General features: G+C 47.8%; 1 protein-coding gene across 1 annotated transcript; it reads right to left on the bottom strand.

Moving 5' to 3' along the window:
- Window positions 1–36,270: 36,270 nt before the first annotated feature.
- Window positions 36,271–39,765, bottom strand: CDKN1B (cyclin dependent kinase inhibitor 1B). The gene is made up of 3 exons (XM_066550579.1): window positions 39,095–39,765; window positions 38,432–38,562; window positions 36,271–37,190 (listed from the first exon to the last, which is right to left on the bottom strand). Exons 1-2 carry the CDS (start codon window positions 39,567–39,569, stop codon window positions 38,441–38,443), a joined length of 597 nt encoding a protein of 198 aa, XP_066406676.1. The 5' UTR covers window positions 39,570–39,765; the 3' UTR covers window positions 36,271–37,190; window positions 38,432–38,440.
- Between the last annotated feature and the right edge of the window lie 31,632 nt (window positions 39,766–71,397).

The following is a 71,397-nucleotide window of genomic DNA, read 5'->3' as shown; positions in this document are numbered from 1 at the left end:
CTTCTAGAGGTGCCTGAACAGGAAAATGGCTCCGCAAAGAAATTGAAGGCCAGGTGTTCTTATTTGCAAGCACATCAGCATTTTTCCTCACACTGGTCATTCTAAGGTTGCTTTTATTGGTGAAGGCAGAGCTGCAGAGGCCAAGATCATTCACTTCAGTAATTGCTGGATTCCTCAGTCTAGAAACTGTATTCTGTAAGCCAGGGCAATGGACCCCACAAAACCTCTTTCCATCTCTGCAAAACACAATCTTCTGGAAGCACAACCTTGTGTTTTTCATTAGAGTTATTGGTATGATAATTACTTGGTTATTAACACTTAATGCAAACTCTTGCAAACCATTTCAGCTGCAGTGCTGCTGCTTTGTTTCTGCTGCTGTGGGAATGAGAGGGAAGAATTGGTGGTCCTTTCTTTCAAAAAAATGGCCCTGCATAAATTATATCCCAGTATATAATTCTTTGTTGAATTACCCACAGAGGGGGGGGTTGGAAGACCAAGTCTCTAATTTTTCATTAACCTCCACTTGCCACTGGCAAGTGTGCAGTTTCTTGAGTTAATGATTTTTGTATAGACACAAAAAGGCAAGACACACACACACAGAGAACACGAATGTCCAAGGCAGCGGCAGCAATATTGATAAGTTTTCTCTTCCATAGCTTACAATTAAGGGTTATCATTAATGGACCTGGAGAACTTCCTAAAAGGACTAATTAGTGTTTTAATTGGTTCTCTCACCATCATATTTTTGTTTACCCATACCCAGAGGATCTCCAGCTGTGTTAAGCAGTGTTCCAATTAATAACGCATTTGAATTTAATGGGCCAGTTTTTCTGACTCAGCCATTTTTCCGCCTGGTTTACTTAGCTGACTTCCAGCATGTAATTTCCACATATTTCTCAGCAGCTGGAGCCCACTGAATGCTGCCACTGTCCCTGGGCAGTGCTGCCTGGTACCCTCCACGTCCTCTGTGGGAGTCCTTGTAGCCCTCTCTTGGCAGATGGAGAAATGCCTTTGTAAAGGTCCACTGCTGCATTTGTGGCTCCTCTCAAAGCTTCATGGCCAGCCCCTTCTAGTCCTCCCTTTTCCTGTAGGTTTTTGGTTGGTTTTTTTTTGTTTGGTTTTTTTTTTGTTTGTTTGTTTTTTGGGGTTTTTTGGGTTTTTGTATTTTTGCAGCAATCACTCAGCTATTTATTTTCCTCTTCCTGCTTCTTCTTTCATTCTGTGACCGAGCTCTTTTCGCCCGCTGGGCAGTAAGAGGAAGGTGAGGGACTCCTTTTTCTTGTGCAAGCAGGAGAGGCCAGGGAATGACAACATAAGAGAGAGAAAGGTGAAAAAACAGCCTGTACCACCAAGCTTCTTCCTTCTAGCCCTAAGAAGAGTCCTTTAGGAGAGTTGATCTCACTGGCCTTGCTGCATTTCCTTCTTATTCAGTGTTCTCTGTGTCACCTGCTTTCAGCTGGTGGTGGAAGAAAAAACAAAAAAGTATCACAAAAGAGGCAAGTCTCATGGCTGAAACTAGGAAGTGTGCAACCCAAATTAAAAGGATCAAACTGCTCAGATACACTCCTGAACCTCCTGAACCAACCCTGCTGTCAAACCAGTCCTTCCCCACTTAACTGGAAGAAGTTGCCAGAGATCTTTTACCAACCATTTCACATGTCCTGAGGAGGTGAAGGTTACCCCAACCTGAAATAAGGAGTGTCACGAAGCAAAGTAATGCATGGGAACATGAACCACAAAAAATTAAATTAAATTAAATTAAAATTTAAAAAAAAAAAACAGAAATAATGCAATGAGCACAATGACTCCAGCACACCTGTTTCAACTTCCACTGGAGTAGAACAGCACAGAGATGAGCTTTGCAAATCCCTGCACAAAAGCTGCTCTGTCCAATTCCATCACCTGGATCAAAATAACATGTGAGGGAGCCTTGCAAGCGAGCACCAGGTGGATGGGCATGTCTCAGCTTAGAGCCCACTGCCAGCCCAGCAAAGCACAGTTAAGAGACACCCTGTTTTCTTCTCTGTGCAGTAGCTCTTGGCATGCCTAAGAAAATAAGATGCTTTAACACAGCAGCAACAGTAGCACTAAAAAGAACTCTTGTGTGCTAAATCATTGGGAAAAAAACAATTCTTATCCTTTTCTTCTTTGTGTTCTTTTTGTTTTCCTGCCAAATACCAGAGAGAACAAAATAGCAGGTTTCTTGCTTTGCAAGGCAAACTTGTAAAATCAGAGGGAAAACAAATCCTGAGCAAATAACTCAAAGCAAATAGCTGGAGGAAGTGAGGGTGGGGAGGTAGGCAGCAAGAGGACCAACTGATACATTTTCAGTGTTTGCTGTATTAAGCCTTGAAGTGGGAAGATAAACAATGAATGGACATCTCCACAGTAAAGAAATGCCCCGCTTTGTTTGGTGAGGAACAGAATGCTCAGAGCTACATCCCAAACCTGAACTGCCACTAGCAATCACACTGCAGCTCCAGCCTCTCCTGGGGCTCTCACAGCTCAACACCCACAGGCCTGGGTCTGACTGGGGAAGAGAACTTGTGCTTAGAGCTGCAGGCCAGGATCTTATGTTGTAAACCTTCAGGACAGAGGAGCACGTGCACTCAGAGGTGCTCTGGCCAGCAGAGCCAGCTGTGGGAGCAGAGAGCCGGGGCGTGCTCCTGAATGGCCATGTGAGAAACTGCTCACGTTGAAAATTTAAAAAGGTTTATTAAACCTTGATAAAAACACAACAAAAGGACTATAGAAGGAAAAATTCACAGTGCTGGGAACTGCCCTCACGTGGCTGGTTCATCTTCAAGATGGATGCTCAGTCTTTTATACCCCTGGGGGGTTGCATCAGCCAGCCCTGGCCCCTCCCAGAGTCTGTCAGTCAGCTCCTCTTTGCCATTGATCAGTGGAGATGCTTGCTTGTAACTGGGTTGGAGCTCAGGTGTTGCGGTGCTGCCCCCCTAAGCACCCCCAAGCTTTTCCATTCCCCACTGCCCCATGGCAGGGACACCTGTGCAGCCTCTTTGTACCTATCCTGGACAGCCCAGGCTGTCTGATGGCAACAATACAGGGGGGAAAGGGAACTGTGGGGAGAATAGAGGATATCTTATCTACAATAACATAACTGTACATCACTAAAGCTTTTCTTAGTATTCACACAATAGTTTTCCCTTAACTGGGAGAGCAAATCATCTCCTTGTCCATCTGTAACAGCCAGGACTGCCTGATGCTGCTGCTTTCTGAGCAGCAAAGCTGAGGGCTCCCCTGCAGCACTGGGGCCATGCTAAGAGGGACAGGAGAAAAGTGGCAAGCAGCCCTTTTGGCACCAGTGCCTCATCCCCTCTGGCCAGGACAGTGCTCTGGGCAGTTTCCTGGCCCTCAGTGTCATGCTGGAAGCAGAGGCAAGCCATGTTTTCTATCCCTGCACACATTTCTCTGCAGGAACAACTCCATGAGGCCGAGCAAAGCCAACAGCTCTCATCCATGGACTCTCCCACCATACTGGACTCTTTATCAGGGTATTGCTTTCTCCCCGTAGTAACTCTTAATTTGAAAACTGAACTCCAATTCCCACCTATTGGCACACAAAGGAACCTTCCTCTTTCTCCTTAACCCTGCTGTGACCACAACAGTCCTTACAACACAGAAGAACCTACACGTACCCGCCCTGCGAGTCTGTTTGCCTCCTCTTTCCTTAAAAAAAAGAGTGTCTTCCCATGCAGCAAACTGAAAATCCTGCCTGTTTAAAATACAAAACAGCAGCAAACTGAAAGAGACCTGGAGAGGCCACTGCCTGCCATAATAGGATTAAGGGCTATATCTCAGGCAATTCTTTTGGAATCAGCTGTTGCTTATCTGAGCTTCTTTGTAGAAGCTACGATCTCTTTGTACCAGACTCCGTTACTGGGCTACCTAACAAATGCCTTTTTTTGGCTGAGTCTACAAAGCCCATATATAAAACCTGAGTTTCTTGTCACTGAATAGTCAAAATGCAGGTGCTTTAACTGGTGAAACAACTGCAATAGCCTTTGCTTGGGAGGCTGTCTCAAAGAGCAGATTGCACTTTCTCCCAGCCCCTTCACACCACACACTGAATATTACTTGTTTTTACCACAATTAAGTCTCTGAACTATTTTGAAATCCCACACAAAGACAGTCCTGTACAACAGGCATTATGCACACATGCTTCCACATGCCTCCTGTTAACTACCAGGCACAACTACATAAACCAGTTCCCTGATGGTCTCTTGACACATCTCCTGTTTTCCATCTTCAGAAAATGACAGTTCTTACAGAAAATAGGCAAGTGGGCTACAAAACAGCAGCCTAAAAATGGCTTCTTAGTGCTCTCCTCTCTTGCTCTCCCAGAACAGCATTTCTCCTCCATCCAATAAAATATTCAGACAGGTAATGAGCTCCCTCTCATCCCTGCAATTCAGCCCTGCTGGGATCTGCTGGTTTCCAGGAGGAGCAGTGGAGAGAACTCCTGGAAACATCCCTGCCTCTCCTGCTATCAGAGCTGAGCATGCTCCCATTTTCCAGTCATCAATCCCTGGAGCCCAGACCCAGTGCAGACCAGAAGAGATAACGATAAGAAAGTGCCAAGTTTTTCAGTCCCCCTTTTCTCTTCCTGCACTCCATGCTTAACCTAATTTTACCAGCTGAGCTGGGTGACTTTCATAGGCAAAAGCTGCCTGCACAATGATTCCTATTCCTCTCACTCTCAGCTCTTTTCTTCCACAAGTGAGAGGCGATAACCATCACTTGCAATTCAATAGGCTTCATATCATCTCCAGGAAATAATTGAACCCTTTGTGGCTTTCAGAGCAACATTTTGGTATTTTCTCTGGCATCAAAATACTGCTGGATTCTGTTTAAATGGAAGAGATGGCCAGTCTGCATCAGCTGGGCAAAGAGAAAGCCAAGAAGGAGACAACTCAGCTGCCTGCAAATACACAGGGCAAGCAAAACCAACAGCTCCCAACAGGAAGGACCAGTTCTTCCACCACGTGTTAACTGGCCTCCCTCTTTGCCTCACCCTAAAAAAATAGATGCACTGGGAGCCTGAGCCAAAATCTGTTATTTAAATGGGACCAGTCCCCCACTCTGCCTGGTTCCAGAATAACCTGACCTGTTTCTGTTCTGGCATGGGCTTCCCCCTGCCCCTGTTCACTACAGAGCACCACCACCATTACACTCCTGCAAAATGAGTCATTCCAGCTGGTACAGAAATCCCAGATGACATGTACTTTGTAAGGAGAAGCCAGAGGAAGGAACTGGCCAGGCTTACCACGATCCATGCCCAAAGTAAAATCAGCTATTTATTTTGTGCACTTGTCTGGTGCTCTCCAGTGACAGTTGGTTGGGTACAGGAGATCCCTGGATACTGTCAGCCCTGTAAAATCTTCTGAGCAGACACAGCTCTTGAGGTGAAATCCCTTCACCCGAGCAGTCTAATGGGACACAGCTCTAATGGGCAGCCCCACCACGGCTGTGTAGCATTACAACCACTGCAAACCCTCCAAACCCTTTCCTATGGTGGTATTCAAAGACATTCCTGCAGGGCTTTCACATGCCACATCCTTCTGCCTGTCTGCCACTGGTTTCGTGCCCTGTCTCCTCGCTGAGTGCCCACAGACTTCTGCTGGAAGCGTTAATGAGAGCAATGTGCAAACAAATGTGGAAAATAATCTCTAATGCTGCAGGGGCAGAGGCCAGCGGAAACCAGAGGATGTTTTCTGGCAAAACAGCGAGCAATAAGAGCTGTTCTCTAAATAAATAACGTCTCAATGCCTACAAGCTTAGCATTAGCAAAGAGACCTTGGGCTGAAGGCTCTAACCAGTGTTTCTTGCCTCTCCTCAGGGAGGCACTGGTGCATGAGCCCCTTTCATGAAGCCATACACCAAAGCTCACTCAACTCACAAAATTTCAGGAGTCCTCACCCTTCCTGTTCTCCCTATAAAAAAGACTTCATCTGGCCATAAAGTAATTGTTGCCCCCTCCATTTTACACAGAAGAGAACAGTCCTTCAGAAAGGTCATGGCTGAGATGCCCCTCACCAGGAATGCAGGAGCTCAGAAGCACTGCAAAGCTGCAGGCCTGGCATGACTCTCCTTGTGAATATGAGCCTGAATATAGCCAAATCCTATATGAGCCTGCCTTCCAGTCCATTTCCTTGGACACAGGAAGGCCCAAGAGTGTCCTGCCCCACAGGGACATCTCCTGCCCACTCCCTGAGCACACTGAGCCCCAGGGGCAGACTAAAGCCTGTCTGCACAAGGGCATCACACCCCACAGGCTTCTCCCTGTGCTCCAGCCCTTCAGCTCTGCCCAGAGCTCCCCCTGAGGCACAGGGGCTGCTCAGGAGCTACCACACCTTGCACAGAAATGTTGTGACAGTTGTCTGGGGGTTGCTACCACTGTCTATCACACTCTCTGGGGCTGGAGAGGCAGAGGAAGCCAAGATCAGCGGCCCATTTGTTGCCTGCCCTGATAGACATCTTATTGATAGCTCCATCTCACACTGGCAAAGCCCTTTGTACCACTCTGGGACAGCTGCTCCGATGCCCAGAATTCCTCACAGGCTGGCCAGCCCTCGTGGTGCTACCAGGGAAGCTCCAGTTTCAGCAAAGAATTTGATGGCTGTCTGGCAAGTGTATAAATCATAAAAGTACCTTTGTTCTGCAACACTTCAAACCTTTTGAGCTCTCTCGTATGGCTGCAGTTTGCTGGCACTTGCTGTTCAATTTATATAAGCTAAGCTGTGCAAACTCATCCCTTTCCAGCCTGTAGGCAGCCTGTTACACCACACAGGGATGCTGCCCCACTAGTCCAAGCTGCATTTTGCTGACAGCAGGGCCTTTCTTTGAAAAGGTGCAGCCTTCTTTCAGGATTTAATTTCATAGGAAACCCTATGGTGGAATCCAGGATTTTAAAACCGATTCACTTCAATAAAATCAGGAGGTTGCATCCAGGCAAGCCCTGGAAAGGAGAGCAAAGCTCTCAGTTTTGCCCAAATCAGCTGCAGTCCAGAACAAGTTGCCTTTCCGTGGAAGATGGGGAGGATGCAAGGCAGACAGGGACTGGGAATTTTCCAACCCGCCGGTTAAAAAATGGGCGTAAACAAAGAGGATTTCAGACACTCCATGCTGGATTCCCACACATCTGTGGGCAGAGTGCTACTGCCCAAACAGTCCCTGGAGAAGTGCACTGTGTGGCTACAGGAAAAGACCCTGCTGTGCCTGTCTGCAGTGTGTGGCATTTATTGCCAGGGAGGGCACTGCCAGAGCCGGGGCAAAGGCAGCACTTGGGGCTTTGGGTGCCCCCAAAAGAGAGGCAATGGGGGCAGAGGATGAGCCACAGTCCCACCTTTCCTTCCAGCCCACAGCCTGCTGGGAGGGCAGCATTAAACATGGGCTCTATCCCATGAGGGCTGGGCCAGGCTTTTATCTGCTGTGAATCTGCACAGGGCCTTTGATGTTGGTGGGTATGACTGGGTACATTGGTGCAGGAGCTCTGGGATAACAAGGTGAAGCCAGTGGAACCTGCTCAGACACTTGGCTCATTTGAAAACCAGGATTTTATGGGGCTGCTGAGCAAGGAGAACATCTGTGTAATGCTATGTGGGGCTATGCAGGTACCCAAGCCAGAGGCAGCTAATAAATGAGTGAGGAAGGGCTGGAGAGAAAAAAGCTTGTTTTCAGTAAAACCTCTAAATTTCTTCCCAATGCAAAACACTGGGTTCTGTGCTTCTCCAGCCAAACCTTTTACTCAATCTAAGTCAGGTATTTCCAAACTGTTCTTTAAAAAGACCAGCTAAATATATGGGATGTCAGGATGAGGGCTGCCCTTAAAAAAAAAAAAAAAAAAAAAAAAAAGGAGTAAACATAAGTCCAGATTGCCCTTCCCACCTCAGCAGCTGCCCCACTGGACTCTCCCAAACCCTCAGGTTGCCAGAGCTCCTTCCTGGGCTGTGACTTCCTCTCTGCCACTCCCAAGCAGAGCAGGCTGTTGCACAGACCTGCCACAGCTTTTCCCCACAATGCTGAGGTGAGCTCAGGGAATCAGTCAGCACAGCTGGGGCAGTCTCAGGCTCTGGGGGACAGACCAAGACCCCAGAGAACCCAAATGCTCAGCTCTGGCTGCTGGGAAGGACCCCAGGAGGAGCAGGACACGTGCTGGCCATGAGTCTCTTGGTAAGTGATGGTGAAATGCCCTGTGGGCCATGAGAGTCCTGGGGAAGGACAATTTTATGAAGTGCAACCCTACATCACAAAGGCCCAGGGAATCTGTGGGTGGGAGTGAAATGGAAAAGGAGTATCTTTTGGGATCCCAGATGGAAAAATTTGGGTGGGAAGAGATGCATTTCAAAGCTCAGGCTACGTGTATGCATTTCTTGATGTGTCTCCATGTGGGTATGGATATCCACACACCTCTTTAGGCACTGGGGTACACAAACATGCAGAGCACACACCCACACCCACGTGTCCATTATCCCTTGCTCCTTTGGTAAGCATGGAATTTAGAAATTTTCATTTCACCTTCCTCCCTACCTCTAGAGTCTGCCACACCTGACAGACCATTAAATGCTGTGTGCAAGGATGCACTGACACTGAAACTTTCCCAGCTGCAAATATCAATATGGACATGCTGTTCCACACTTACCAAGGAAAAAGGTTTTACCCTCATTTATCCAGTATGTGAATGAGCACTGATACCACTGAAACCAGTCAAGTAACATCCTGGAGTAAATGAGATCCAAAGGGGCTTGGCATCTTAAAAGGGGCAGTTTAGGGACACAGAAAAGCTTTATAGCTAAGGAAAAGCTTAATGGGGAAGGCAGGGGTGGGTGGAAAAAAAGCACCTACCTGCAGGCCATGAGAAATGTTTCCCACAGGAAATTAAAACTCGTAAGTCATGCATGCCCACCTAAGCCCATGCCAGGAAGGAGAAATAAAAGACTGGAGAAGGGGAGGGAAGCAGGGATGGGAAGCAGCTGTAGCAGGAACAGTTTTCAATAACCAATGGCTTGGACTCAGATTTCCAAGCCTCAGGACATTATCTGATGTGGAAGGGAAGAGAGCACTGTGGCTGATGGAGCTTATGCCAGCACTGTGGACCTGTGCAAACCCTCTGGATGGGTGATGATCCAGCTCAGCCTCCAAATCCCAGGGCAGAGGAGAGGGACAACGAGCTGTTGGCTTGCAGTTGCTCCTGGCTGTGGCTACAGACCCTCCTGCAAAGAGAGAGAGAAGGTCGTGCTGGTAGCAGTCAACAAAAGGAGAGGCTCCAGGGAAAACTGCAGAAAGGAGAGAGGATAAAAGCATGCAGAAGACTCTCTGTGCATCAGTGGTGGCCTGCAGGAGGGCAAGGAGAGGCTGGGGAGTGTGGGGGTACCAGCTGTCAGTTTCTCTGGGTCTGGATTGAAGGCACTTGAGACAATAATTCGTGGTTGGACTCAGGTGTTTATTATTTCTTATCAGTAAAACAGTCTCACTACTGTGAGTTCAGCAGCTTTTCATTAGAAGCCACAAAATGGCTCACAATCTCTTGCTACAAGGTCTTTTAAGACTAAACTATCCAGAGTTAAGAACTGACACCTAGATTATTTTCCCTTTGAACCCAATAACTGATCTCACAGAGCCCACAATGGGGACTTTGCTGCCCAATTACAAAATGCCACCCAAACCCATGGAAAAGAAGGAAGAAGAAGCATGAAGAAGGAACTCAGGATGACCCCCTGTGCCCTCCATCTTGCACCCATCCACAACATACTAAAAATCCAAAAACCTCAATTTCTCACCAAGTGATACACCTACACTGCTCTCTATAATCTCTATTTCACACATTTGTGGGTTCCAGTCTATCTTGAAGTCTGGGAAACTTTCTCCATGACTGAGGGTCAAAGTCAGTGCTCCCCTGGGGGTCAGGGCACCCCAGAGCAGACAGAGAAATATTCCCTGCGCCCCGGGTTTCCACAGGGGAGGGCCTCAAGAAGGACAGACCCACTGCACCGGGAAAGGGCATGTCCTGTGGTCAGTCAAGGGGCTGTGCAAAGATGCTCACATGCCTTTAAAACACCAAAGCAAGTTTCCCTAGGGGAAGCCCCTGCTTCTTCCCACAACCTTTCTCATCAGGAATTTTTGCAGTTTTCTCAATTTTTTATTAATTTTTTTAACACCTTCCTGAAAGCCTCCCCTTTCTAGCCAACACCAGTTCACAGGACAAGGCTTTCAGGGCCAAGCCCTGTCCCAGGCTAACAAAAGGCAAAAACACCTTTGCCCAGCTGCTGCTGCTTCTCCAGTGGGGAAACCAAGCCTTGGATGGTGAAGGCCTATTAGGATGAGTGATCACTCCATGGGATGGGTACATCAGGTCTGCACCTCTTTCATCCATCTTTCTGGAGGCAGCCTTGGACTGGGAGATGGATGCCCCAGACCCTGGGTGGCCCAGCCCAGCCAAGCCTAATTTCCCTGTCTGGTGGAATCTTTTCTCTGTTTCTTCTGCAATCTTATAGTCTGCAGAGGTTATTTCTGGGCTTTCTTGCTGATGGCTGTATTTTTGACCCAAATGCAACACCTGTTACTGAATGTCTCAGAGAAGAGCCACACTGCTGTGGAGAGGAAAAGGAGAGGTACTAACGTCACTGTTGTAAAGAAGGGGATAAAAACACCAATTGCTTTGGGATTTTCTGTTTTTCTAACTGTCTGGTTATTTAATTAATCACCTGTTCACTTTCTGATTTTTCCGTGTTTTTTCCGTCTGTGCTTGAAGGTTTTTTCCTCTCACAGACCTCCTCATGCTCCCAGAACACCTGCTCCCTTGGGTCTCATCTGGAGGGAAGGGAATTACATGCTCCTTTGCCTTGTTTATGACAGTGTTCATAGCTGCACTTCTCCAGATCGGGGGCACAAATCACAGCAACTGCTAAGCCTCAAAAGGGGACAGAGGAAGCAGCAATTCTGCTCATCTTGACACAGCCAATTTCATCAGAAGTCTCACAGACAAACCCTTTTTTTTTTTCCCTCAAAACTTAAAAATGGGGAAGTTGGTGCACTGGAGTCCCCCTGAGGCTGATGTTTATTCATCTGACAAAGCAGGTTGGGAGCAGAAGAAGGCAGACACAAGTGTGTGGTCTGATTCTGGTCTGGCACCATTACTGCCTTCTGCACTGGAAAAGACATCCCTCAAGACACATAGAAAGTCACTTTTGATGAAAAGGTGAAGGAAAAATATATCCAGCAGAAGATTTTTTAACATTTTTTCTGTCTCATCAGCAAGAGAAGATATATCTTGTTGAGAGCAATGAGGAGCATCTACAAGCAGTACTCGTGCTGAGGGCAAGTACCTGACACAGCATTGGCCCTGAGCTCCTCTTTCAGCATTACTCACTCATGAACACCAGAGAACTAAAAAGAAATTAAAATTGTTTTGCTTGGGCTTTGGAAAATGCATGAATAAAACAGAATAATTTTTTCTTTAATTGAAATATCAAAGAGGTCACAACGTATTACCACATCCTAAGGATTCTTAGACAATATTCTGCAGGGCCTCAGGAAGAAATAACGTCTTTATTCTCAGGTTGGTGAGCTGGACTCAGCAAGGCAGGCCAGGTTCACAAGGCAGGGCAGCACTCCAAATGTTTGCTGACTGATGGGATTCACAGCCCTGAGTTACAGCCCTCACCACACTCACAAAGCTGGCAGGAATGGAGAAAGAGAGGAGCAAGTGAGAGGAGAAGAAAGCCACCATTGCCAACAGCAGTCGAGTAGGTTGGGCACTCATCTAGGACTGAGACAACTGCCATCCAGGTTCCATTCTGGAAACTGGCTAAGGCTGATGCAAAACTGATTTCATTTATGGGGCTGAGAAAAGCCAGGCTTGAGCCCCTAAAAGCCCAGGTGTCACTACATCCATCAGGGAGAGACAGGCCCAAGTCCCTGGAGGCAGAAGGAGGGCTCTCTGACAGCCTCCATGAACACCCTCCCAGGGAGGCTGTGGGACAAAGCAGAAGAGGGCACTTCATGTTGGCAAAAAACAAGGTCTGACATGTCCTGAAAGCCAAGCCACAGCAAGCAATGATGGGAGAAAGCTGATTTAGTAGAAACAGGTAGGAATCCTCCCAGCCCTGGGCTGTGGGTATTGCACATCTCTAGCCATAGGACGTCTCGGAGTTACCAGCACAGCCCTATTGTCAGTCTCCAAACAAAACACAAGTGTGAGGTCAAAATACATGGGCATCTGGGTCATTTTGCATTCTTTCATGCCCTCCCAGCAGAAGAGATAGAAGAACAGTAAAACCAAGGGTGGTGTACCACATACACTTATTTTTAAACATGGGAAGAGCTGTACATCTCATCTGAAAGTAAATTTTTAAAAAGCAAACATCCTCTGACTTCATCATCACAACTATATATTTTATGCAGGAGTTGCCATAGTGGGAAAGATTCAAGCTCCAGCCTGTTCAATATCCAGAGGCTTCATTATGTGCACATTATGAGTATTAGTCTAGTCTTGGCTCTGATTTGTTACTTTCACTGCTTTCTGCATGGAGAACACCTTAAAATTTCTGCTTTTCCCAGGGTTGAGGTAATTTTCTGTATTTTGTGGGATTTACCTTGAGCGTGGCTCAGAGTCTTGAGGGTTTTTTTACTTTACTGTGTCTCAGCTTGGCTTGGGCCAGGACTCATCTGAGTATAAGCTGTATTTTATTATGTATTTTTGCTGCTAACTAATTAGGAGTGCAGCTGTAAATAAGAGATATGGGGATTGCTCTCTGCCAGATTAGCACGAAGCCAAACAGCACTTTGTCAGCAGCCTGAAGTTCGTGTCTAAAAGGCTCAAAATAAAGAGCAATAAACTTCTGTCCTCTTATTCAACAGGAGAGTGAGGCCTAGAGATGTGGCTCAAAACCTCAGATGTTTTGAGCTGAGTGGCCCTCTGCTCTCAGGAAAACAGAATCTGGCCCGTGGCAATCAAAATGTCTGGAGTTGCCAGGGCTTGGGCATGAGCAGGATGGGCTACAACCTGCTCTGGGTCCAGCTGGGGCTGGAGGAAAGACTCCTGCATCCAGGCTGGAGCAGGATGGTGGAGCAGAGAGACCAAGACAAGAAATATGGACCATTTCTTCAGGGAAAAAGCAGCAATGGGTGGGGGCAAAGCTTGAAGGCAACAGCTTTGAAGAGCTGTAATTTTGAATAGCCAATTTTACTGAATCAGACCAACATATATAACTTATAAATAAGTAAGCAACTAACAGCTGTTCACATGGTGAGGTTTTTTTGCTCACACTCATGCAATGAGTCTCCAGTGAAGCCAGAAGGCCTATTCCCCAAGGTCAATGAATACTTCTTTTCCCTCAGTCCTCTTTTCCCTTTGCCCCTTCCCCCATCCACCCAGTGAAAGGCTGAGCATTGAACAAGGCCCTGCTCACATCGTGCTCAAACAGGACAAGGGTTTGCACTGCACCCCCACACAGGTGCAAGACTGAGACCTTTGTGTGAACAAGAGCTGCAGGATCAAGCCCCACAGACCCCAGCTGGCACATCCCATTCCTGGGCCACAGGAGCAGGAGCCTTAACCCTTGCAGGAGTGTCTTTGTAAACATGTGGTTTCTAACAAACACAGCAGAATGCTCAGGGACAGCATTTTGAAGCCTTTGGGAAACACTCCTGAGGAGGAGGAGGGGATTTGTTTTTTCCTAGAGTTATTTATTTTTTAACAACACAAACAGCCAGGACTGTTTAAAAAACTCTTCCTTCCCTTCTCCCTAAGTGATAGATGCAGCCCTGCCTCATGGCTCGGCCATACATCTCACACCTGGGGCAATAGGCACAGTGAAGCAAAGTTCAGGAAGGCTTTCTAAAAGCTCTGTTGGCCCTTAAACAGGGCAGCAGTGCTCTCTTTCCTATCAGGCCCTTCCTTCACTCCCAACTCTTTCACTACAAGCAGCCAACTCAAGCAGCCCCGATTGCAATTGGCACAAATTATCACACACAAGAACTGAAATCTCCATGGCTTGGAAACCTTATGTCTATGTGTTAATGGCTTGAGTAGTCTGACAGAATAAGAGCAGTTTTCTGTTGTGCCTATTTAGTTATATTTACATCAAAAGGTACTGGTTCAGATGTGGCTTGTCCTCCACAAACCTTGAGAGAATTGTTGGCTGGTACTGAAAAAGAGAGGGAAATTCAGAAACATGGAAACATGAAAATTGAACATTCTTCTGCCCTTTAAACACTCCTGCCCAATGTCTGGTGTCTGCCACCCTACAAAGGCCACCCAGTCGGGCATAGCTGGATCAACCATAAAATGTTATTTCTGTAGCAGCCCACTCCTCCTGAAATGGAGCCTCTCTCAGACCTGTGTATTAATTTAGCTGGGGTTCTTTAAGCAGCACCTTCAACTCTGTTTAGGACAAGGGGAAAAGCAATAACAGAGGTCGTTTTGCCCCCTGCCTTTGGCCTTTAGCAGAGCCACACTGTAGTGTCAGCACTCTCATTACAATATCTCATTATCAGACAACTGGAAGCTGAGAAGACAAATGGCCAGCTGTTGACAGGCCAAATGTGAGCCCCGGGTGAACTCTATTATCCTGCACCTTCAGAACAGAATTGGCATCTGACTTCACCAAACCAAGCAGTGCCTGGGGGAAGGGCAGGGGTGAGGGGGGAAATGGCAAACCTGCAGTGATTGCAGCCTCACAGGTCTGGTGGCCAGCCACACAGTGACCTGTCTTTGCTAGGGCTTTCCACGCTCTGGAAATGCATTGTCCTCTTTCAGTGCACTCTGCAAGGGGGGCAGCCCCGGCCCAAAATCCCTATTGTGGTGTCAGGATTTCATCTGCAGCGACAGCAGCTGTGTGAATTTTATTAGCAAAGGCTTTCGGCCCTTAATAGTTTCCACCGAGAGAATGAAAAAAAAACCAGGCAAAAGAAAACAACAATGCTGTGAAGTGGTTTGGTGCATTCATGTTCTGCAGACCATATGCACACACGCTGGCAGGCAGCGTGGCAGGCGGGACTTCACTGCTGACGTGAGTTGTGGTCAACAAAGGAAGCTAAAAAAGGAACTCGGGGTTTCTATCAATCCAGTGGGGGCAGGGGGGATGTCTGAGCTTACAGGAATCTAGGATGTGTTGCTGCAGATTTACACACAGCACAGGAGATGTGTGCCTCGGAGATATGTGGCAAATCAGTCAGAACCAGCAGTCCTGGAAACTGAAAGCAGCTTCCAAGAAATGCTGAAGGTCCAAGCTGCTGTTGCTCAATATTTCAAAGCGAAGGTGGGGGAACCACACTCAGCCTTCTTGCCTCTCTGGGATGTTCTGGGCAGAATGAGGCTTTTCTTTAGGTACTAAGAAGACAGTCCATGGGGTTTTCCTGCTTATAAACATTTCATCATAAGAACTTCCTCTTAACCTTCTTGTTGGGGTTAATAGTTATCTCACTAATAGCTGGGAGAAAACAGCACAATTTCTCTTGGGGATCACTGTGTTTGGAGACTGTTTGGAGCATCCCCCATTCTTTACAGCCACAACTCTCATCTTTGGAAATCCCCCTACACTTTCCTGATTTTGGTAGGGAAAAAACCTAGTAGAGCAGTTTCCAAGAGCTAGTGCCACTATCTGTAGGCTCCTCATGCTCTCTGAGCAACACAGCACTTCCTCCTTCATCAGAAAAAGTCAGTGGCTCCTTCTCACTGCAGTCCCGTGCTTCATCCCAAACAAGCTGATTGTGAAGCTGTGAGCCTGGAGGAGTTTTCTTCCTTTTCTTCCTTTTCTTCCTTTTCTTCCTTTTTTTCCTTTTTTTTCCTTTTTTTTTTTTTTCCACTTAATAAGAGATCATTTGATGCTATTGTTCACCATGAGAAGAAGTCCAGATTCTGGAAGGAATGCTGTCTGGCACAGCTAACCCTGAAGCTGATCAAAGTGATGTCAAATTTGGGATCAATATCAGCTCCATTCAGTTATCATCTGTACTTTGATATGAATCACATGCATGAGTTAGGTTGCAGATTTGACCACTCCCTCACGTTAGCCAAAACACAACACTTTTTTTTTTCCTCTGTGATCATATAATCTTCATCTCTAAGGGATATTAAAATAACTGTGAAGGGTCAAAGATGGACACCAAAGCAAAATTCTCCCCTCATTTGGGTTTGGGACTTCTTACAGGCTAGGGATGAGACAAATCAACAGAGAAAACAAAGAAGCTGTTCTCATAACTTCAATTTCAGGTTGACCAGGGCACCAACTTGTCCCACACCAAGTGCACTAGAACTTCAGTATCTTGAGCACTACCACCTCAAAACCCAAACTCAGGCCCTCACCTCTTAGGGTCTCAGCTGAGGTAGGGTTGAAGAGACACAGTCCTAATGAAGAACCCCTTATTCCTCCGTCCCTACTGTTTCAGGCTGTACAGATCCAAGATCCTGGTTTTGCCTTTATTTCTCTATACGTGAAACCAAAGCCCAGGAAACCGGAGTTATTTCAGAAGAACACACCAACAGCTTCCCCATGGCCCCTACAAAATGAGAGAGGACCACTACCTCTTTCTGTGAGTTGTGTTAACGGGAATGGTTGGCTCACACAATTGTCATGTACGAAGAATTAAAGCCCCATTCCCCAAGGATGGAGAGGGCAGAACATTCCTCATGATTCTGTGCATCCAAAAGAGTGGCCTAAAACTGACTGTGTACGCTTTACTGCAAATGATCATGTCACAGCACAAGTGCAGGTGTTTTATCCCAATGTCCTGGCCAAACTCCAATAATTACATTCCCTCTCCCTAATTTTCCTCTGCAGATGCAGCCAAGCACAATCATTAGGTCTCTTTTGCCAAAGTGTTCTCTTATGCAGTGTGGAGCAGCTGCCATACTTCTCACCAGAAGCAGCTGCAGTGAAGTGCAAGGAGACCCAGATTGCCTTACAGGAGTGTGAGACTAAAGCAGGATCAGATCCTTCAAAGCAAGAGGTGATTTTGAAATGCAGGACTCTGCGTGCTCAGTGCCCACTCAGTGTACCAGAATGGCTCAATGAGTGTGGAACACCAGCAGGTTCCTATCAGCTGGGTCAGAGCCAGGGACAGAAAGCACAAGGAATAGGATCAGGATGGAGAAGTACCAAGGGCTGGACCCTCCATTGATGGGCACCAGAGATTTTTAGGTCTGAGCTGGCATGGGTGGGAGGAGAAGCCATGCACAGAGCCCACCCTGTGAGCCTGGGTACCAGGAGAGACAGCAGCAGCTGCAGGGAGCCGAGCTCGCTGGAGGTGATTTTCCAACAGCCGGCTCAGGAAACCGCTGTGACTTAACAGCCAATTGTACAAAATGGGCCTGAAGTGCCTCTAGCACAGCCCGAGTCCTAACAGCACCCGAGCTGTCCCTGAAGCCTCCCCTGACCCTGCTCTGCATTTAAAATGAATTCCAGGGAGCATTATATTCCGGACAAAGCGGAACAGAATTAGATTTAGGAGGGAGCAACTGAGGTGACTGCCCAGGGCCCAGAACTAGAGGGGAGCCCCACTAATCCACATCAGACAGCAGCAAAAGTCAGCCCTTCCAAGGGGGGCAGGGAAGAGGTGACCAAGCCCAGCCTTTGCCCTGTGCCGCAGAATTTAATGCCGACTGTGCGGCAAGAGAAGGTCAACATAAGCAGGGGAGGCGAGGAACAAAGACCCCACACAGGATAACAGTGAGGTGACTTAAACATTTACAGGCTCACTCCAAGCAGGGGGTGAGGAGAAGTCAAGTTTTATGCAAGAAGGCTGCAAATTTTCTGCTTAGCTCTGTCCATCGTGTTTCCCAGAAGCAAAGGCAGTGTTGTCAGAGGGTGCAGAGCAGTGTCTCGGCGATGGCAGTCGGGTGCTGCTCTCTGTGTTTGCAGGGTGTCAGCCCTGCAAGGCTCGTGTGAGCGACTCTGATTGAACGAAACCGCCCTCCGAAACCTCACAGCATCAGAGCATGCCCATGTTTGCCTGGGCACATCCCACCAAAGAGCCAGCGGCGAGGGGGACACGGTGACATCCTGGCTCCCTGAGGTCCCCGATGTGCTCCATGGAATGGCACCTGTCCAGGGATACAGGAGCCTTGTCTCAAAACAAGCCCTGGGATCGTGAGAGTGAGAGAGGAAAGCGCTGAGAGCCGTGAGCAAAAGTGAAGACGTGCTGGTTTCAGTTCCAGCCACAAGAACTGGGTGAACCTGAATGTGACCCAAATTACACGAAGAGATTTGCATCACAATGAAAACACGCTGCTACTGCAGCAAGGCTGGCTGGTGCCCCACCCCCTTCCCACTTTTCTGGAAGAAAGATTTCTGTAGCGCAAGGGTTTTGCTCAACCCACCGCTTCCTCATTCGTCCCCGACTACTTCTCCATCCAGGGTTGTGGGGACTCAGCCTGAGCCACGGCTCCAGGATCCCAGCCCCGAGAAGAAGGGAAGGGCTCCAGCTTCCCACTTCCACTCTGGAGGGAACCACTTCTCCCAGTTAACCAGCGGTGTAAACTGGCCAGATGATGAGGGAGAGCGTGAAGTGCCCACAGGGAAAGGGCAAAATCCAGAGCCAGAGGCTGCAAAAACTGGCTAACCCCAAACAGCTTCCTGGGAAGTTCAGCACCTTGTTCAGAGCAGCTTGTAAAGGCACCAGCCACCCCCCCTCCCTGCTTCCTCCCTCCCTACAGACTATCTTTTGGTCCTGCTAATTTGTTACTTCCTATGTAAAAGCCTTTTCTTCCTGCATTCTCCCATTTCTCCAGAAAAAAAATACAGGTTAGGTTTTTCCAGACCTGGTCTCCTGGGTTCTCTTGGCATGCACTTAACTTTCATGTCCTTCAAGGACTTGTCACTGTGACCTCCTGGGGGAAAAAGTAACCTTATTTTGCTCCTTTTCCATATGTAACACTTCACTCTCTTGCCCCCACCAAAGTGAGAAAGAAAATTAATAGTCAAAAATATTGGGCTTTCAACAGTATAGGAAACAAAATTCTCCCACAAACCTGGCTGATCTCCCCATCACTGCCCATGTGGTCTTCACCACTGGGTGCTACTGTAGTGACAGCAATCTCAAGCCCATCAGTGATGCTTTTGTGGCAGTCCCTGTCTAGTACTGCTCCCTTATTTTCTGAGGAAAATGGTGTTTTTCCTACCAGGTGGGTCACTGGACCCGAAGGGAAATGCACCTACTGCCCTTGCAGAGCCTGGCAGGGGGCACCTGCTGAGGAGAGCCAGGTCCCAAGGACAGAGCAGAAGAAAAGTGAGATAAAGGCTCTCTTTGCTCCCCTGCTTCCAGGTGTGGCAGTGGTGGAGTTACTAAACTGGATCACACCAGACCATGACTGAGACCTGTGCTTACATGCCAGCTTCTTGCACATATGAAAGAGCAAAGAAGGGGCTAAAGGCAAAACACCAGCCTAGGGCAGGTGAAACTGGCCTTCAAATCCAACACAATTTTTTCATGACCTTAAAAATAACCTACAGGCAACAGGTCTTAGGTCCTGAGAGCAGGTCCCACACCACTGTGGCAGATGCCTGCCTTCCTCATCCCACACAGGGCCACAGAGCACCACTGAGTGCAGGCCACACAAAGAACAGCATACATGGAGACATCTTAAATGCCTACACACATTTCACAGTTGGAGACCCACGTTCAACATCCTTATAAATGACTTGGATGCAGGATTGGAAGGAATACTAAGCAAGTTCAGGATACAGAGCTGAGAGGAGCTGTGGACTCCCTCGATGGCAGGGAGGCCCTGCAGAGACCCCCACAAATGGCGGGGCTGGAAAATCACCAACCGTGGGAAGTTCAGCAGGGACAGGGCCGGATTCTGGGCCTGGGATGGGGCAGCCCTGGATGCATGGACACACTGGGAATGAGAGGCTGGAAAGCAGTGCCAGGGAAAGGGACCTGAGGCTGCAGTGGCCTGGAGCCAGGAGGGACATCCCTGTCCTGGGGGCATCAGGCCCAGCTGGGCCACAGAGGGATTGTCCCGCTCTGCTCTGCTCTGGGGCAGCCTCAGCTCGAATATTGTGTCAAGTTTTGGGTGCCACAATATCAGAGAGACAAACTATTAGAGAGTGTCCAAAGGAGGGCACGAGGATGGTGAAGGGCCTTGAGGGGAAGCCGTGTGAGGAGCAGCTGAGGGCACTTGGGGTCTGTTCAGGAGGAGGCTGAGGGCAGACATGGCAGTCACAGCTTGTGCTGAGGGGAGAGGAGGGGCAGGCCCTGAGCTCTGCTCTCTGGGACCAGGGACAGGAGCCAGGGAACGGCTGGAGCTGGGTCAGGGGAGGGTCAGGCTGGAGATCAGGGAAAGGTTCTTCCCCCAGAGGGTGTTGGGCACTGCCCAGGCTCCCCAGGGAAAGGTCACAGCCCCAAGGCTGCCAGAGCTCCGGGAGCGTTTGGACACCGCTCTGAGGGATGCACAGGGTGGGATTGTTGGAGTGTCTGTGCAAGAATTGTTGGGGTGTCTGGGCAGGGCCAGGGGTTGGACTCGATCATCTTTGTGAGTTCCTCCCAACCCAGCTTGATTCTGTGATTCTGTGCCATTAGGCCACACATGCCAAGTGCAGGCCTGTACCTCCTGCCCCCAGCTCCCCTGCCCAGTCTTCTACACAGACAGTTTTTAGCTGAGTGCCAACACTGATAGTGGACTGCAGGGATTTTGCTCTCTCAAATTTGCAGAAACAGCAAAATTTTTTTTCCCATCCTTGTTACCAGTTTCACAGCCTTTGCTGACCAACATTCCCACAGCATTTGCTCCTTCTACTCTTCTTTCAAGGAAAGTATAACACAGGGCTTGGCATAGACTGTGGGCCATAAGGTCTCAGTAAAGGTTTTGAAAAATAACTTCCAGTGAGTCAGAGCCACATGACTTTGTCTGGTCTTCCATCCCCACCCCAGTGTTGTCCTCCAGCCTTGTGTGCCACAGTGTCATCTCCCAGCCCACAAGACATGTCTAGAGCAACAGTAGTGATGGCAGCAGCAGCAGTAATTTCCTAGCTCAGGAAACACAAATTTATGGGCTTTTTTTCATGGTAAACAGCTGCTTCCTCACTTGTGCTGAGAGAAAGTCCTCCCAAAGCTTTTCTTTTTAACTTCTGTAGCAAAACAAAATGAAAAACAGGGACAAATGTGTGAGGCTGCCTTTGATTTCTGCAGTGGCAGTGGCCAAACAGGGAAGGAAAGAAAAAAGAAAAAGAAAAGAAAAAGAAAAAAGATAAAACCCAGTGTGGACTATACTGTTCCTCCAGGCAGAGAAGAATTCTGGAGGTGGTATATGCCAGGATGACATCAGGGGAGTGATGCAACTGATCTGGAGCCAGGAATTCTGTGCAGCAGGGAGCTATGTAGCTCTAGGTATATAGAGAAGGGTGTACATTTTTACACATAAAATTTGCAGTTCAGAGCACACAGACCCAAGAGGAGGAGCACAGAGAGTGTGAGTTGCACACTTTGTCTGTGTGTCTCACATTGGTGGAGCAGGGAACTCTGCATATCAGAGGTCAACCAACGCTTTTCCATGAGAAGAATGTGTTTCAGTTTGTGTTCAACTTTGCCAGATTTCAGCTGTTTGGGCTGGATTTTTCCCATTTTTTTCTTGCTGCCTGCCCCAGGCTAAGTGGTTTTTGGGAAAGCTTCAGCAAAATGGTTCAGTTGCTTCTCAGCACAAGGCTAGGGGAAAAAAAAAAAAAAACCCACACACATTCTGACCCTGTTACAGACTATATGTGTGAAAAGAGCTGTTTGGGGGATTCTGTGATGGCTCCACCCACTGGAAAAGGAATACGGCATTTGTGCCACCAATACCAGACCTCCTGCCACCCATGTGTGATTTTCCCCAAATCAACCACATAAGCTTTCCAGAAACCTCAGTCTGTGCAGGCTCAGGGGAGAGTTTCTAGGTTTGAAAACTCCACCTTTGTGCTTTGTCCATGAGCCTGGATCATGGTGGAAAGAAGGAAGATGTGTCATTTGAATAAGGGGACACAGGGAAGCGATGGACAAACTATGAGGGGCCTGTCTTCCAAAGGTCTGGGCTCTCCAAGAGCTTCTGGCTCACAAAAGGTGAGTTGCTGCCAACCAGTCACTCCCCAGAAGAGAGGCAATGCCCACTCACATGCTCAGCCTCTGCATTTGTCAAGCACTGCACAGCAGATCTTCCATTAAGAGTGGTTAACCATTGCCACAAAAAAGCAATAGTCCCTCTGGAGAGGAACTGGTTCCTTGAGTCTCATCTCCACCAAGAGCAAACCCTACCAGAGCATGGACTTTCTCCAAGGGATCTCTCCAGAGAGAGTCTAGCCAAGAGAAATACGCCCCTGCTGCCTCTGGCTGCCTTGGGAAAGATGTTCTGGGAAACTTGTTGAGCCTGGGACTCAAGAAGATCCTCCACACAACACAAACACAGAGACAATTTGCTTTGGGGAGTTTGGTTTCTCTTTCATTTTTTTCTATTTAAGAACACTATATCCATGAAATCCTAAGCAAAAAAGGAAGGTGACAAACCAAGCCTGGAAGAGTTAAGAAAACCAGCAGGAAAATGAGCTTATGTCTGTTTCTCTTCCCTATGCACTTTTAAAAATGCATTTTCAAGTGACATGGTCAGGTATCAATATCATGAAATATTGCTTGCACTGTTCTGGATGTTTTTTGAAAAAAAAAAAAGAATTAAGCTAAGCTACACTGGTAAGTACTGTTATGGGACTATCCTTGAGTTTCATAATTGAGTCCCAAATACCTCTACTTCAATAAGTAAATTAATAGGATGAAAAATCAGTACAAAGAGCTGAGCGAGGCAAAAACTCCCATTATCTTGACAAAGAAATAGCTAATTTATACAAAAACATCATGGCAAGAGCAGGAAATGTCCTGTCAATTGATATAAATCACTCATTATCTCATCCTACTCCCATTCAACATTAGAAGAATGCTCTAATCAGAATCTGCAAGAAGAACTGAAGAGGTAAAGGATAATGAGATGGTTTTGTGAGAAGAAGTGTTTTGGCATGGAAACATGTTACAAATCTGAGATGAAATTTAAAAAAATGAATATCTTCTGGTACTACATACATTCACTTTTGTGAAGAATTAATAAAATTGTCAGAAGGCAGGAAGCAGAACTGGAAGTACAGCTGGTGCTCCTGTGCATTTGCTGCAGAAAGAATTGATGTGAACACCTTAAACACCAGCTTTTTTCCTTTTGAATCCTCCTTCTGGAAGGGTTTCCCCATCCAACATGATTGAAGAAATATAAGCCAAGCTCTCTACTTCAAAAATCCATTAATTGGTAAAGAAAGGGGGCAAACATGTGCTATTGATTATGTAATTGATGTGTTATGATATCCTGGTGGGCTGACATGTTCAGTGGTGACCTCAGCCTTTGAAATGGGGGATTACATAGTATAAATCTCCTTCTAGGAGTAGTGGACATTTTTCAGAGAAAATCTTTCTATTAATACACCACAGCTTATGACTGCTAAATGTATTCTTGGTCTAACCTTGAAAGAGAAGAAAATGGGAGGACTTCTGTAATTCTCTCACTAAAACAAGCCAAAAACCCTCAGTGGCATTTCTGCAGATGTTCCAGGCAGGGAAAATGTGGCCACTTTATCTTGGCATCTGGATTCCTTTCTGGAAGAAAAGATTTACAGATTTGCAGCTATCAAAGATGTACAAGGTAGAGAAGGGTGTTTGTTTTATAAATCTGAGACACTGCTTCTCTCTGACAAAAAAAAAAAAAAAAGCCTGATTTTCCTTTCCAGTTAACCATTTCTCTGGCCATGGCACTGCTGTGATCTACCCTTCCCTGCCTTTTGGGAACACATATGTAACCAAAGCCAGTGTTAATAACATCAGAATGACAAATCTCCTTCAAACAGGCCCAATCCTCTGCAAAATTTCAGGCTGGTTTCCTGCAGAAATGAGCAATTATGCAGCCTGTGGGTGGGTCCATTCTACTGGTTATCTGCCCTTCCCCTTCACCTCTCCACCCCTTTTCAGCAGCCCAGGAAATTTCCATCAAATGTGCCAGCAGGGCAGTTGTATCCAAGGTTGTAGGAACCCTCACACTTTGTTCAAGTGGATGACAAAGGAAAGAAACACTAATGATGGACTCACTAAAACAGCAAAAAAACCCACCTCACCCCTAATTAGACATCAAAGACTACACAACAGAGGGCAAGCAGGCTTATCTCCACCCATGGCAGAACAACTTGCTCAGCAGGACATTTCTATTTTTATTTTTAATACAAGGAAACCTGCAGTGAATGTTCTGATGGACACAGAGATGGATCAAGGAAAAAAAAAAACCCCACAGAAATGTGTGTGTGTTCCTTCAGCAACACCTGCCCAGTTATCTAAGAAACAACAATCTTTTTACTCTTCATTCCATCCTCTCCTTGACTAATTTTGTTCTTTAATTATGACTCCTGGCAACCTTCAGTACAAATGAGGATTTTCCTCCTTTAGGTAATGCATGTTCTTGGCTCTGAGGAGGAGGCTTGTCTGTCAAAACATTAGCTGTCTCTTTCATATGTTAAGTATTAATTCTATTTATCTTCGAATTATTTTCAAATACTGGAGGCATTCTTCCCTGTATTGGAATGCAACTAGTGCTTAATTTCAGGTTTTCATGTTATTCTTGCTCAGATATGAGGCCAAAAGTGAGTAATTAAGTTCTCATTTAAAGCCCATTTCCTTAAATACCTGTTCTCTTACCACACACAGCCTCTTTACCAGCCCCACGCTCTCCCACAGGAGGCAGGAGGAGGTGGCCCATGGGGACAGCTACAGCCACAACCTCATTTCAGATGGCCTGTAACCACATCATTATTATTATTCCACCATTTACTGGGTACTACCAAGGCAGTTAATGTGCGGCAGAGCAACTGGTCCCTCAGCAGAGAAAGAATTTCTTGTCCATCATGTAAAGGAAGGAGCTCACAGCTCACCAACACTTGACACAGAGGTCCTTTTCCCCTACAGTGACAGCCTGTACCCACACCAGGAGCCATGGCAAGTCTGTTCTTCCCTTCCAGCAGGAATAAAATCAAGGGTTGAATCTGGACTGGTACAAGGAAAACCAAAAGTCATGGGTGATTTGTGTGCCCTGTGCACTCAGAGCCAGAATTAGCACTGGTATTTTGGACCACGCTGACCTCGTGCTGGCCCTCCAACAGCTGCTGGCATTATTCCTCCTTCTACTGATGGCTTCTCCATGTGAGCCAAAGAAAGGGAGCTCCAGCATCTCCTGAGTCAAAATAAAGGCATCACTCCTTCATAAACTGGAGGAAACCACCATTTGGTTTAGTTCTGCCAAAGGAAGGGACAGCAGAGGGAATGTGGTCACAACCAGCCTTCTCAAGACTCCCATAGAGACCACAGAATATGCAAGTTCAATGCTTTTAGCTACCCAGGACCCCAAACCCTAAAAATGCATTTAGGGCACTGCAAGATGCGGGTAAAACTTATGCAAGAAGCACAAAAATAGAGCCCTGTATCCACAGCAACACAAGCACACAAGAACTCCAGCACATCCCTTTTTCAAGGACACAGCAAAGCTCTCCCCAGAAGTAAGGATGGATGTCCAAAGAGAAAAAGGCATTTCAGAAACACTTTCCTATCTCCTTTGGAGGGAAAGGCCTCCACACCTCCTGCCTTGTGCCACCTTCCCGTTTTCCCAAGGGGCCCTGGCCCTGCCAGGAGCGCAGCACCACAGCGATGAATCCGTGTTTTCCACTGCAAGGAGGAACATGACTCACAGTCCCCACCAGGACCCAGTGACTTGTGGTATCCAAAGCAAACACAGCCAGCAAGACTTTTCAACAAACAGTCAACAATCTCCTGCTAGCTGTCCACCCCATGAAATGCCACAGCTTAAGGTTTTTCCCTCACTTTGTCCTTTGCCATTGCCTTTCTTCATTCTTTCTCAGAGAGGACAGTTACAAGCAGAGCCTGAGCCTCACTTTCCCACCCAAGCTAAGCCTAGAAGAGTCTGTGGAGGTCTGAAAAACATCCTCCTCAGTTTCCATCACATGTCCCAGTGCCTATTGGATGGTGCTGCTAGGATGGTGCTGCTAGGATGGTGCTGCTAGGATGGTGCTGCTAGGAATATCCAGAAAGAAATTAAATCCTCACCTCCTTCACGAAACTGCTTTGATTTTAGTGATTTTAGTGATTTTAGTAACCCCATCTCCCCTGTTAACCCCACCTCCCCTGTAGAGCTGGGGAGGGGAACAGCTTTGCACAAGTCTCATGATGAGCAACACAGGAGCTCCTTGCTGTGCCAAAGAGGAGACTTAGGGCCTCGGCTCCAGCATCTGGAAGCCACAAGCCCACAGGCACCAGCTTCATCACACAGCCTGACAGTCTCCATTGTCACTTGTCCTGAGTGACTCAGGAGTTTGGGAGAAGGAGGAGGAGGAGAGCAGGCAGTGAGAGTCCTCTGGGCTGCATCACCAGGGATGGCAGACAGGTGAGTTCAGCATCCTCAGGCATCATCAGGAAGGGCACTGACACGCATCCCTCACTGACAGGAGAGGACTTCAAGCCTTTCTCTCATCCCCACCAGTTTTCACCCACATGGCCAGCAGGCCACCACACACAGATTGTGGACAGCTGGTATCCAAACAATCTGCAATGAGTTTTTAACATTTGCTGACATGATGTCCAAGAGTAGCAACTCACTTTGTAGTACCTGCAAAAGGAGGTAGGGAGAGGGTGTGAAACTGCTTCATTCCAGCCATCAAACAGCAATCACACGTTAATGACTTTCAGTTTATTCCCTGTGGTACCTGGTTCAGATTTGTGAAACCGGGAATGCTTGCTAATATGTTTTCAGATTAAATGGACCTTTCCTTTTCTTAATGTACATGCCTAAAAATAACAGGAGTTGCACAGTCATGTCAAGGGATTAAATTACCCTAAAGTCTGCAGAGGGATTACAGCTGTCTGAAAACAATAGGTGCATACTTTATTCAGCAATGGTGTGCTTAGTCAAGACAAATTTGAGTGCTTATGAAGACTGCACTGTTTCTCTATTAGTGCTTGTGAAAAACAGCATAAAAACACAGTGCTGTGAATGGCCTGACATCCACTAACAAGTCTTGTTTCAGCAATCACCCTGCATAAAGCAAACCCAAAAATCAATAAAGCCACACAGCAGGTTCCAGGTTTCACTTCCCAAAGGGCTGTCCAGCAAAGTGATGTACAACCATATACACCATACACACACCTGCCTGACAGTTTATGTTACAGACCCATTATCCTACCAAACTAAGTCACAGAGTGACATTTTCCCTTGCTGAATTCTTTGTCTTTGCTCTCCTGGTAATATTTGCATAGTTTCAATCAGGTGCCAGCATCTCCAGGGAGTGACAGAGGGAAACACTCAGGAGGATCTCATGGGAGCAAGCCAGCCATGCTCAGTTCTCCTGACCTTTACACCTCACCAGCATCACATGTAAAGCAGGTACTCAGGAACTTGAGGCACCTTCAGATAGGGGTGACTGCCAACACAGAGTTTTAAGGACAGACATTTGGGGTTTAAGCACCTAACATGAAAAGTCAGTCCCTAATACATTAATCTGCCACCTCCCTCACAGCCAGAGGCAGCCACTCAGGGTGGGGCACATACCAGATGCTCAGGAGAAACAGGGAATAACTCTGAATATCAGCACAAACCACCAGCAAGACTGGGTTTGGATTCAGAGGTCAGAGGCAGGTTGGAGAAGTGATGGAGAAAACAAGGATATATTGCAGGGAATAAAAAGACATAACTACGTAACTGGATATGGAAAAAACCACCAGGAACAAAAGGTGGCAGAAGGGTAATACAAAGACATTTGAGCATTTGCAGAACTCTTGCTTCTCTGGAATGACAGCCCTACCCAGTAAGGCCTCTTACCTATGCAACACAGCACTCCATCCTGCTCTGCAGGCAGGTTAGCCTTGACTTCAAATTCTGCATTTACCTCAGCTCCAGTTCAGCTCAGAAATGCAGCAAAAAGATTGAGGGGTCAGAGCCAGGTAGGACAGAGACCTCCCTCCTTCCCAAGGACTTCAGGCCAGGAGCAGGGTTACATAGAGCAGCTCTGTTGTGCCCCTGCTCCATCACCACTTGTGCATTCTGAGTGAGAAGGGGCTGGTGGAGCAGCTGAACCTCAATCTTGTGAGTATTCTGCCAGCAGAGTCCCCTCTGGGAAGGGAATTTGCTGCTGCCCATCTCCAGCCAAAATCTCACCCTCTCTGCTGATACTCATTTGCTCAGAAAAATTCTCTTCAAAGGCAACAGCTGCTCTTCAAAGGGGCAACAAACTGTAGGGAGGTGGAGAATCAGTGGTCTCCCCAGCCTTGGCCACAGTTCCTACTGTTGGAGGAGCTTTGGCCCAGATTGCAGAGTAATTGCAGAGCAAAGAGGGGAGAGATAGAGGGGATAGGTTGTTTGCAAATTTTCTTGAAGAAAGAAAACTTTTACCCCGTCTTTGGACAGACCCATTTGTCATTTTTAATCTGTTTCAGGGCAGATTAAAGATGCAGTGTTATCCATCTCCACTGAGACCCCCACAAAATACACCAATGGCCATCTGTCAATTCTGAGTATTCCTGTAAAATTACAGACATCCAGCTTCTGGTGGGGTACTAATGAAAAAGTGGAAAATGGTTATTTTCCCCTCATTTGACCAAAGAAATGCTGTAATTCTCTGTGGCTGGTGCAAAAAGCAGGGGAAAAAAAGTTCAGATTTTTCAGCATGATCCTGGTGTTTCTTTTGGTCTTTTGAGATTGCCACCCTGGGTTACCATCAGATATTAGTGACAGGTCATACATGACAATAAATTATCTGTCTCCAGACAGAGGGAGACTCTGGCAGCCTGAAAGAACTCCATCATCCTGTGTGCTGTTTTATGTGTCATATATGAGAAAACTTTACACTTAATGGGCCTCAAAACCAACGCAAACAAACAAAAAACCCAAAAAAGTATTTACATGTCATGGTTTCTTATAGCTTTTCTATCCTGTCTCTGTTCACTGACCCCCCCAAAAAAAATTTGCATTTGATCAAAGACTTCAAATTCAGATGGTCCCCTAATCTGTCCCTGTGGTCTCCTAACCCTTTTCTTACAGAGTACCTAAAAGAGTGGCTACTTTCCCATATGGTTACTCAAGTCCCATGTTCTGCAATAATGAAAGTCCCATCACCACAGAGGTTCACAAGCTCAGTTCCAAGTACTGATCATCAGAGAGCCAAGAGGAACACACCCTTTTTTGGTTTACAGAGCTTTTCCAAGGAGCACGACAGCATCTTCAGCACTGAGATTTGTACCAGGAACAGACTAATAATAATGGTCATGGGATTCCTGAATCAGTTTCCCATCTCATCAGACAAAACACTAATTTGTGTATCAGTTTTAGCCTCCATAATTTCTCCACAGCTACAAAACACTGTTTCACCAAACAATATTTTTAGTCTTTTTTAAAAAGCACACAGAATCCAGAGAAAGAGTAATTCAGTCCTCTGAACTCTTCAGCCAGTGAAGAGACAAAAGTGAAGAACAAGGACAAAGCTCTTACTCAAAGCAGGTACTCACAACAAGCCCTTCATCTGGGGCTTCTTGCAAAACCCATGCAGAACATCCAGGAACTGGGGAAAAACCCTCTCAGAAGTCTCTGGCTGTTTGGAAAGAAGCAGACCCTGTCTGAAGCTGAGGTACAGCAGCTCTGTCTCTCATCTTTGCTGCCTCAGCAGCACTGCCACGAGCACATCTGGTACCTCTGAACTCTGAAGTGATGGCTCACTTACTTACAAAGCACCCCAGCAATGCAGCTTTACCCCAAAAGGGCTTCTGCTGCATGTTTATTACCTCTCAGTGCTCTCTCCACCAGATTTTTTTCATTTTCTAGAAAAATGTTTCTCTTTTCTAGCCCAGATAGGTTTGTAATACCCACCCACCTGACCACAGCATCTGAGCAGCTTCCAGAGCTGCATTCAGCAACATGCCTAACATTTGTCATATGTGGTTTGCTTGCTCACTCCCATCCTCTTGCCCAGGGAAGGTCTGTGTGTTCAGTGCCTTGTTTCATTTTGGCATTTTATTTTTAAGGTGCTTCTGGATCTTTCCTTACAAAGAGAAATCAGCACCAGGAAGCACACAGGGATACCCAGGGCTGAGGGCCCCTCTCAGCTGGGGCTCCTCTCCAGGCTGGACAGCCCCAGCTCCCTCAGCCTTTCCTTGGCAGGGAGATGCTCCAGGCCCTTTGTCAAGCTACTGTCTCTGCTTTCAGGCAGACTGGCAGCCCAGGACTTACAGGCCTTACACAACTGGCTCACCCAGCTCCACCTGTTTGCAAACACCAAGCCCTGTTTTACATTACCTGTGCTTAGATAACGACAGCTTTGCTAGAAAAACACACTCTATATTAACTCTTCCCCAACCCAGGAAGAGAAGCACCCAACTGATGATCAACCCCAGGTATGGCCCAGGTAGGGGTCAACACCAATCCACCTGACAGCAGAGACAAGATGCTAAAGAGCCCTGACCCACAAGAGATGGTTTCTGAAGCCATCCTCGTTGCAGTGCTACAGAACCAGCTGGGAGAAAGAACATAAAGAGAATAAAAGGCAACTGAAGTCAATTAAAACACCCTGCTGACTTGTCCTCCAGCACCAGTAACACTCTTAATTCTTTGCTCTGCATCAGTGGCCAAGATTCATCTCCTCCTAAAGGAAATAAGCTACTTGATTTACTACACCAAGGGCTGTCACAAATTCATGTGCTGGCAATTGCAGCTGAGGGACTCCCTACATGCTGGATCTTCTAATGAGAAAACATGAAATGTTGCTTCTTAGCTGCCCTTGGCAGATGGCTGTGACACAGGAGATTCCCCAAGTAGGTGAAGAGAAGGTGAGAAAGCTCGGCTGTGGTCAGTCGAGTGGCTCTGTGAGCTGAGCCAGTAGAGGTCTCTCTTCCACTAATAAAAATAAATAAATATCTATATTCATGTGTGTATGCATATGTCCTCACTTGGGATCCCTAGAATAAAACATATACATCCAGAAGCCAGCAGCTCAGATGGGAAACAACCATTTGTTCCAGAAAAAAAAAGTTCAAAAAACGGAAGTTGGTGTGGTGTACCAGGTTACCAAGCTCATGGTATCAACTCCAGGCTTCACACCTGGCAGGAAAAATGTACAGTATGGTCAGTCCCAGACCTCCAGCTTCCCTCCCCAAAGCAAGTGAGGACCAGAGCTGCATCTGTACTTGCTAGGACATAGCCATCTCTTCCAGCCTGCCCAGGTAGCAGGGGATGGGATCCCTTTCTGCACTTGTAGGTGCCTGGTTTCACTCTGGGTAGAGCCAGTCATGACAGAAAGGCTTTATCAGGCAACAGTTGGATTTTTGGCCTCCATGTAAAGAACTGCTGGGTCTTTGTGGGAGAACAGTCTGGAGCATACAAAATGGGGCGTCTGCCCACGACTGGAATCCTTGTTTGAAGACTCAGATGTGAGGCCAAGGATAAAACTGGAATGAAACTAATGTTCCTGCCTGCTGTCTCCTCCAAACTGCCGCAGGCACAGCAGGACGGCCAGGTATAAAAGCCTGAGCTGGCAGAGCCTGTCTTTGCGGATGGGAGCGCTGAACCACAAGGTGCGCTGCTCCCTGCTTCCACCAGAGCCGCCTGACAGGTGCCAAAGCTGCCGGCAGGAGCGGGGCAGCCCCTGCCAGCACGGCACAGAAAAACACAGCACGGCACAGAACAGAACAGAATAGCACAGCACAGAAACACAGCACGGGATAACACAGAACAGCACAGCACAAAAACACAGCACAGAGCAGCACAGCACAGAAACACATCACGGGATAACACAGAACAGCACAGCACAGAAAACACAGCACAGAAAAACACAGCACAGCAGAGAAACACAGCACAGAGCAGAACAACACAGCACAGAAAAACACAGCACAGAACAGCCCAGAACAGCACAGAACAGCACAGTAAAACACAGCGCAGAGCAGAACAGCATCCCACAGACACACAGCACAGAACAGCATGATACAGAAACACAGCACAGAAAAACACAGCACAGCACAGCCTGCCACAAGCAGCCATGCAGGTCAGCCTGGTCCAGCTGGGCCAAGGACTGGTGTCCTCCACTGCAGTGACATCCTGCAATGTGCCAGCCCCAGCAGCAACCCTCCCCTTCTCCAAAAGCCAGAGCCAGGGAGATGCACCCCGAGACTTGAGAGCGGATGCCCACAGGATCCTACAACCCCTCAACAGCAAACAAACTGCCCAGTGGCTCATGGAGAACCTGTGACCAGCAGGTTAATTAAAATGGGGAAGGTACACACAGCCAGGCACGGCTGGGAAATGGGGGGAATTCCAGAGGGGTTACAAAGCAGCGATAGCTTTGTTTTCTCCAGGGAGAAGCAGGGAGTCTGACGCTCCTTTGTTTTTAGGCAGTTGCACTTGGTATATTATCATTACATATTAACATGTTGGTTTTATATTTTTATTATCATTGTTAATTTTATGTTACAGGAAAATATACATTTGCTTGCTTTTTATGTGAAGTGAAGTGGGAATTATTTTTATTAGAAAGCAAAAAAATAGAGAAGAAAAACACATTCCCCTCTATTTTTTGGCCTAATTTTCAGTCTTGCAATGACTGATGTGGGCAAGACAGAAAACAGGCAGGGAGAGGAAAGGCACACAAGCTGCCTGGATGGAGGAGGTGGCTGAGCCTGGATGAAGCACAGCAAACCACAAGTGCAGATACAACCCGCCCAGCAGGAAAAAAATTGCCTTTTTTCAGCTTCATAAGTAAATGAAACATCAGAGGTGGGGAAAAAAATCAGTATTAAAAAAGTACAGAAAGTCTCCAGGGTTTTTCCAGTAAAATGAAAGCAGAAGACATCTAATTCAGGGAAAGAGCAAAACAATTCATACAATATAATCTTATTATTTTACTGTAGATCATACATTTTGTTAAAGCTACTATAGTGTGACCTTTTTATTTTGGTATTTTAAAAATAAATGAGGATAGTAAATTTACTTTTTTAAAAAATGCTGTAGGATGTTGAAACAAAAACATGTTGACATTTCCTGAAGTGCAACATTTTCTTTTGAAAATGAAATTCGGTTTTGTTTTGGTTTTTTTCAGCTGAAGCTACTGAGAAGTACAGATGGGTACAGATGTCGGAAAACATCGTTTTCCAGATAATTTCCCCATCTGAGGAAGAGGAGGCTGGCTCGGCAGCCGAAAAGCACTGGGTGTTAATATTGACGTTAAGGACACTTTGTTAGTACTTTTCCTTCCCGCCAAACGTCTCCAGTGAAAAACGGTCAGATCCACGTCCAAAATCCTCCCGGCTAAGGAAGGGGTCAGACCTCTCTCCTCTGGCACGGGAGCGCGGGCGGCGCAGAAGGGAACGCCAACCCTTCCTGCATGGAAGCCCCGGGAGGGGGAGCGAGCGGAGCGGGAGCGCTGCGGGACGCGGGGGCTGGCGGGGCGCCCTCGGGGCGGCGGCTCCTGCCGGGCGAGCCCCGCAGCTCCCGCCGGGAGAATCCCGCAGCTCCCGCCGGGAGAGCCCCGCAGCTCCCGCCGGGAGAGCCCCGCAGCTCCCGCCGGGAGAATCCCGCAGCTCCCGCCGCGAGAGCCCCGCAGCCACGGCTCGGCGGGAGCGCGCTGCCGGGGGCGCGCAGGTACGTGCGTGTGCACACGCGGGGGGTGCGCGCCTACGTGTGGCCGCGGAGCAGCGAGGGAGGGACGGGGGAAGGGAGGGAGGAAGGGAGGGAGGGAGGAAGGGGAAAAGCGAGAGGGGGACGGCGGGTGCTGCGTGCGCACCCGCGGGGCGGCGGCGCGGTTGCATCAGACGGGGCGGGCCGCGCTCCGCCCTGCCCTTCCCCCGGCCCGGCCCGCCGAGCGCTGCCAGGCGCACCAAAGCAGCGAGGCAAGGTTGCCTCCAGCCGCCCGAGGAGGAAACGTTGCGGCGGAGAGGAGAAAGGGGGAAATAAAATTTAAAAATTTGCCCCCGCCGCGCGGGTCCGGCCCCGTCTCCAGTTCCCCGCGGGGCTGCGGCCGTGCAAGCGCCACAAGCGGCTCCCGAGGGAGGGGGCACGGGGCGGGTCCGAGCGTGGCTGCCCTGCCCCCCTCGCTCCGGGTGGGGCGGCGGGGGATGCTCCCCCCTCTGTCTCCGGCCCCGCGCATCCCCCGGGGGTCACCGGGAGGAGGAGGAGGCGGGGGCGGGCGCGGCGCTGCCCCGGCGCTGCCGCGATAGCGGCGGGCACGCAGGCAGAGAAGCGGCACCGATCGGTCGCGGCAACAAGGAGAGCTGCGACGAAAACGAAAAAAAAAAAAATTCAAAATAATAGCGGGGGAGCGGTCAGAGGGCACATCCCAGCCCTACGTGACGGAGGAGCGGGACGGACCCCGCCCGCCGCCTCCCTCCCCGGCACGGGGCTGCAGCCCCGCCCTGCCCCCGTCCCCCGCCCGGGGGGTTTGGCTTGCGCCGGCTGCGGGGATAGGCCGGCTCGGGGAGGCGCCGCTATTTATTTTCCACCGAGATCACTTTGTTCTTACTTGGGCAAAAAAAAAAAAAAAATAAAAATAAAAATAAAAAAGGAAAACATCACGGTTTTGGGGCTTTTTACTTTTTCTTTTTTTTTTTTTTCTTTCTAAATCTTCGCGAGTGTTTTCCACGTTTGGCGGGCTGGGTTGCGCAGCCCCGCCGGCAGTCCCTGTGCATGGGGCAGGAGGGCGGGGACGGAGCGTGTCCAGCGATCCCCGCAGCCACCGGAGCACGGCAAAGGCAGCGCCGGCCGTACCCACTCCGGGCCGACACTGAAGTGGGGCTGGCGGCCGGGGTCTCGCCCCCTCTGGCCGGCCCGGCGTTCTCGGGGAGGTTTCGGAGCGAGGGCGAGCCCGGGCGCGGCCGGGATAAACAACAGGATCGCGTTGCACCGGGGAGGGGGGTGGACCCTGGCGAGCCTCGCAGGGAGCCGTGCTCCCCCTCCGCCCCCGTTCTGTGTTCTTCTACGTGTTTATTTATTCCTCGCAAGCCCCGGGGCTGAGAACGCCGCTCCCCCGCATCCCCGGGCGGAGGGGGCCGCTCGCACCTTGGCGGGCGTGGCCGGCAGGGCCGGGCGGCCCCCGCCATCCCCCGCACCGCGGGCATCCCCTCCGGCACCAGCGGTGCCAGCCCTGCCCGTGTCCGGCCCGGAGCATCCCCGGCGGTGCTGGGGGCCGGCCGGTGCCTCCGCCGGCATCTGCCGGGCCCGGGGCGGGCGAGGCGCCATCTTTGATAGCCACGAGCGCCGCCCGGGGAAGATGCCCCGGAGCCCCGGTCACCGGCAGCCAGGGACGGAGGGACGAGCGCGGGAATGCCGGGGATGCGCTGGCCCTCCGATGGCGGCCAGGGAGGTGCTCTTTTGGGCTCGAGTCTAAAGACTTAGTTCTCTGACTCCCATACCTCGAAATACCTCTTCTCTCTCTCAAAAAAAAAAACCACCCCACCCCATACCCCAAAAACGTTTTGACACAGGAAATTCCACAATTTTACACCAAGAGGGCACATCATTCCAATTACCATAGAGGTGACTCAGAAGCATTTATGTTGGAAAAGGCCTCTTTCGAATCCAGCTGTTAACCCAGCACTAAACGCTGTCCCCAAGTGCCACATCCACATGTGTTTGAAATCCCTCCCGGGATGGTCACTCCACCACTGCTCCAATGCCTGAGCACCCTTCCATGAAGAAATGGCATCGCTGCACTAAAGGTGCTGCATCCTTTACTCTCACCTCCGCCAGAGACCCGTGAAGAGATGGATACTCAAAGGAAAACTGTTAGTTATTTCTTGCAGTCTTATTTCCTCCTGTGCCAGGCTAAGGGATGTTGAAACACACACTAATGAAGACCATATTTCTTATATATGGCAGTTTTCTTTATTGATTGCTTGATGTGAAACAATATCAATCTGGATTTTTTTTTCCCCACACATTACAAAAAAAAAAAAAATTAAATTGGCTCAGTCTGCAATCTTTTAAGCACAGCCATATTAATTATGAGAAAAAAAAAGGAAAAAAAAAAGAGAAAAAAAAAAAAACAAACTGAAAAAACCCTCTAAAAAGTCTACCAAATAGAGCATTTACAAATGCACAAAAACATGCCACTTTGGCTTTATGGGGAAAAAATATTGTCTTCTAGATTAAAAAAAAATCTTTTAACATAAATAAGTTAGTATAATTTCTCAGTGTCTTTACAGAGTTATGTACACAGGTACACTTCAAACTTTTTTTTTTATTTTTACATACAGATACACAGGCAACGTAGAAATACTGTTTAAAGATGTAGTATCCCTTTTCCTCTCACACACAAACACTTCAGGAAGTGGGTCAATTCAGAAAACAATATTCCAGACTCAGAGCAAAAGCCTTCCAGATTAGGTTAAAAAAAAAAAAATAAAAAATCAGGCAATGTAATCAGGTGGGATGATTTTACACAACTTTTACAGGCTATCAGTTTTGGTATATGGATTTGGGGGGGGGTGGGAAGGTGGGGAACTTCTGCTACTACCTAACGGAATCATCACAGCTCCCACCTCTTCAGTTCAATGCCGTAAGAAGAAATTTCACAATAATCTGCTCTGAACAGTTACCACAATGATACATTTTAAAAAATTCTTAAAAAAAAAATTTAAAAAGAGAAAAAACACTGTGGACCCACTTAAAGGGACAATACATCTTTAAGTAATACAAAACCTACACTGCTTCTCTTCATAGATTTCTTGGCTTGCTAGATTGTGAAAGCAAGTTCCAATCGGTCACCCTCTTCCAGTCCCTCCCCCCTCCCAACAAGTTTTATGTGCTACATAAGGTAAAAACTATATACACAGGTAGTACAATGAAGCAAATAAGGAAACACCTAATTGCACAATGCTACATCCAATGCTTTTAGAGGCAGGTCTTTTAAGAGTGCCTAAAATTTAGTGTTATTGTTTGCTTTTTGTTGCTGCTGTTTTGTTGCTGGTTTGTTTTTGTTTGTTTTTTTTTTTTTTCAGTGCTTGTACAGGACCTCCATCTCCCGGAGATCGGCGATATGTATTTTTTTTTCCTTTCCCACTACAACTTTACACCTTCCTCTCTTCTTCATCGCCGCCCGCCGCACCCGACGAACGAGGACGCGCACATCCTTGGCGCTCTGCAACGGGATAATGAAGGGAGGAAAAAAAAAAAAAATAAGAAAAAAAGACGAGGGAAAGCGATTAGAAAACATCGACAAGAAACGCGATCCGCAGCACAACCGGTTCAAACCGACACCGCATCCCCGGGGCGGGCGGGCCCAGCCCGGGCGGGGCCCCCGCCGCCCCCCCGGCCCCTCCATCCTCCATCCCCCGGCTGCGGGGATCGCGGGGGGACCCCTCCCGTGCCCCCACCCCCAAAAGCGGGCGGGAGCAGCGGCATTCGCATGGCCGCGCTCGGCCACGGCTCACCCCAGCGGGACTAATTTGTTGCAACTTCTGCTTTACAGCTTAATCTCTCTCTCTCTCTCTCTCTCTCTGCACAATCGCAAATGGTTTTATTGTAAACCTCGCTCCTAACATCGGCTCCCAAACCGCCGGCGCAGTTTTTACCAACTCTCCCCGCCCCAGCCCTCGCCTTAAAACAAAACAACAAAAAGGGGGTAGGGGAGAAGGAAAAAAAAAAAAGGAAAAAAAGGAAGGAAAAAAAAAAAAAAGCTGCACAACCCAGCCTCCCATTAACCCGCTCCCTTCCCCCTGCCAGCCTCTAAAACCAAACCAAAACAACAGAAACAAAAAAAAAAAAAAAAAGGGGGGGGGGGGGGAAACAACCCCAAACCAAACAAAAACAAAACAACCTTGCATTGCTCGGATTTTGAGAAAGTGCCCGGATTCCCCTTAAACCCAACTTCTTGACTTGCAATGCGAGGTGGCCGCGACATGCGACGGCAAGACATGCGAGGTGAAAAAGGCCCGGGCGCGGGGGACAGGGGAAGCCCCCCGAAATCCTCTGGCATCTGACACGATGCACCAGCCGCGCTTCCAGCTCCGTCCCTGCACCCGCACGGTCCTTGGGAAAGGGCCCTCTGGAAAGGGCCCTCGGTGCCCATCCCGCAGGAAGGCAGGGTCAGTGCCACCACCGCAGCCCCTGCCCCAGCCCCCTGACGCTGCCGAGCCCAGCCTGGGCTTCGCTCCTTGTTTTGTTCTTTTCAAGCCCTGCACCTCCCACTCCCCACCCTCCAACACACACCCATCGCCGAGCGCTCGGGGAAAGCCACCCTGGCTCGCAGAAAACACCCCTCGGCGAGCCCACAGGGGCTCGAAGCCCCCTCCCCACCGCCTCAGAGATGCGGGGCAGACACTCGGTCACCCCTTCTTTCCCTTACTTGCATCCTAATGCCAGACCCTAAAGGGAACTGACCTAAACGCTTTACGTTTGATGTCTTCCCGGGCTTGATTTCTTGGGTGTTTGCTCCACTGAACTGGCACTGGGGGAGTCTTCTGAAACCTCTTCTTCTGTTGTGTTGGCTCTTTTATTTTGAGGAGAGGAATCTAGGAGGGGAAAATCAAAAACAAGGGTGGCGGGGGAGGGGAGAGGAAAGATATTAAAATGTTTTCCTTCCAGATGTTTGCTCAGCATCCAGAGGGGATAGATGGAACCGAGGGGGAATATTCCCAGATCCCCATGTCAGGTATCGGCTGCGTGAAGCGAGCAGGGGGTGGGGAAATGGGCTTCTCCCTAGGTAGGAGACCCAAGTTCCCAAGTTTCGGCTAAAATCCATATTCGTTTTTCGCTGAGCGCTGTGAACCTCCTCCCACCTGGGCAGCAGCCCGGGTCCCCGCAGTAGGGCGGCGAGGGGTCGGGGGATCTGACCCGCGTCTAAGGGCTCTTCCTTGCAAATCATCCACCGGCTCCCACTCTAGACGGGACCCCCGGGACTGCAAACACTACCCGGGCTTTTTTAGGGGGAAAGGGGCGGGGGGGTGGCACGCCGAGCCGGTGCCACGCGTGGCAGGGGCGGAGGGGCCGGAGCGCCGGCGCTGACACGAGTGGGACGCGGGGCAGAGCCGTGAGGTACGTTACCATCGGCCGCGGGTCTTTTCCTCTGGGCAGTGCACTGCTCTGCTAAGTCCGTCTGATTTTCTGAAACATCAGTCTTTTGAGCTACACAGTGAGTGTCCTCTGAGATTCCCTGAGAACCGACAAAAACCACGGTTTGGCAATTCCCGTTTACATCCAAGCTCTGGCGGCCGGCGGACTTGCAGACGGCTTTCCGTAGCCGGGGGGGTCTGAAGTAGAAGTCGGGCGAGCTCCCCTTCTCCACGGCTTGCCACTCGTACCTGCCTTCCAGCGGCCTGTGATTCTGGAAATCGAAATTCCACTTCCTCTGGTATGTCTCCTTCATCTCCTGCAGGTGTTTCTTAAACTCCCTGTTGAGCTCTTCGTGGTTCACCGGCCCGAAGAGGTTCCGGCACGCTGACGGCTTCGGGTACTCCGACTGCCTGGCCTCCATGCGCTCCAAGGTAGGGCTCCCATTAGAAATGCGGACGTTTGACATCTCCCCGCACGCTGTGGCTCCAGGCGGAGGTTGTTGTGCTCGCTGCTCTCTCCCCGCGGCCTCCGACGCCTTTTATTTCCCGGCGCCCGGCGGCTCCGCCCGGCGGCTCCGCTCCGCGCCTCCGCTCCGCGCTGCCCCGCGCTGCGGCCCCGCCTCGGCTCCGCTCGCCCTCGGCCCGCGGAGAAGGGGCGAGGAGGCGCCCTTGCATAAGCGCCGGCCCGGGGATGAGCCCCGAGAGCCGCCGCTGCCGCCGCCGCCGCCGGGGAGCCCCGGGCGGGAGAGGAGCGGAGCGCGGCGCTGCCCCCGCGGTGCCGGTCCGCCGCCGGTGGCGATGGCGCTAGTGCCGGTGATGCCCCTGCCGATCGCACCGCCGCCGCGTAGTAAAAGCGAGACGGAAAAAAACAAGAGGAGACGAGCCCAATATGGCGATTGAAGGGAGGCTGACGAAGAAGAAAATGATTGACAGCAACGAGTCGATTTAAACAGCGGAGCCGTGCCATTGGTCACAGCGGCGGGCGCCGCCCCGTCCGCCCGGCCCTGCCCTGCCCCGCCGCCGGCTCTAAAGGTGGGACGGGGCGAGCGAGGGGAAAAGCGAGAGGGGTGGGACGGCACCCCCGAGCCTGCTCTTCTCATCCCTCTGTAAAGCCCGCAAAGCCCGGCGGGGTTTGTGCCACCCCACAAAAACACGCACCCCATCCCGCTGCTGGCCCGAGCGCCTGAGGAATGGTGGCGGCTGCCTTTGAGTCGGGGCTGTGACAGCAGCGTCCCACCGCGCTGCTTTGCCCGGGTTGGGCTCTGGAGACACGTCCCCGACGAGGTCCGGAGCTGGGGGCAAGCTCGGGGCCAGCGGGCAGGCTGAGCAGCCCGGGACATGCCGCGGGGACCAGCACCCCGATCCGCAGCACCCCGAGCCCACTGCCGGCGGAGATGATGGGCTGGTGGCTCCTAGTGCCAAAACGATCTCCTGCCCTCTCGGCAGAGAAAGGATTCTGTTAAGAAATGTGTCTAAAATAACTTCTGCCGGGATTTCAGATGTCAGGTACTTAGGGGAAAAAAACTAGCATTGGGGTTTGTCCTGTTTGTGTGCTCAGGAGATTAGATGAGCAAAGAGTCACAGCCAGGGATTTTCTCAGCAATTTCCTCAGATGGTCAGAGCAGGTGTGGTGGGCATAAGAGGAATCATGCACTCCTCTCTGGTCCCCTTTTCTCCAGCCCTTTCCACAGGCATCTTCACTCACCAGGCAGGGCAGCCCCCAATGTGCTGTGTGACACTGTGGGTTCTCTCAGGCACTAAAGCTTATGACATTTCCAGGTGTCCAGATGCGGTGTCTGAATCTTTGGAGGGCACTGAAGGCTCTTGACACCAATCCCTCTGGGCAGGTCTCCTCTGCAAGCAGAGCAACCCTGCCCGAACTGCACGGTGGGAGGGTGAGGGGGATACACAAGTAGCAAGCTGTCTCAGCAAGGCAGGGGTCAATAGAATTGGGTTGAACTGGCTGAGAGGAGAATCAGCAGGTTTGGCCTTGAAGACATGGAGATTTTACACACTGGGGAGAGGACACCACCTTCCCCCAGTGCTCAAGCCCAGACCAGCACTTTGCTGGCCATCATCAGACTCAAGGCCTCCAGCTTCTGCTCACACCACTCAGCAGAGTAATCTGTCATCAGACACAAGTTCAAAAAAAATTATGTGTACCGGAAAAAAAAAACCCAAAAACAAAACAAATGAGATTCGTTTAAAAACCACAAGGTTGAAATACATTATTAGCCACATTATTTTTATTTATATGCTGGGGATTTTAGTACTTGGAAGTTGTTTTTCAACTACTCTCAGAAACTACAAGTTTCAGCAATTCGCTTGCAAAAAATTAAAGCTGATATTCACATGCCTGCAGGACCTGAGATGTTTTTTTGAAGTTGCAAGTCCATGATAAAACTCCATCAGCTGGAAAAAGTGGGCCTGCGTCTGCTGTATTTGCAGGATTTCATCTCCATTTCTCTAGGTTTTCCTGTCTTTGACTTCCATTGCCACCAGCAAGGAAGCTCCATTTCAAGCTTCACTTTCTCTGTCAGGTGTAGGGACACTGAGCTTGTTTTGCTGATCCACAGGAGGAAGTTGTAACTAAGAGATCTGCAGAAAGTGTCTGAGGATGCCCAGGGCTCATCCTGCTGATGGGGCTTTCCCTGCTGGTAACCTGCTGAGTGTCCCACCCCAGACTCCCGAGGTGAGGAGCTCCCATTCTCTGCTCTCTGGGAGCCTCTGCTTGTCTCCCTAACTCACAAGGGAAAGGCAGCCCTCTTGTCTGTTGTACCAGAGTATAAACACAAGCTAGGAAATAGAAAAAAAAAGTGTGGGGAGTGTGGGTTTCCAAATACTGAAAAAGACTCCCTACCCCACGAGTAAAGCAGCAGCAACACGACGGCCGTGCAACTGAGAGCACTGATTTATCTGAAGCCTTTGGAAAAGAAAAAGAAAAAAACCAAGTAACTGTAGGACAAGAACCTTCTGGGTTTTTTTGTTGTTGTTGTTCTGTTTATACTTCCCTTAGCACAAGGGCCTGAGACTGAGTCCCTGGATGCTGTACAAGTATATTGAGCACGAATAATTAAATCCAAAGGGGAGGAGGAGGGGTGGGGGAGGAGAAGAGGGGCGCGAATAATTTAAGCCTCTGATGGAAGCAACGGAGAAAATGAAAGAGGAGTGGTCTGCCCCTCTGTTTATCCCTGTATCCCTTCTCCTCTATCCCTGCCTGGCTGCCAGGGGAACTGGGGGGAGGGAAAGGGGACGGGGGTACCCCCGCAGCCGCGGTAGCTGCGCGGCTTTCGGGGGGCAGCACAGCCCCCAGCCCGCGCCGCCGGAAACCTTGGGGTCGCGCTGGGACAAATCATCAGGAAAAAGGGTAAAATTTAGGAGAAAAAATTTTAAAAACTTAAATTCAGAGTGTCTCCCCCGGAGTGGGAGCATCCGCATCCCCGGAGCATCCGCGGCCGTGCTCGGGGATCGGGGATGGTCCCCGCCGCTCTTTCGGCTCTCTCGGCTCGTCCCCCCTCCTTTTCCCTGCGATCTCGGCAATCCACCTTAAATCGCTGCGGCTGCAGAGAAAAAAAAAAAAAAAAAAAAAAAAAAAAAAGGGGAAAAAAAAAAAAAAAGAAGGCTGTGTCTGCAGCGACCTTGCCATGATCTAAAGTGTTTTGTTTACAGTCAGGCACCCCCGATGGCTGCAGCAAATCGGGACAGAGGCAGGCGCCCGCCCGTAGTAGCAGTGAAGCGTGGAAAAAAAAAAAAAATACAGGAAAAAAAATATACTCGAAAGTGGCGGAGCGAAGCTGTGGAAAAGATCAGAGCGCCATCGTCTTGCAAAAGAGGGGCACAGCAGTGGGGCTGCGGGGGAGGCGGTGCGGGGTGGGGACGGGGCCAGCACCGAGCCGCCCTCGCGGAGCTGCAGCCTCCCACAGCCGGCTCTGCCCCGCTCCGGGGCCGGTCCTGCTGGAGATGCGGCCACGGATCGGAGGAGAGGGTTAGAGAAAGAAAGGAAAACAAACAGCAACGCGAAACCCCAAACCCCAAACAAAACCTGGAGGAGTGAAGCAGGAAGGAGGGAGGGAGGAGTGTTTGTAGGGAGGTCTGGGTGAAGAATGTCCTGGCTCCTCTGACAGGCTCGGGACACCCTGTCCCCTCTCTGCCCGCTGCCCCTCTCCTCGCTCTTGTTTGGGCTTTTCCACTGGCAGAGCTGCTCGCTGTTTTTCTTTCCTTCAGAATCGCTTAGGCAAGCCTCCCGTCTCCTTTTTGGCCACCCTCCTTCCCCAGCACTTTATAAGGCTGCCCAGTGAGCCAGCAAAGCCCATCCGAACCACACGCACAAAGCATCTGGGCTGCTCCGGATTTTATATATTCATTCCCTTGCAAACAGGGGGGAAATTGGGAATCATACCTGAGCTCCTCCACCAGGATGTGTCCTCCAGAGTCAAGGATGAAGAAAGTAGGGATATGGCATGACCCATCTGGAGGTTTGTTCCTAACCCACATCTCCAGGTCCTCAGGCCAAGTGCTAATTTCTTCAAGAGATCAAGCCTGCCATGAGATTTGGGGGGCAGGCCCCAAATATTCACCATAATATTCACTTAACAGGAGCCCTTCCTTTCTGGGCAGGATTAGGGCCCGGTGAGGTTCAGCAGCAGAGACTGTCAGGAAGGAAAGAGCCACTTCAGTGTACAAAGGCTCTGGGACATGATCCAGCAGTGCCCAGGAGCAGAGCACTGCCTAGAGGGGCAAGAAGACGCTACCCTCATGTACAAGTGGCATTTGAGACCTTTTGCTCATTTGCTGTAAACTCTAGAGGGAGCCTAAGGACAGAGATCAGCGCCAGGACTTGGCCTTGCTGCTGGCAGCGTCCCCAGTGCCCGCCCGGGCTGTCCCCGGGCAGCTCCCGCTGCCATCCCCGCTGCCATCCCTGCTGTGGGCTCTGCTCCCGCTCCCCTCTGTGTTCCTAAAGCTCTGCCAGGGCTCCCAGCCCTGCCAGCACCTGCAGCAGCCTTGGGTGGGCTCAGGTGCCAGCACCAGCCCAGGGGATTTTGAGTACTCCTTGTGGGAGTGCTGGCTGCAGGTACAGCTTGGCAGTGTGCTTAATATGGGATTTGGGGTGTCCTTAAGGGGATTTGAGGGTGTCCTTAATGGGATTTGTTTTAAAAGGCAGGTGCTGTGTCAGAAATGCCTCTTCTGTGCTGTAACCACAGGGCAGGTTACCCAGTTATGTCTGCAGAAGATACAGGTTAAATTACTAGCACTGAAAATACTCATTCTAAAGAGAGAACTCATTCTCCAAAGAGAGAATTCTCTGCAACTCTCTGCTTGTGGCCAGCTTCTCTTGATTTGCTAAAGGAGCAGTCCTTCCAAAATACCCTGATTTTGTCTATCGGAAGACTCTTCTGGTCTGGCTCAGACAATTTTATTTTTGATTTTCATTTTGTTTGACATGCAAAATTGAACTTGCCCCTGAAGCCTGCAAGCTTGAACTGCCCCTGAAGCCCAGGTGAAGCCAGGAGTGTCCTACAGCCAGCAGTGATGGATGCACTTTTCTGGGTAACCAACTTCTCCTTTTTCAAACCAGGAACAAGAAAGAGGATGTTAATATACAGTCCCTAAAAATAAATACACACACTTGCACGTGATTATGTTGAGTTATCCCAGCAAACACTACTGTTGTAGAGGTGAGGCCTAAATCAGTAAATGGATTACTTGCTGTCAAGTGACCTAATTCCTCTGAAGAAAACACACCATATGAAAAAAAAGTAATCTTCAGTCTAACTCCATGTCTCTAAGACTTCTCATTTAATACATCACATAACTCATGCCACTTTGTTAGAATAGCAAATTTTTAACACAAGAGTCTTAAGTAGAGGCCTCTTATAGCAGCTAAAGTTCCTTTCCCTTTTCATGCTCCTTCCCTTCCCTTCTGCTCCTCTCCTCCTCCCCTTCCCCTTCTCCTTCCCTTTCTTTCTCCCTCTCCCCCTGTCCCTCTCCCTTTTCAGGGTGTGGAGAGGATTAACCTGCTCTGTGTTTATAAAGTTCTGAGTATCAAAAGCCCAAAGCAAGAGCTGAGCACCAGCAACAGCCAGGAGCTATTATTGTCACAATGAGATTAAACAGTTTTCCAGCCCCTTGCTCTGCCACCTATGCCTTTAAGAAAGTTTCCCAACAGAAGAATTATGTGCAGTGGAAATGAGTTGTCCTGTTTTTCTACAAAGCCTGAAGTGAACCTTTCTGGGAAGGGAATGATATTTTGTAGCAATGTTTTCTCAAGTACAATTCTTTAGGTTCCCGAGTGATGACACATTGTACAGCAATGCTCTTGGCACAAGGCGTTCATCTGTGAGAAGAGATGCTGGCCCCATTTCTTACAGCCATTCATTAAATAAAAACACCCTGTGTCATGTGTTATGTTCCTCTGAAATGTTTAACGTTTTTAGTGCCTGAAATTATATGGTGCCTGGGTAATTTTTTTTCCCAGAACACGGCACTAACCTCTAAGTCAGTTACTGAATGTTGTTGGAAGAGCTTGTTATTTTTCGTTAGTGTTGTGTTTTGTCTTCATTTAGTAGGATCCCAACTTCATGCAACAGGCTTTTTCAGAAATACAGAACTATGTAAATGTGGTGCTTACAGCTGACCACAAAGAGGCCGCTCACCAAAAAAATACCCCGACATAAAAACATCTGCATATGTCAGAATTTTAGGCATTCTGGGTGCTGTTTACATGAGAATCTAGCCCAGTTCTCTTTTTTTTTAATTTTATTTTTCTCTTTTCTTTTTTCTTCTTTTTCTTGTTTTTCCTTCTTTTTACTTTGGACTTTCTTTTTTTTTTTCTTTTCTTTTTTTTTTCTTTTTTTTTCTTTCCCCAATGGGCTGTATTAATTGCCTTAGGATCAAGAGGTCTACAAACATCTTCCTTATATAAACAGAGGAACTGGTCTGGCTACTTTCTAAACCCTTTAAGGAAGATGACCCATCTCACATACCAAAATGATGGCATTAAGAAACAGATTACTATCAGGGCTTGGGATCTGAGTTCTGGTTCTGGCTTCCCTTGGCCATGTCATGCACATTGCTGCAACTCTTGGCACCTCCATTTCTTCCCTCACCCTTTTCCAAATCTGTTTAGACTTTTAGCCATTGGAAACACTCTGTTTGTACAGTACCACATCTTGTTTGTGTTAACCAACCTAGCAAGGCAATTGTGCAGCTCTGGGATGCAAAAGCCAGGGCATTAACCTACAGTAATGGGATGTTATTACAGAGGAAGATGGAAAGTGGATTCTGCAAGCATCTGGCAGTGGAAAAATTGTTATGAGGTAGGTGACAGACATTTCAGAGAATCATAGAATCACAAAATGGCTGGGGTTGGAAGGGACCTTAAAAATCATACAGTTTTCCACCCTCCTGCCTTGGGCAGGGCCACCTTCCACTATCCCAGGTCACTCAGAGCCCTGTCCAACCTGGCCTTGGACACTTCCAGGGATCCAGGGGCAGCCACAGCTTCTCTGGACACCCTGTGCCAGGACCTCAGCACCCTCACAGGGAAGAATTTCTTCCTGATACTCAATCCAAACTTGCTCTCTGACAGTGTGAAGCCATTCCCCCTTTTCCTGTGACTCCAGGCCCTTGTAAAAAGAAGTGCTCCACCACCATGCTTCCAGTTATGCCCACCAGGAGGGTCCTGCCATGGCAAGAGCCACCTAAGCCCAGTTACCAAGGGGCTGTATCAGTGCTCCTGACCCTGTTTATGACTGACTTAAGCCAGCCAAGCCTAAAAAAGTAGAGCAAGCTGGCAAGTCAAAAAGCAAACACTCTCTCACTGAAGCCAGCCTATTGCAAAATGCACTGTGGCCATGATTTCAGTGGCTATTCATGAGAAAGATGGAAAAAGAGAGGCCTTTTATTTACCAGCACTTGTTCTGGGTTTCCCTCATAAGGAGTTAAATGTTTCTCTGGGCAGAAGCCTAATCTGCTGTGATTTTGACTCTCACTTGGTTTGTTCTGGCTGCCAGCAGCTAAATTGGGACATTATTCAAAGAGGAGTACCTGAAAGCATCACTTTAAAGGATTTGTCACCTTGTTATCTCTAGTTTGAAAGGGTTTTTGAGAACAACATCTACTCAGGATGTTTGCAAAGGACAAAGTTATCATCACAAATATCACAGTTTATATTTAATAACTGACTTGAATGACAGCAACAAAACATAGCTAATACTATGAGAGGCCCTGGCAACCTTCCTTTTCTTCTGTTGCTCCCCACCCCAAGCCTGCAAAAGGCAGGTGGGAAATCAAAAAAAGCAGCAAAAGCTATGGTCTTACTCAAAAATTGTCCCTTGGATCTCTGTAACAATGTCCTTACAGAAGTTCTTCTATTCCTGGTGGTCTCCAGCACTCTCAGGCCATGGTCAACTTCTCAGAACTCCTTTGCCCTTCAAAACCAATGAAAACTGCCAAAAATTAACCTGTCCCTGTGGGTGTCTTTTTGAGCCTACAGCACTCTGTTGTTTCAAGGGGGGCTGAAGAACCTGATCACAGCCAGGGCCAGCTCCTCCAAGGCATCCAAGTGTGTAAGCACCTTTGAAAACCTCTCTGTAATGCTCCAGAGGGTGGTGGGCAAGAAGCCTCCTCAGGGTGCCTGGTGGGAAGGGGGAGGTTGGGATGGTTCTGAAGGTGCAAAGTCACTTCAGGGGCTTCATAATGCTGGGTTTTCAAAAAGATAATATGTTGGGGTTTCTTTATCATTTCTTCTGCTCTTTTGAGGCTTCCTCCTTGCCCACAGGAACCAGAAGCTCATTCTGCATTGAAGGAAAGATTCAAAGATGCTGGCAGTAGCATGGCTTCAGGACCATGAGATTTAAGACAAAAGCTAATTGACACAGCAGAACAGTGATAAGTGCTCACTCCAGTGGACATTTGATCTGGAGAAGTATTTGGGAAGACTTTCCAAAGGTTCAGAGGTTAGGATAGGTTCAAAGCTACTCAAGTCCTGTTTTCAAGAGTGACTTTAGGGTACCTCAACTTCATTACATTAGTGCAGACAAGGTAACATTCTCAAAAGTAGTTACATCAATATCATGTAACTACATCATTTTGCTGCCTGTGAAAAATGTTTCTATTTAATTGAAGTGATTTTAAGTTGGTCCTACCTCTTCTGTGAATGTTCCTGACAATGTTTTAAAATAGCCATTTGTTTCTTCTTCCAAATTGCAGATTTTTGTAAGGGTGATTTAGTGGAATCTCTTGGTGAGAACAGAAGCATGTTCTGCAGCTTTTCCTCCCTGCTAATTCTTGGTAGATAAAGCTAATGATAATGCTAATAAACTGGTTTTCTTTTGTACTTTCAGATATTGCACCCACCTGGGGGCTAGTTACTTCTGAGCAATTTTACAGAATTTGTATTTAATTAACAAATAATTTGATTCTTTTCCTTTTTGACCTCTACCAAGTGATAACAGCCTATCTTTCAGAAAGTCAAGTACCAGGCTTTCTTTTCCCCAGCAAGGATTGAACTCTAGATGTGGCAAAGGGCCAGAGCACACAGGGACAATGTTCCACAGTAACATTTTGTATCTCATTTAAAAAAATAACAACAACAACAAGAGCCGACTCTCACATGAAATAAAACGTCCTTCTCGTCCTCCTCCCTTTGTTTTACAAATATTCATTTATTCATCATATTTCCTATAAAAGTGCCTGCACACATACACATTCACACTGGATTTTTCTGCTGAAGAAGTGATGTGTTAAGATGTTTTGTATTATTTTTATGAATTTAGTTTGGCTTACATCAAGCTACTGTGAAAGATCCCCCATCTCAAGGTCTCTATGGCAAGGGATTTCTGGGCGACTGATGGTTTGGATTACTTCAGTTTGGGGTTGTTCCTCTTTAAAAAATCCACAGAAACCCATTGCTTCTCTGTTCTCTCATACTGAGAACCTTAAAGCCGAGAGACTGCTAAGTCACTCTGGAAAATACTGGCCTGGAAGACTTCACCCATCTGTGCAAATACACCACAATCCAATTAAACTGGCAGACTTTGCAATTATTTGCAGATTTCCCCAATCTGGCTGCAGCAAGCAGATACAGCCTGTGTTGCATAAGCGAGTTGTCGCAAGCCCTGTGCCCCACGGCCTGAGAGAGCTCCCCAAAATCCTGGAGGAGGAGGAGTGGGGTGTCCTGCAGATGGGCACACACCAAAGGGATGGGCTTCAGTGCCAAAAGCAACCCCTAGCTGAGCTAGGGGTTAATTGTAATGTTAAACATTACAATTTGCTGCACCATCCCCTCCACAACTACAATGTCACAAAGCCAATTTAAGAGGTTTCCATCCTTTGCCACTTATTCTTACATCAACTTTAAGCAAAGCCTTTAAAATGAAACTGAAATGTAAGGAAAGAAATAAAAGGGTTGTGCAAGGGAAATAATCCAGATGATTTTGCAGCAACAAAATCAATATAAACTGTTGCACTTTCACCACTGAGGAAAAGGGAGGTCAAGAAGTGGCCTTTTTCTGAGGAAGGAAAGAAGATGCTACACTCAGTAGTAACCACAGGACTACTTCCCCAACCTGTGTCAGCACAGAGCTTATGTTTGTGCTGGCAGAGGGAATGAGGGCTGGAGAAAGGGGAAGGTGAGCTGGGTGATTTCTGTGGCAGTGCCCCATCAGTTTGTAGGGGATGGGATTCCCTCTCCCAGACAGATTAAGATACTTAAAAGCTCAAAAGTACATTTAGTACTTTGGGCACTCAAAAATATTTCAATTCAAAGAAGCAGTGTGTTTGTCCTTAACAACTGATTTGAAACTAAGCACATTAGTCCAAGCTGCAGGCTAACTTCTTAAAATCTAGACTCTTGAAAAAAGCCCACCAAAACAAAACTTCTTCAAAGTCACTTTTTTCCCACCATCACCATTTCCAGCTGCACATTTTCACCCTGGTTTCACCTTCTCTCTCAGTTGAGTGGATCCTCCTCTTGGGCAAGGTTTTAGCTAGGCCTGGGAGGTGCCTCAGGTTAAATTAGTAAAAAAGGGTGGGGTTTTGTTTAATATTCAGTGTAGCTGCCAGGTCTGGTTCACAGCACCGACCAACAGCAGCGTTGGTAGGAGCCACAGGTCAGTAAATGGTAGGCACTGAATCTTGGCCCCAGATGCTCAGCCACGGAGGGAATTCCCAGTCCCCAGCTGGTATTTCCATGCAACATAAGAGGGACATCCCCCAAAGGAAATGAGATGTTTTCACAAGCTGTGAGGTCCCACTGGATCCCAGTGCCCCCCACAATGAGAGTGGATGTGTGAGGAGTCTGCTCTAGTCACCAGCCATGGCTGCTGCAGGCTCTTCTGGAAACCATGGAACAGCAAGGAACACTCAGCTCTTGCTGCACAAGCCCCAAAACCCACAGGAGGAGGGGATGAGGGAAGGGAAATCTCTTTAAACTGTGGAAGCCAGCCTGTGTGGGAGACCCATCTCAGTTGGGTGAGTCTGCACCATTTCAGCAGCCTTTCCTCTCAAGATCTGCAGCCATGGAGATGCTCAAACTCTTCCTTTCCAGAAATGAGGAATCAATCCCTTCAAATCACGGCTGTGTCCTCTCCCACAGCACAAAGCCCATCCAGCAGCTCCCATCTCAGATCCCACTGGCATCCCAACCAACAAGCTCTCCCAGGTCATCCAGCCTAGGCCTTTCTGCTTGTCTTTTGGAGTTGTTTCAAGTTCAGGGCCTGAAACACAGGTGTTTTTATATATATTATATTTATATATATTTATATATTTTATATATATATATAATAGATATATATTTTATAAGTTATAATTATAAATACATAGTTATTAAATTTTATTTATATTATTATATACTAATTAATATAAATATATATTTCTATGTTTCTATTTTTAAATGAATATATATATTATTAATTCTCTCTGTCTATTTCTTTTGTTCTGATATTTATTTATGTCATGCAAGATGAAAATATTTCACTAGAGGAGAGCTAACAGGCTCTAAGATAAGCAGTTCAATAGTCTTCTATGAACATCCATTTAAAAATGGATTCAAGTAGCATGATGTTCTAGCCATGTGGTTTAGGCACCTCTATAGAAATAAGGGAGAAAATAGATTAAAAAGCAGCAAAGTTAAAAGAAATACTTCCAGAGTATCATTCTCTACTTGGATAACACAGCTCAGGCTTTTTATCTTGAAGCTGGGATTTGTCTCCATTATTGCTGATACATCCCCCTTTCTCCTTATTCCTACAGAGTATCTTCTTGCCAGCTCCTGCATCACATTCTGGGAAACTGAACTCTTCTGGCAAGCAGATCTCCTAGTTTGTCAGCTTTGAAGTCCATGGGGGTGAAATAGCATTGGCTCATCCTTTCTGGGGCAGTTTGCAGTGGAATATGAAAATCCCAGCTATTACAGAGCACAGGGCTCGAGTCACCTCATTTCATCTGCAGAAAATTGGGATTCCTCACCTGAACTGCTCGTTTTCCCACCCAGTGGAGCACCATGAGAAGACAAGTCATCCTTCTTCTCTGGGACACCAGCTGGGATAGGTGAATCCCCCTCTGGATGTGCCTGTGTCTGTCTGTGGGCTTTGGAGGGTACCTGCACGTTGAGTTCAGACTGGATGTGAGCTTCCAGTCAGCCCAACTTAAATGAGTCTTGCCCATAGTTCTGGCATCTCCCCGAGGTTTCCATTTGCAGCAGCACTCTAACAGATGCTGAGAATACATTAAATGCTTTCCTAATGTCACATTCCCATGTCTGCAATCATGGTAATTGCCTCAGTGGAGTTTTGCAATTGCAAACGAGCAGGAAGCCATCTGCAAAGGAATCTGTCTATTAAGATGTGGCCCCTATTCTGGAAGTGCTTGAAAAGCCCCAGCACATTTCTTGGGCTTAAGATAGAAAATTTAAAAAAATAAATTAAAAAAAAAAAGTCAGACTCCTGCAGCAGTATGGAAAGTATCCAGAATATACTCCAGTGATCCAAGGAATAGACTGACTTTTGCTTTGGGACTGTGCTAATTAAATACTGCTAACTACATCTGAATAGAATTAAGTCTAATTTAAGGCCCTTTCTGAGCTCCAGGGCAATGAAGGCTTGTCCTAAAAAAAGAAATTACCGACTGCTGACAACAGGTGTCAGCAACAGGAGCGGCTGAACAGGGCTGAATGTGAATTAGCTGCAAGTGTAGGCAAGGACAAGCTAAGCTCAGCAGCGTTGCTGCAGCCACGATGAGACCTGGCTGGAAGCAGGGATAAACCTGGGGAGCAGAGCAGGTAGGAACCAGAGCAGTCAAGGGTGCGTGCTGATAATCAGTGCAGATCTAATTTTCTGTGGCACAGATAAGGTTTGTTTTAGCACCACACATGCCAAAAGCACCTTAGGTTCCCATAGGAATTCTTGGGTGGCAGCCAAGGGGAGTGTTTTGCAATCAGTACTGTGCTCCCTTCCTCTTGCTTCTCCCTCCTCCCCTGCAGTCCACAGGAGCTCCCCCAAGGAAGGATCAGGTGTTTTGCTTCTCTTTTCCATGTGTATCCATATGAAGTCAAGCAGGAAAGGTGCTACAAAGGCCTTGGACACACCAGAGCACTTCTGGCCCCACCAGTCCTTTGCTGGCAGCTCTTCCACTGCCATTTCCTGCTGGCTCCTCCACTGTTTTTCTCATCATGTTTCTTTAGCAACATCCCATGTCTCTTCTTCTCTCCCCCTTGCTCTTTTGCTTTTAAATATACATTTATGATGGGGGATTTTTCCATGCCCTTTCTCTGTAATTTATCCCATATGTGTATATGACTCTTCCCATAAAAAGCTTTTGCCCACGTCTGTCTTTGGTTTTCATGTTTTGGCTTTATTTTTTAATAATTTTTGCTGTCATGCTCTTTTTCTCCACTGCTTTCAGACCCAGGCCTGTTTAACCCTTCCAGCCTCCCTGACCTCCACAAGCACAAACATCAGTTCTCTCTCCATGTACTGTCATTCCCTCTCCATCAAGGAAGCAAGAAAAACAGGTTTGTGGTTGGTGTTTGTTAACAGAACAAAACCAGCAGGTTGAAATTCCTCTGGGCTTGTTTTTGATTTGGTAAAAAGAAGGGGTAAAGGCAGGACTGAGAGCTGAGGACACACACCCAGGCTCCCACCTGAGCTCCTCCACAGGTATGGGGTGGGGACAGGCAGCAAATCCAGACTCACTGAAAGGAAGGGCAGTTTCATCCATTTCAAAAGAGTCACACCCAGCCCAAATTAACACCCCTGTTTTAATTTACCTTCAGACCTCCTGTTAGAGTAATTTATCTTCCAAGCCACATCACAAAATGAAAGCTTTGCCAGGGTGTTGGACCAAGCTCACAGGCTTTCCCTGCTTGTAAGTATTCAGCACTTTCACGTAGGTTAGAGTTCCTGCAAAGGAAGAAAAGACAATTTCTGCTCCTGGTTTGTGACAAGGCTGTAGAGTGGATCCACACCTGTGTCCAGAATAAGAGCCTTTAATACTGTCTCAAGAAAAGCAATTGTGGATATGCCCAGCTTTCCACTGTAGCAAAGTAGACATATTGTGTTAGAAGGATGCATGGGCTTAACACTGCCTTCAGAAAGATTTAAAAAGCAAATGAGAATTATTGACAGTGGGCAGGAGCTGGGACTGAGCCATTAGTGTCATTACAGAACAGCTGCAGCAATTTTTTGGACATCCCACCTCAGGAAGGCTTAACTACTGGACCTTTTCCATCTCCACCTTTAGGACTTGGGGGTATCTGAGTGAGGAGCATCAGAAAGATTCTCTGAGGGAACTAGGCTGTTGCTACAGGACCACTAGACTGTCTTTTCCAATAGAATATGCCAGGGTATGCAGATGAAAAGCCCTCATTTGGAAAGGATGAGTCTGAACTCATTTGGGTCTGAACTCATGCAAATTGACCAAATATGTTTGTTGACAATAAATCTAATAGCAGAAAAGTTTTCTAAGGGAAGATGAGCCACTTGGACCTGAGAGATCACTTTCCATGCCATATTTTACTCTATGTTGTTGCTTTTTTTGTTGGTTTTGTTGGGTTTAAAAAAAACAAAACAACAACAAACAAAAAAACCCAACAGCACCTCAGATAAATTCTGGTGATTATCAGAGGGAATTCCACTGGAAACATGTACATTTGGGAACTGGGATAATACACCTGATGGAAAAAGCTGCTCACCCTTGTTTATTCTGACCTGTCCCCTTGTCAGCTTTTTGCTATGTCCAGCAAGAGACAGTGGCCAATCTTCCCCTCCAAGGCATTCATGATTTATTGGCATTTATCATAGATGTCCTCAATCAATCCTCTCCAGGCTGTAGAATATGGGAAGGTTCAAAGAACAAGCTCAATTAATGCTTGCATAGTGGCAAGCCACCCCATACTTTGGACCACATTTGTCACCCTTCTCTGACTGTTTTCCATTTCCACATGCCTTTTCCAAGCTGAGAAGAGCAGAACTGCTCGTGGATGTGGGCACCCCACAGATTTGTACAGGGGCAGGGTGAATCAGGCATTTCTGATTTCTGACAAGGTTTCATTTGTGAAATGAGTCGAGGTCTTTGGCCCCTGCTGACCCCAGTTCCTGCACTACATCCCACAACTGTTCCTCCCTGACAGTGGTGAGCACTTAGCTCGTTGTTTTCCATGGGAGGCCTTTTCCCATATGCATCACCCTGTGTTTATGCACAGTGACACTAATAATGTATCCACACTGCCTGTTCCCACTGAGCTGCTCAGAGCTCCTGCACAGCTCCCTCTCCTTCTGGCAGCAGAGCACAGAGAGAGCTGCAGCCTCAAGGGTGCCTTTCATCCAGGTACCAAGCCAGAGGCAGGGAGGCAGCACGCCCAGCCCAGGGGTCACAGTGGGGATAACCATCAGGCACAGACAGAGCCTTGGGCTCACACTCCTCCTTTCCTCACATTTCACACACACTGTGCTCCTCACAGCCCAGCCAGAATGAGCCACTTCTGACCAAAGCTAAAGGTGACTGCCTCCTCCTGGACCTTTCTCTCCAAGCTCTCAGAAACAAATGGCCATGGCTACAAACCCTACATTTCCACCTTTATCCTATTACCCACCCTACTGCAGTCACCAGTTTATTGAAATTATTCTTATTACAAGTAATTTTTTTGCAATGTGCACCTCTTGTTGTCTCTTTAGGTCAAATGGAAAATCCACAGAAATCAGGCTGACCAGCTCCTGGTAGGGTCCTTGCTGAGCAGCACTCAGCTGCTGCAGTATCCTTAAGCACATACCCAGCCCCAGTGCCTCCACTGGAAAAAGGGAGCTGTTTTCCCTTCCCCTGCTCTGGAGTGCTGTGGCTGGGGGATATCTCTGGCCACATGCAGATAGCCAGGCTTATATAGAGAAACCAGAATTACCAGACACATGGCATATCCAATAAGCTTAAAAAGACTTTTCATGGCTAGGCGTGTCAAAGAGAGATGCTGAGATAGGACATGAAGGGTTTGGGGGTGGTTTTAATTTGTGTCACAGGCACATGCTTTATTTGTGTGTAGAGTGACTACTCAGTAATTTTTACAGTGCACATAAATATGAATTACTTGGTACAAGATCCATTTTTCTACGAAAGTAAAACATGACTAATGAAAGAAAACCCATATATTGTAAGATATTTTATCTGTATTGTTTCAGAGCGAGGCTGATAAAAGCCAAACAGAACACAAATCTGTATTAAATTAAATCACCCCCATCAATCCCTCCCCCTATACTCATGAAGTCATTAAAGGCCTGGAAAATCAGTTTATTGATAAACTGCAGGGTAAAAAAAAAAAAAAAAAGGCAGTGGTAAAAAGCAATAGCATCTTTTTAAAGTCAGTATGATACCAAATGCAAGGCCAGGGTAGAAAAGTGTGTAGGTTAAATTATGCAGATTTCAAAATATTTCAGACCATGTCAGCAAGAAAGCAGAAGAGTCCAGAGCTAAGTTCCCAGGGAGGGCACACAAACAATGACTCAAAAAGGAAGCTTGGGAAATGTGGGGAAATGCTCAGTAATTACTTTTTCATTTGTTTTGCTTAGTTCAAAACAATTCAACAAGGGAACACGAGTCACAAAAATTAGAGCAAACAAAAGTAAATTAGCTTAGCCCAGACTATGTTCATTATTTATGAATACCTACCACCTCTACAAAATAAAACCAACAGGTTCTATAGAGATACATGGAATTTCTCTGGTGAAATACAGGAAGATGCACCTTAAAATCTGTGAGCAAAAGGGAGAGGAAATAATGGGGCTTTTTAAACAGTAGCCTGGCTCACATTAAAATCAAGGAATTTCAAAGGGAGATGGATGGAAAACAGTAGATTAGAAGGAGCTGCAAGCCAATGTTCTCCTTCAACCTCTCTGAATAAATTCCTCCAGCCCAAGGCCTACATTTCTTTATTAAAGCAAGTCAATCCAAACTGTGAGGAAGAGGAAGGAAAAGACTAGGGGGGAAAATGAAGATCACCAAGATAAAATTTTCCATCATAAAGGTGGGGTGGGGACAAGCAGCCACCCTCCACACCAGGAACTTTGTGGCTGGGTGCACAGGTGCCATTATAAAACCAGAGGTGCTGGGGAAGTGACAGCTCAAAGTGTGAAAGAAAGGGATTTTATGGAGCAGAGGAGAGAGGTTACAGGGAGCAGTGCAGTCTGTGCTCCTGAAGCCCTAGGCAGGAACTGGCTCAGTCAACTCTTCCCTTCTGTGGGGCTGAGTGTCAGACCAGTGGCAAAGTGCAAACCAGTCTTAGGACACAACCCTTGGCAGAAATGCTCTTGGAACAGTGCAGGTTAAATGTCAATAGAGGTGGCCTTGCTTCAGCCAAGACAGGGAATCAAATGAAAATACCTTTTCCAGTTTATTTTCCACCTCCCTCCCCATTTCTCCCCCAAACAGTAGCAGGAGGATCTTGCCACCCACATTTGCACTGTCCTTAGGAATGTGTGTGCCTAATTTAGGACAATTTGGAAACCCTTGGGAACATTCCTAATTAATAAAGATACTTTCTATTTTCTTTTCCTGTATTCCCCTGTGGATTTCCATCATCTTCCTTTGCCAGCTATTGTGTACAGAGCCATTCATGATCCAACAGCAAGGCAATCCCTGGAACTCCAGGAATCCTAACCTGGCATTACCATTCAAGGGGGAATTATTCTTCAAAACTGAAGAGCACTTGCCTCTCCAGTCAGCTCTAGGCCTGCTGGTACACTCCAGCTTTTTTGCCTGGAAGGCAGAAATAGAAGAACCTCAAAAGATTCTGCCCTGAAAACTCTCCAGTCTGTTGTCTGTACAGGGGACAAGGACAAGGAGGAACAAGTTCACATGAGTCTCTTGCTGTTTACTAAAAATACTGCTAACGTGATGTTTCTGATAATTTTGTTTGCAGTACTGGTTTAGAAAGAGGAAGTACAGATGGGTGAGGAGATAAAAAAAGACTTTGTTTTTCTTCTCCTTGTGACATGTTGTGTAACTACAACCCTGAAGAGAGCTGCCAGTGAGGAGAAGCATCAGGGTCAGCTCTGCTTTGCCCAGGTGGTATCCACAGAGAAAACAAGGCTGCTCACCTCAATATCCCTCCCTCTCTGAGTCTAGGATGAAGTTATAATTTATTTTTCCTGTCTCTGGATTGTCACCCTACCTAGTCAGTTAACAAACTACACTCATTCAGTAGTCTTCTGTCAGATATCAAAACTATTTTGCCCACTGTGATCTTGTGCTGAATGTAAATTTAAAAGACGGGGCTTCACTGCATAAGTAGCTCAGGTGATCTGATTTAGTCTTGCTCCAGAGTTTAAGTTTATACTTTCCCCCCACAAAAGTCAGAAGGCTTTTGAGATATCCTTTTGAGATATTCAAGCCCAATGGGATGAGGCTTTGCACAACCTGCCTGAGCTAACCCTGCTCTGATATCATCAGCTGGGAGCTGGGGATCTTCCACTGTAAGCAAAGGGCAGGCTCAGGACCCTCTGATGAAATTGGACAGGCACAAATCTCTGGGGCCTGATGCCATGCATCCCAGGGAGCTGGCTGATACTGGATCCAAGTCCCTCTCCCATCACACTTGAAAAGGCATGGCAGTAGGCAGAGTGCCTGGTGAATGGAGTTCTTTCCCCTTAGGCTGGTGGGGCACTGAACAGGCTCCCCAGGGAATGGTCACAGCATCAACAAGAGTTTGGACAATGCTCTCAGGGACGCACAGGGTGGGATTGTTGGTGTGTACTGTGCAGGGCCAGGGGTTGGACTCCATGATCCTTGTGGGTCCCTTCCCTTGACATATTCTGTTGATTCTATGAATGGAAAAAGGGAAACATCACTCCTATTTTCAGGAAGGGCAAAAAGGAAGACCTGGGGAGCTACAGAGCCTGGCCTCTGTGGCTGGCCAGGTCATGGGACAGAACCACAGCAAGGACAAGCTGTGCCTGACCAGGCTGGTGGCCCTCTGTGACAGAGTGACTGCTCTGCTCAACAGGGAAAGTCCAGCTGGTGTCATCTCAGTGGACTTCTCCTAAGGCCTAGTAAGGCCTGTGACACAGTCCCACATGACATCCTGGATCTCCAGACTGGAGAGAGACATGGATTTGAAGGGTGGGGCATTCAATGGAGAAGGAATTGGCTGGATGGACACAGCCAAGGAGCTGTGGTCAAGGGCTCTATGTCCAGGTGGACACTGGTGGCACGTGGTGCCTCTCAGGGCTCTGGCTCAAGACCAGTGATTGTGGCATTCACATTTTCTGGAAAAATCCCTTTGTCCAGGATCTTTCTCCTGGGAAGCTGAGAAGCCTCAGAGAAAAATGAAAACAATAATTATCTGGTTTGCTTCTCCTGTGTTTTGCTGCTTTGGAATGTGTTTGGAGATTGTTTACCCACAGGTGATTGTTCCATTGGCCATTGAGTCAAGCAACTCACAGCAGAAACCAATCAGTGCCAAGCTGTGTCAGGGCTCTGAAGAGAGTCACAAGTTTTCATTATTATCTTTTTAGCATTCTGTAAGTATCTTTTCTGTATTCTTTAGTATAGTTTAGTATAGCATTCTTTAATATAATATAGTATCTTAAAATAATAAACCAGCCTTCTGAGAACATGGAGTCAGATTCATCATTCCCACCTTCATCTGGGTAACCCAAATACAGCAGGTGCTCTTCAATATTTCCATCCATGGCACAGTGCAAGTGCACCCTCAGCTTCTAACTGGGCTGCTTTGGCTCTCCTCAACTGTGTAAGCAAAAAATACCCCAACAACCAACAATAACAACAACAATGGCAACAAAAAAAAAAAAAAAAAAAAAAAAAAAAAAAAAAAAAAAAAAAAAAAAAAACCCACCAAAATCTAAACACCAAAGGGACTTATTGAAGGGGTTTAAGTAAGTGATGTTCGGTAGGTCATTTGGAATTTGTACAAGGAAGCTGTTAAACTCTGTGATGCACTCAGGGTTTGTGTGGATTTTAGGCCTTTCTAATGATGTTATCAGGATAAATATGCTGTGTCACCCACACATTTCTGCTATATTTATCCTGAAAACACTCCTGTGAGGCCGGGCAGTCCTGTTTACCCATTAACTCGTGGGGAACAGAGACTTAGATGTCCAAGTGACTTGTCCAGGATCGCCCAGTAACTCTCCAGATCCAATGCTCTTGTAACCATGCCTTCCTCCCTCTTGCCTACACAAGAGATTTGTGCCTCTCCTGTCCACTGCAGCTGCATTAGGGCAACTTTGGAAGGCAGACAAGCAGAGAGGCCCCTGTCCTGTAACCCTTCAAGCAACAGGACCTCAGTGACTCTGCCAGTGGAAATTCCCAGTATGGATAGTGACTCCATATCAACCAGTTCCTACTGAACTGTATCCCAGCCCTGTTATCTCCCTGCATCTCGTTCAAGTTTTAATCTCCTGTTCTACAACAAGTAGGTGATAACAGGGGCAAAGTACAATGCTGTGTGTCACTGAGGCCTGAACAGAGATGGCTGGTCTGAGAACTTGTGCCTTGCCAAGAGGTTCTTCCGGGATTTGCATTTATTAATAGTACTGGGATTGCTATTCCCATGGGATCTACAGTGGCCTGAGAGGATCATGAAATAGGAGGTATAAGACAGGTGCCATGCAAGGGATTTCTGGAAGAAACATTAATGAGCTGAGGTGGGGGGGCTCAGAAAGGGGTGGTCAGTCCCTCAGTTAAGCCCCTACTCTCCATGAGGCCAGGATCTGTCAGTGGGACACTTCCTTTTGTGGTGGAAGCTGCACCTTGGTGCAAAAGTGGGACTCTGGAATCACCTCTTGGACAAACTGGTGCTTCAGCAGCCCCATAACACCCAGCCAAGCCCTGAGCACTTTGGTCCCATGGCTTGCCCTGCTTTGGCACCTTGCTATGTGGGGGGAGAGAGGGAAGAATACTGGCAGTGAATTAAGGGCAGGGGGTCCTCCATCAACTGAGCCCAATAATTTGAAGGCTCACTTCACTTTGGAAGCTCTCAGGCATCACCACCCTTGGGAGAGGAGTTGAGGAAGGCAAGAAAAGCTCAGTGGAGGCATTGAATGTGTTGCCATACACGTGGCCCAAAGGTCTGAGTGCCCTGGGGAGCTCTCAAGGCTTTCTGTATGTCAAGTGGAGGCACAGCATCATCAGTATTTCTGTGATCCTTCTGTGATTCCTGAGGCCACAGGTGTGCTCATGGAAACTGAGCTCCAGTCAGCTCCTAATGCAGAATGTTCTCAATACAGGACAGAGAAAGGATGGGTCAGCAAAGGAGGATTTTTTTTCAATAACAGAAAAATTTGTAGTTTGACAGGCTTGTAGTAAACATAAATTATCAAGCAGGTCATGGCTCAGATCCTGAAACTTTACAGCAGCAGCTGCTCAAGAGTAATGGTGGGGATTCCCCGAGTGTGCTGAACTGGAGCTATAATTAGACCATTTAGATATTATCTTCCTAACAGACAAAATTGCTCAGCTCCACAATGCCCGCTGCTTCTGCTGATTCTGGAAGTTCCCCCACATATTTATTTACACTAAAGGAAAGATCTGAACCCTGTTTTCTTTGCTGCAGCAAAAATCCCCCTTACATCATGGGATCCCTACCCCAGGTAGCTCAGGATTAGCCTTCCAGACACTGGGAATGAGAAAATACCCAGTTATTTACAGTGTTCTCCTCTTACCTTCCCCCTCTGCTTCCATCCCTTGGGGAGCTGCTCCCTTTTGAGTGATGAGCTGTAAACAATACAACACACATTACAAATTGTGTGTGCAGAGAGGATGAGTAATTGTTTTGAAAATAAGAAATACTACATAACCACTCCCTTCATGGCTACCAAGAATTGCCTTCAACTCCCAAACAAGCTGCCAATTACTGCATTTACACATAACATGGATGGACCAGACTTTCCTCCAAGCTGCTTTGCCATGCCACTCTCAGTGAAACTGGGGCAATCTGTTTTAGGACAGTTCTGAAAAATCTCCTGCATGTAACAGCCTGAACCCACTTCCAAACAAAATTTGTTTTGTATGGCATTTATGCATCATCCTGTCAGCTACACTCCCAGCCTGTTATTCCATCTGCCAGCAGAGAAAAAATAGATGTCCATTTTCATCTGATTTTCATACTAATGAGAAGTATTGGACCCAGGAGCCTCAATATCATTGCCTTGTAAAGTAAAAACGTCAAAATTATCTAAAGTGGCTGTTAATTAACACCTTGCATCTCCTCTAATCTCACCACAGTAACATGAAAGGAGACTTTACCCCACCTCCCTGGACAGAAATGCAAGCTGAAGTCGTGCAGATTGCTTCAGGCCATTCTCACCTAACTTGCAGCCCTGTTCCACTGCAGGCAGCAGGGTCTGTATCTTCTTAGCAAGTTCACTCCTTTCAGAGCTGGGAAAACAGAGGGAAAGAAAGAAATACCTGGTTTGAGAGCTGATGACAAGGGAATTTGAATTCTGTTGTCTTGCTGTTGTCAAAACCAGGAGTGTTTGCAGAGACTTACTCTACAGAGAAAACCTTGGGCTCACTGCAGGATGAGAAGCCTGAAATTAGTGCTTTTTCCTGCATCATTTTTACCCTTGTCGAGGGTGTAATTTTTTACTTTTGCAGGACAGAGGCAACCTGGGGTGAGAAAGCCAGGAAGGGAAGGGCATGGGCAGATCAAATAGTTGTAACAAAAGATCAGGATATTCCTACCATGGAGCAATTCCTGGGTGATTCACTTATAAATGAGTTGAGATTCCAGGTCTGTCAGACATTTGCAGTAGGAGCTTTAAGAGGAAGGGCATGCCCGGCTGGGCAGAGAAGGAACGTGGGGGCTGCTGCTTTGAGGAAGAAGTGGTGTTATTTTGAGCTTTCTTCTGTAGTAAGAGACAAAAAAAAAAATATTCAGAGAGAAGTGGGCTCCCTCTTGACTCTCCCATGGCCTGGCCAGAGCAGCTCATGGCTGCAGCATCACTCTCTGGCTGTTCTTTTGGTTGCCCCTGACCTTTTGGTGATGGTTACAAACCCTAGGGAAATTTTCTCCTCATTTGACATCTTCTGCCCCCTAATAAACACCTCCCAAGGAGCAGGAGTAGACATGAATTAACACCTTACCTGTGGATGGCAGGAGTAACTTTAAACCTTTTTTTCTGACTTTATTTCATCACCTGAAGAGTCCAGCTAGATGTACAGCAATGGTACCACCTGCACATGCAGACACTTGTTCAGAACTCTGACCAAATCTGAATTTGGGAAAGAGCTACCACTTTTACAGTTACCTCAGCACTTGGGGTAAAACAGTAGACCTAAAGTCTGCCAGATGAATCTGCTTTTAAACCCAGAGACATTCAGCCTTTCACACTGATAAACTGGTGATTCCTGAGGCCACAGGTGTGCTCATGGAAACTGAGCTCCAGTCAGCTCCTAATGCAGAATGTTCTCAATACAGGACAGAGAAAGGATGGGTCAGCAAAGGAGGATTTTTTTTCAATAACAGAAAAATTTGTAATTTGACAGGCTTGTAGTAAACATAAATTATCAAGCAGGCCATGGCTCAGATCCTGAAACTTTACAGCAGCAGCTGCTAAAGAGTAATGGTGGGGATTCTTTTAAAGCTGCTTTATAAATGCTATAGGAAAGTTTGTATCATGGTGTTTCCATGCAATTACCATGTTTTCCTAAAATTTTCAGCCTTTTTGGGCAAATAGTTCAAAACATCTCTCAATAAGCTCTACAGCCACAGCTGCCCTCGAACCAGGGGCAAGGGAACCAGGTGCTGGTTCAGGATGCTCAGTGGGATATAACTGAGCAGTTTAAAATCTCCAAGACTGGCAAAATTGAGTAGGAAGGAGAGAGAACCTGCCAGGTTCAGAAGGGAGGGCAGAGACTAAAGGGCAGAGCCAGGAGCGTCACAGGGGAAGCTCAGGTGATGGTGATGGTATGGTGCGGATGGGGAGGAAGGTCTGGGATGAGAAGAGCAGCACAGTTGAATTGTAGGGCTGGGGATGCTTGGGGGAGGTCAGCTGTGATGGAATGGCATGGGAAGGAGCTGAGTAGGGTGCAGGCTCATGGGAAGAGCCAAGACACTGCTGTGCATAGCCCAGCATTCTGACTGTGCCTGCACTGCAGCACAGACCCTTGGTGTGTCCCAGCCCTGTTCCTCCAGGGATCTGGAGCTCCTGGATCTGCCAGAGGAGGCAGCAGCCCCCTCCCAGCTTTGCCCGGATAGGAGGGTGAAGGAAACACCCATAAGGCATCCCCAGGTCCTGCACTGAAATGAAGGCAGGCTGCAGCCTGGGGTTTGCCTTGTTCAGCCAGCTCTGGTGGCACAGGCAATGAAATTCCTTCCTCCATAGGAACTGGAATTCCTTTAAGGGGCAGAAGAGAGTTGTTCAAGCAGAGAATGTCTGAAGAGAGCTGCAGACAGTGTTTTTGTCTGGGCACATTCCTTTGCTCAGGTGACAGTAATGCCACCATGTGCCCCTCCTGTCAGGGACTCATTCACTGTAAGCAATGCTCACCACACACAGGGCTCTAGAAAGGGCCCTGCCAGTGTGTAAATGCCCTTTGGCAGATACCCCTCATCAGATTTCATAATGAAAAATGAATTAGAAAGCACCAGCTGCACACATCAGTCTGCAGTGAGGATTGAGGAGAGACATGTTCTGATTAACAGCCAGGAGGATGCTCTTCCCACTGCCATAGTAAAGTCATTCAATACAAGACACTCCTGTTGGGGTTAACAAGACTCAGCTATTGTGATGACCTTTGCTTGTCACCTATCTTGGGAAAAGGATAGCAGAAAATAAGGACTGGGCCTGTCAGGCAGCAAGAGCAGGCAGAGAGGTGTAACAGGACCTAAGGCACCTCGTGTCCCTCATCAGCATCTGCTATGGAACAGGATAGTGAAACACTGACTGAAAGACACAGATCCCCAGCTGGGACAGGGAAAGGGCCTTGTGTTTTATTCCAAACAGCTTTAATGCTCTCCTGCCTAAAGGAAGCCCAGCCCATACCGTGAGGGAATGTGCTGAGGCTGAGCCAGGACAAAAGCATCTCTCCTTGCTCCTCCCTTCTCCTGCTCACATATCAGACTTGGCAGCACAGGGGACAGGACTCCAGAGTCAGTCAAGCTCCAGCAAAAAAAACCTTCTTTCTATGAAAAAATGAACCAAAAACTTTCACATCAATTTCTAAATGAAGCCAAAGACAGACAAACACAAGCTGAGACACCAATCTTCATGAGAGATCTCCTTGCTCCCAAGCATGCCTCTGGCTAAGCCTACTGTGAAATCACAGCACCAGCTTCCCCTGCATGCACACACACATGCCCAACCCTCTTGGTAAAAATCCTCTGCTCCAGAAGCTCCTGAGAGCAGCAGGAACAGTGACATAAGGACTACCACTGCCTTCCTAAAATTTTTGGTGTGTTCATCCCACTTTTGCCCCATTCTTTCAAAGACATCTGTGGTGGTGTTGAAAAGTGGTGGCTCTGCTGCTCCCCTCCCAGCTCTCCAGACGTGGTTGTGCCTGCTGAGCCTCTGCTATCAATCCTCTCTTTCCAGCTGCAAGCCTTGTGACTCAGATTCTCCAGAAAAAAACCCTTGGCTCAGCATCATAAGCAGGAGGGATTAAAACTCATGAAAAATGAGCTCGTACCAGCCCTTTTTATAAGTCTCTAATGGAGGGTCATATGAGCTGGTCAGACCCCCTGCCTTTGCCTTTTTCCCCCCTCCCCCTTCTCTGATCTTCCTGTTATTCTTGGCCACAGACTGCTGGGCGTTTTCAGCTGGGGCACTTGGATCAGGAGAGGATATCCCATTCAAAAGCCCAAATCCCAGTGTGGCCTTTTCCTGCTGGAAGCAGTTGTAAATTTATTTTTTTTTCCCCTTTCTTTTCTTGGTACAGCTTTCCTGACCTACATATTGCAGCATGTTGTAACTCCTGCTCTCTCCATGACCCATACTTCCAAAGTGAAAAAGAAAAAGCCTGGGAAGACATGGTACTAGATGAGTATGGGAAGCAGGGACCCAGCCCTGGGAGGAGATCTCTGAGCAGTTGCCCAAAAGCAAGGCTGATTTAGAGGCTTCTTTTTATTCCCCCTCCCCACCCGTTCAACCCAGCTGCTTCTACTCAGGAACCAAAACAAAGCACAGATCTCCTGCTAATTCAATTTCAGATTGGGAGAGGTTTTGAACAAATCAGTCAGGCTGCTCTAGACTGTTCCCTTTCATCCACAGCACATCCAAATGGGGAGATCCAGCACCCTCAAAGGGATCTGTGCTCCTGACACCCCCCCAGTAATGAGACAGTTCTGGGACCTGAACCACCATGTGGAAGCTGAGTGCCCTGAAAAGCATCAAAGCTGCTGGGAAAACCCCTCCATCCCGGATGGTGGGATGGGCCACAGCAGAGGTGGTGGAAACCAAGCCAAATGCTGCTGAGGGGGTGCCAGGAGTGATTCCCTGGGCTGGAGGAGATGACACAAGGGTAGAAAGGGGAGCTGGAGGAGCTCAGCCCTGCCCTGGGGCATCACTGTCCTTCAGGATCATCCTCTCCCAGCTTTAGCTGCACACCTGGAGCTGATGGGCCACAGATGCCCAGGCCTCCCCATCCCATCTCCATCTCTTAGTGCCAGCCCCCTGTCTCTGTTTACCCTTCATAAGCTTGTTATTGACAAATCAGGATTACTACAGTCAACACCAAAAGCATTTTCCTTCCTCCAAACCCATTCTTTCTTTACTCACCTCTTCCTCTGTTGTGCAAACTCATCCTCCAGGAGCTAACAGATTCCTTCTCCCTGCTTTCCCTGCATTTAGAAAAAGCCTTTTCCATAGCACACACCAGACCCAGCCTTGTCCTTGCTGCTGCAGCAGCAGATGTGCCCAAGGCTTTGCCTTTTGTGCCAGGATGAAGAATGTGTTAGCAGATGTGCTCAAGGCTTTGCCTTTTGTGCCAGGATGAAGAATGTGTTAGCAGATGTGCCCAAGGCTTTGCCTTTTGTGCCAGGATGAAGAATGTGTTAGCAGATGTGCTCAAGGCTTTGCCTTTTGTGCCAGGATGAAGAATGTGTTCATTTGGCACCTACAGATCTCCACCTCCAGCACTGCAGTTGTCAAATCTGGTCCCTTTTCTTCAGAACTGAGGGAATACAGCCCACAGTGGCTTCCTCCACTGGCAACCACAGCTGTGGTACCAATTTCAGGTGGCTGGGTCTTGTTCTAGCTCACCACGGATTTCTAACAGCAAGTAAAGCATAGCCCAATATCTGTTTAGGTGCTCTAATTTATGGTTATTATTTAATTCTGTGCAAAACAATTTGGATGGTCAGAAGATCAGCAGTTGTAAAAGTGCTCAATTCAATGAGCTCCCATGTCAGAAGGATGATTTCTGCTGGCTGGACATCTGTACCTTGGGCTCTGTAATTCATTCTCCCTTTCTTCCTTTGAAGCTATTTCTAGGCAGCTCTGTGCTAGGACAGTACACAGTAGTGTCATTTAATGAGACACTAAGTACAATTCTAGACTCTAGATGGCTCTTAATGGAAAATTAGCTTTCTTTCCAGACTTTGATACTGTCTTCCTTCTTTTACCACAGCATCTGAGGCTCCAGCCTGTCCTGGAGCAGTTACCCAGGAGTGGAGAGGGCTCTGACCCAGAGCTTGGGGAGAAGCCCTCAGTGCATGCAGGGCACAGGGAGGGACTCCAGGCACCCCAGGCACAGCTGACCAGCAGGTCACAGAGGAGCCAGGGCTGGCAAAGGCTCACCTGCAGGGATGTGGAAATATGAATTTTAGAAACAGCCTTTGGACACCTTATAATTATAAAAAATTGTTGAATTGGGGTGTTGAATTACCTCTCCTTCCACCATGCCCTATCTAGTCTTAGGCTGTAAGAAGAAAGGGGATCCTTTCTCCTGTGTGTTCAGTGGAGGATTTCAGAGTCTCACATGAAGGGCTTGGTTTGGAAATACCAAGTGTGCTCAAGCACACTGTGACTGCAGAGCACTCACCTTGCAGGGGGATAAAGGAATTCACCATCAGCATGAAGCTGTGCCATGGGCATGACTGCTTTTCACTCCTGGGTGCATTTCTAGGGAAAATTCAGGGAGGGCTGGGTTTCCTTTTTGTTCTGTGCTCACCTCACACCAGCCAGGTCTCCTGCTCTTCTGCCTTTCACTTCCTGCACCAGCCACACAAATCCCTGCATGATCCCAAGTGTTTAATGGGCGCTTCCCTGCTCATTATTTGATGGTGCCACGGCTTAGCAGGGTAAGGAGGTCAGTGCTGGTGGTTTTCTTTCCCTCTCTCTGCTTACAACATGCCCTCTTTTCAGAGGAAATGAGCACCTTCATCCCAATCCCCACTGAAATGTATGAAATGATTCAGTGGGAAATGGGAGGGAATGGGGGGCTGATGTGGGGCCATGGTGATGCTGGAGGCAAGAGCTCAATGGTGGGGCCACCATCCTCCTATTATAAAAAGTACATGTCACCCAAAGAGGGGACAAAGGCAGGGGTTGGGCCACTTTGGGAAATCTCTCCCTAAATAAAAACCTGGAACAAGGAAAGCCATGGTCATGCCAAGCCTGTGTGATCTGCAAATGTCCAGGGAGAGGGAAAGGAAAAACCAAGAGGACACAGACACCACAGCAGTGCCCTGCAGGGATTTCATGGGCTGACACCAGGCCAGGCAGGGTCCCCCAGGAGTACAGTGGGAGCACCCCAAACACAGACAGGCCAGTGCAGGGGCAGCACAGGCATGAAAACAGGCACAGCTTGGCTCCCCTAAACCACTGCTGCCCCTGGGACTGTCTGAACAACAGGTGTCAGCATCCTCCTGGCCCCTGATCCACTCCCACCCAGCTTCTGTCCTGCTGCCAGAATGGGGGCACACCACGTGCACTGAAGGGTGGCCAGGGAGGACAGAAAGTATGAGAAAATTGGGGAGGGGATGCAGAGAAGAGAGAAACCTGGCAATGTGGGAGAAAACCTGGAAATGAGTAGTGGTCCTAACCAGCAACAGTGCTGATCTCTTCTGAGACAACCAAAAACCAAATGGCAAAATAACTCCCTCCTTTTGTGGTTTATTTTGAAACCTCTGTGGCTTTGAATATGATGTTTGTGAAGCAAAGACCAAGCCAAGGGGGATCACAGGCAGGGGGGCTGAAGACTAACACATAAGAAAGAGGCACAGTTTAGGATGTGCTTCTGCTTTCTTTATTGGATCCCAAACCTGAGCCCACCCCAAACCATGGTGTTGATTCCCCAGCACCTCAGAGGCCTGATTTGCCCAGCCCTTTATGCATTACACTTAATATTTCTAGTGAACAGCCACCTGTAAAGGCCTGGAATCAGCATCTGGGCAGAGTTTGGCACCTGCCCCAGTGCTGGGTGTCTCTAACCTTGCACATCTACTTGTCCAGCAAGGACAGGGAGGAAAGGTGGTGGTCTTTGGCTCAAAATGCCTTGTCAAGCCCTGATTCCCTTAAGAGATTGCATACACAATAGCTTGGAGATTCATCTTCCACAGTTTAATGCAAAAAGTACCTAAGGATCCCTTTGAGAAAAATAAAAATTCAGTTTAGAGACCCTGGATTTTCCAAAGAACCTCAAAGGGACCTCCAGGTTTTTGCCCTATCCTTACAATTTTGTTAAAAATAGCAGGGACTGTTTGGTGTTAGGTGTCCTGCACAAAAACCAAAGATACCTTCTCTAAAATGAGAGAGCTAGAAATCAGGAATTTAAATCTGTTTCTCAATCCCCTACCAGTAAATGGCCCACATGTCCAGAAGTGCTGAGCAGTCGTGGCTCACATGGCAGAGCCAAGACAGTGCTATGTAGTCTGGCAGCAAAATGAAGTGAGCCACAAACCTGGAAGCCCAAATGACCCAATTTTTTCACAAACCATGGTTTCCTGACCTGGTTGTTCATGACTGCAAAAAAATTCATGTGTGTATCCAAAGCTTGCATCTCGAAAAAAAAAAAAATTCAGGCTGGAAAATTCACCATGAGAATGTGAAGGGAGAGGGTTGAGGTTTCTCCTCCCTCCAAGATGACGAATGCAAAGTTTTCAGGACACTGACAAAAAGAGCTAAGAAAAACAGCAGTGAAATGCCACAGCAGTCATTTTGCACACAAGTGATGCACAGCAGTGACCCACAAGCCTCCCTCAGAGGCTGGGAGGGAGCAGGTGGCAAATGAGCCAATGTTTTGGTGCTGTAAAACCTCTCAAGTGGAGCAATAGGCATCAGCTCCAAGAATATCAGCACTTCCCTGCAGCACAGCAGGGAGAGTGAGGTCTCTTGCCTGCAGGCTGTTGGAGCACACACAACACGTTTCAGATCCCTGAGATAAGTGAAGCTGACAATGCCATGTTTTGACTGGAAAGAAGCCTCCAGCATTAGAAGGAGAAGTGGTGAAAGGATGTATTTCCTTCTTCCACCTCCTCCCCGTCCTGTAATCTGTGCAAATTTTGGGAGCCACGTGTAAATCTTCAGCTTTTCAATATGCTGTAAAATTAGAAGAAGCAAAAGCCTGGAGTACTTGAGAAATGGGACAGAGGCTGTTTTCAAATCAAACAAGGCAGAAATCACAATACAGCTTCTGAGAGGATCAAAGGAATGTTTATGTCACCCTTATGGGGTGCACTAAGAAGCCTTTTGGGAAGCCCTTGTGAGTCACTGCAATTGGCCATCTGGCTGCCATGATTGATGTTTTTCCAGATATAGCCCTTAGCAGGATTGGATGCTGTTTTATCTATGAGCACTGAAGTAAAACAAACCTTTCCAGAAACACTGCTGGCCGCACAAAGAAACAACTAGAATCATACATGTGCACTTTCTCAACTGTCTACATACCATCTATGTACCACAGACCTCTCAAGAGTTTTCCTCAATACTCAGGGCCTCTCAAGCACTCAAGTCCAGCTATAAGAGGGAGGAGAGATCAGCTGGTATAACAGGTCATGATGTAGAGAGAGGCAGGAGGGCAGTGTGCGAGGATGAGAGAGTCTCAGGAACCACAGAATCACGGATTCCTTGAGGCTGGGAGGCACCTTTGGAGGTCTTCTGCTCCAGCCACCCTTGCTCAAGCAGAATCACTTAGGGCCAGTTGCCCTGGACCATGTCCAGATGACTTTTGAATATTTCCAAGAAGGAGACTCTGCAACCCTTCTTGGCCACCTGGGCCAGTGCTCAGTCTGCCTCAAGGTAAAAAAGCTTCCCGATGCCCAGGACACTTCTGTCACCTGAACTGAGCATCAGGTAGCCCAAAAGTTGTCCCTGTACCAGAGACAGATGGGACATGCTGCCCTCAGGTCCCACTGAGACCTGTCAGCTGGAGGAGAACAGCAAACTCTGGTTCCCTCCTGGGTTTGAGGGCACTGTACTCCTTGGACAGGTATTTCTTGCAAACCATTAGACATAAGCTCCTCCTGTGTTGTCCTGTGTTGTTTTATCCCTTCTCTTTCTCTGGTTCCCTGTTCCAGGCCTTTTTTTGCCAGTTAGCTAAATTAGCTCTGTCATCTCTGATTCCCAGCAAGACAACCAGACCTGCCAGCTCTATTCCCCCTCTCCCTCTGTGCTTCTGCTTTCACTGCCCTTCTTCAGTTTGCCTTCCTCCCCAGTCTGGCCACCAGTCAGCCTTCCACCAATTCAGCTCCACATTTAATCACCTGCTCCTATTCCCCACCTTGGTGCTGCTTGGTTCATGCTCTGACAGCACAGTCCAAGCTCCAGAAGACAAGAGCTGTCAAAGATCCTGCTTTCTGGTCCTTTTTTAGCATCCCCAGCCTCTGGAACAACAGCCTGACTGCTCTTCCTC

The sequence above is a fragment of the Molothrus aeneus genome, chromosome 5, assembly GCF_037042795.1.
Source record: "Molothrus aeneus isolate 106 chromosome 5, BPBGC_Maene_1.0, whole genome shotgun sequence".
In the NCBI taxonomy this organism is placed as follows: Eukaryota; Metazoa; Chordata; class Aves; order Passeriformes; family Icteridae; genus Molothrus; species Molothrus aeneus.
Note: the sequence above shows the minus strand (reverse complement) of the source record. Positions and strands in the feature narration are given on the sequence as shown.

Coding starts and splice junctions, on each gene's coding strand:
- CDKN1B (XM_066550579.1), bottom strand. CDS start 39,569: ATGTCAAACGTCCGCATTTCTAATGGGAGCCCTACCTTGGAGCGCATG. Junction 38,563..39,094: donor GAAAAGACCCGCGGCCGATG/GTAACGTACCTC, acceptor TTCCCCTCCTAG/ATTCCTCTCCTCAAAATAAA.